This window comes from Dermacentor andersoni, chromosome 1 (assembly GCF_023375885.2).
Source record: "Dermacentor andersoni chromosome 1, qqDerAnde1_hic_scaffold, whole genome shotgun sequence".
Classification (NCBI taxonomy): domain Eukaryota; kingdom Metazoa; phylum Arthropoda; class Arachnida; order Ixodida; family Ixodidae; genus Dermacentor; species Dermacentor andersoni.
This window is the reverse complement of record NC_092814.1, coordinates 39,897,384-39,969,472: the sequence shown is the minus strand read 5'-3', so window position 1 is coordinate 39,969,472 and position 72,089 is coordinate 39,897,384. Positions and strand designations below refer to the sequence as shown.

The following is a 72,089-nucleotide window of genomic DNA, read 5'->3' as shown; positions in this document are numbered from 1 at the left end:
ATTAATTTGTGCAAACACACAATGCAACAAATTCAGACGAAGGAAGAAGGCGTAAGCAAAACCAAACGCGGCTTATTCCATGACGGCTCGTAGTGGAATGCAGCTCGGTGGCCACATGACTGGGTTAATATAACAAGCTGTCGTGATAGTCGCGCCACCGCTATCGCGCTGGCGGCGATGATAACAGAACACTCATCCCTTTTATTTTAGAGGGTGCGCTTGTATCCTTATACAATAGTTAAAGAACGGGCTTAGTATCGCTCGGGTGGACGGCGTTGCCTTGACGGGTAGCGCCTTTGCGGAGCTGATAGAGGAGCGGGAGCTGGAGGGACAGACTCCATGGGCACCGGCTCTTCTGACGTTGTCTGGTGACCAGTCTGGCTTTGTGGGAAGGCCAGGAACCCCTCCGTGAAGTCTGAGTCAGATGCCCTTAGTGTCACCATAGAGCCTGCGCCAGCCAGCAGCTGGTCGAGATGTCGACGCATGATGAACTTGCCTCGGGGTGTGGTTACCATGACTTTGTTAGAGACTGGTCCAGTCTTCAGAACGGTTCCACGAACCCACTTCGTTGAGCCTCTGTAATTGCGAACTAGAACACTCATTAACACAAAAACAGTCTCTGTTGCTCCTCCGCTGCTGCATTTGGGTGAATTGACTGTGCATCACCTTCCCCTCCACTGTAGGCTGCATTGCATCCAGCCTGGTGCGCAATCTTCTACCCATCAACAGGTTAGCTGGAGCTTCTCCAGTCGTAGGGTGAGGCGTATTTCGGTACGCCAATAAGAAGTTGTGAAGCGTTTCTTCGAGAGACTCACCGGGAGATAACTTGCGTAGAGCAAACTTCAACGTTTGCACGAAACGCTCCGCCAGGCCATTTGTGCACTCTAAAAACAGTTTGCACCCTTTGGGGTGTATATCTGTCCCACAACAATAATCGTCATCTTCCTTGCTTGCGTTTCCTTTCTTGAAAACTTGGCGCTCGCTACTGTCCTGTCGAGAATGCTGCGTCACACTGATAAAGCGTATGTCGTTCGTGACTGGGAAGTACCGGGCTCGCAGCGTTAAAGAAAGGAAACGCGGGCAAGACAGATGACGATTATCGTTGTGGGACAAATATACACCCCAAAGGGTGCAACTGTTTTTAGAGTGTGCTTGGGTGATAAGGGGCGCTCACGACATGTCTGGCCCCGACGTCCCGCATAAACGCCTTGAACTCTTCAGACACCAGTTGTGGTCCATTGTCGGACACCACCGTCTCCGGCACTTCGAATCTGCAGAAAAGTTCGCGCAAGCAGGCTACAGTACGCTCAGACGTGCTTCCCATAACGAACACTTCCGGCCACTTCGAGTGAGCATCTACAACCACTAAAAACAGTTCCTCGGAAAGGTCCCGCGAAGTTCAAGTGAATTCGCCTCCACGGTGCGGTCGGCCATGCCCAGGGATGCAGAGGTGCCTTAAATGGATCGTTCCGTTGTTCCTGGCAGGCTTGGCAACTTCGTGTCTTTGTCTCTAAGTCTGCATCAATTGATGGCCACCACACGTAGCTGCGAGCCAGCTCCTTGCTCCACACAATGTCGGGATGGCCTAGGTGCAGTTCGTCGAGCACGGATTCCCTAAGAGGACGGAATAACAACCCTCAGGTCATACATGAGGCACCCTTGATGCACGCTGATCTGCAAACGTCTGTAGAAAAATGGTTTTAAGCTCGCAAGTGCAATGGTCAGCCTATGCTTGTAAGCTGGAGCACTTTACTGAGCACCGGATCACGTGCTGTAGCGAGCGCAATCTGTTTGGTGGACACAGGCATAGAGTCCAGACGCAAAGCATAAAACGATTCCTCGCCTTCGGACGTGCCGTCTTCAGGACCCTGGAGCGGAAACCTTGAAATAATACCTGCTTCTGCGTTATCACTGGACTTTGTACACGAGCGAGTACTTGTAAGCGGACAACGTGACAGTCCATCGCTGTAAGCGTGCTGCTGCAATTGGTGAAATGCCTGTATTTTGCCCCAGAATTATTTGCAATAGCTTGTGATTAGTAATCAACGTGAAACATCTTCCATAGATGTAGAAATGAAACTTTTTCACGGCAAAGAAAATGGCCAGCGCTTCTTTTTCTAGCTGACTGTGCTTTTTTTCGGCGTCAGTTAATGTGCGCGGCGCATAAAACACAGGCAGAGAGCTTCCATATTCAGTTACATGAGAAAGTACTGCGCCCACACCGTACTGGGAGGAGTCACATGTCACTTGCAAAGGTTTGTCTGGGTCGTAATGCGCCAGGATCAAGGATGACGCCCCCGCATTCTTGATTTCCTCGAACGCCCCTTGACACGATTCATCCCAGAGCCATGACTGGTCGCGACGCAGCAGTTTGTAAAGTGGACTCGCCAGAGCAGACAATCGAGGAACAAGCTTCCAGTAGTAACTTACAATGCCCAGAAACGATTGTAGTTGCTGCTTGCCTGTGGGTGCGGAAGCTTATCCTCCGTGAATAACACGCACTGTATATCTTATCAGCACAGACCGCAGACAAAACGGTCCTGCAATGACTGATGGAGGGCGGATTCAAATTCGCAAGTCAGTGCCAATTTCCGCAACTGCGCAACATATTCTGAAATTGATTCAGCCTCCAAGTTGCGCTCTTCTGTGAAATTTTGCCCGTTCGCTAATTACCGACGGCTTCGGTGACAAATGGTCACCAAGAAGTATCTTTAAAAATCCGAAACCTTTAGCTGGCGGCAATTCCGACGCGGTCAACGACTTGAGCAGACTGTGCGTCTTTGGGCCTATGAAACAAAAAAGCGTGTACCTTGTCGTCCTCGGGGATACGGTTGACCTGAAGAAACGACGACAAGCGTTCCTCGTACGACGGCCAGTCGCTTGCGGACTCGTCAAAGGGCTCGATGTCTCCCAATCGACCCACGATTTGCGCCACTGCACCCGCCGCTGCCGGACCTTCCGTTACCAGGTCAGCTTGCCGCAGAATTGGTCAGAATCCCATCTTCGCCGCCAATGTAGTGTTGTCGGGGGGGGGGGGGGGGGGGACAGCAGACGAAGGAAGAAGGCGTAAGCAAAACCAAACGTCGTTTATTCCATGACGGCTCGTAGTGGAATGCAGCTTGGTGGTCACGTGACTGGGTTAATATAACAAGCTGTCGCGATAGTCGCGCCGCCGCAATCGCTCTAGCGGCGATGATAACACAACACTGCTGAACTTTACCACGCTTGTCTTTGGGGCTGGAATACTTGTGCCAAACAGTGCCACGCACGTTTTTTTCAAAATAACGAAGCTTTTGGGAGACTTGTTGGGCTGCTGCCTATTTGCATGTTGTCGGATGCATGTTATTATGATGGTAATAAGATGAAGCTCACGTGTCAGCTTCCTGTAACGATCGAAACATTTACGCCCTGCTTGGTCGTATTGTTTAGCATTAGTAATTTGGGCAACGTTTGTCGATCTTTGCTGACTGCTAATTTTGTGTCACGTGCCCGCTCCCACTTATTAGCCGTGTCGCTTGGGCTTCGTCTACCGTTTCAGTTTTCTTTGCGTAACGTTTGAGTTTTCTTTGCGTAACCGCGATTGCGAAAGGGATCGCAAAACGGCGTACGGTTGAAATAACTAAACATTTGTGGATATTAAAAAAAGGGGCGCTGGGCAGGAATGGGTACCAAGAGAAGGGAGGCGCAGTAGAGGAAGGCAGAAAACTAGGCGGTGCGATGAAATTAAGAAATTCGCGGGTGCTAGTTGGAATCGGTTGGCGCAGGACAGGGGTAATTGGAGATCGCAGGGAGAGGCCTTCGTCCTGCGGTGGACATAAAATAGACTGATGATGATAATGCTGTATCACGATAGCAGCACTTGTTGCACGTGATGGTTGGCCGGCGGCGCTGCTGAATTTTCCCACGCGTTTCTGTCAAATAATGCAATACACGTTCCTTTCTGGGAATAACAAAACTGGGCCCGTATTCTGAAGCGTTCGCATTCCGCGAAACTATTGCCTTGGCCACGCCTCCGCCAACGGCGTGCCTTGATTTGCTGTTTTAGCAAAACCAGAAAATAAACAGCGCCGTCTAGTAGTTCCGGCCCACGTCATTTTAACGTCATGGTGTCGATGGGTCCTCTCGCCATAAATTGAATAAACGAACACGTCCTTTGGCGTCTTTTGGCGTTCGGTTGGTGGTGGAGCGTACTAGAGGTAAAATAGATGGTAGTTTATAGTAGTCTTCTTGGTGGCGTCTTACACGCGTTGTTTCGCGACGATATTTGTTGATTCATCTAAAATAAAATATTTCACACTTCTTTATTCTACTTATTTTACCTAAAGCGGCCGTAGCCAACCGTAGTCAATGCGCAGAACCCGTACTGCGGGCACTACACTCGAAAACAACACACCCGAGCCGCTCTGCACTCGCACGGTGCGCTCCCTCATACGATGTGAAGCATTCAACAGCGCGTGCTGGAAGTGCACGCTGACGTCACGGGTAAGCAGTCACTTGATTTATTGAACGCGATTATCGCGGCGGCGAAACTGGCGGAAGGCGAACGTTTCAGAATACGGCCCCTGTTGGGCGACTTGTGAATTGCTACTCATTTACATGTTGTAGGATGCATGCTAATATGATTGTAAGGTCAAGCTTACGTCTCAGCTGTCACGATCGAAACGTTTACGCTACTTATTAGACTATTGCTCGTTCGCTCGCTGTCATATATTTATTAAGGGGGAACGTTTGTCTCTGTTGACTGTTAGTTAAATTTCTGTCATGCGACTGCGTGTCGCTTAAGCTTCGTCTGCTGTTTGAGTGTCCTTTGCGTAACCGCGCGATTGCGATTACAAGAGCAATGGTAAAATCTCGGAATAACCGAATAACGGAACCATTGTAGCCACTTGTATTTAATCGGAAGCACGTGCAGCTCTCGCATAGTGCGGCTGACCAACTGTCCTACTAAACACAAGACGTTTCGAAGACGTCTTAGACCAGCCAAAATGAACTAAAACGTCTACAAATATTTAGGACGGCTACAAGATGTCTTTTTGTGCACGTCTGGAAGACGTGCGGCGAAAGACGCCTAGGAGGCGTCTTGTTAAGATGTCTTCTGCTTACATCTTGCTAGGACGTTTTTAAAACGTCGTCTGAAGACGGCTTGAGAACGCTTCGCGTAAACGTATAGACGATGTCTGTGCTAATCTCTTTTTGGATATGTATAAGGAGAGACATTTCAGTGCTTTTCTCGGCTTACACGGCTGTTACAAATCATCCCAAAATGATTATACCTAGTATAAATACGTGCACTTGGTACCCTGTCACAGCGTCTACTCGTACGTCACGAAAAGAGCATGGATAAAAGCATTGTAAAATTAATAGCGTTAAACTCTGTTGTCAACGTGTACATCCATACGATAATATCAGTCAAAACTTTATTAAATACGCAATTTGGTACAGAATAAATACAAATACATGTGTAAATGCACGTGAAACGCATACGGGCGCAAATACCGCTCTGAACACAGTTCGACGCATAGCTATCGCAGTGCATAAATGATTTTTTCAAGAGAGATACCTATAAGTGGCTGGCTTTTGTGTTTGTACTTTTTCATAACGTGAAATAATTCTATATCGATGCTATACCAGCATTTTTCGACACTACAGCTCTTGCTGCATGAAGCGCAAGAATACACATGGACCTGGATATCGAACAGTCCTCGCTTCCGTCGGCGGACGGCAGACTAGCCAATTTTCTAGTGTCCATACAATGGTCCCATGCGTACTGAGATATGCCGAGATTGTATTGTCGTGTTTAACACTGTAATGTCTTCAAAACTCTCTTATGCGTAGCCAAAGAAAGTAATGGCTATATATATATATATATATATATATATATATATATTCTACTTAGAAGACAACGACGATGGGGGCAATAACGGACTCCGTCTAGTGGGTGGCTGAGATTCTGGAGAGGACGAAGAAGACGTGCCTCGGTTCTGTTTGTTTTTGAACTGCTTGTCCTGTTGTTCTTGAACGTCCCCCTGTCTTCTGTCCGCGTTGTACCGCGACACTGGTGGAGGTGCTGGGTACTGAGTTCGCCTGATGCTCCGGAGTCCCTCTGGGAGTCGTTCATCTAGCCTGGAGGCATTGTCACCGGTTACGACACCCGTGCATAGCTTTAGCCGCCAACTGCTAGGCCTTGCCCCGGAGTTTTCCCCTCTTCAACCACCTCTCTCCGGCAGCAGCACACATCTCGTAATGGCCGAAACCAGCTCAAAGCAAGCACCCCAAAGCAGCCGGTTTCCCAGTCCACAACAGGTAGCCGTTCTGCGTCCACTGGTTCCCCATCGCTATCGCGGTGCAGTCTTCGAAGACATTGAAGACTGGCTTGACAAGTATGAACGCGTCGCACAGATTAATCAGTGGACTGAGCAGCAGCTTTTCCACGTCTATTTTGCCCTTGACGACAGTGGCCGTACTTGGTACGAGAACCGTGAAGCTAGCCTGACGACGTGGAATGACTTTCGGCAGAAGATCACGGATACGTTTGCAAGTGCCGACCGACGCGACCGCGCCCAGCAGATGATGGAGCTATGGGTGCAACAACCTAATGAGTCGGTCACAATGTTCGCCGAGGACATGGCCCGTCTCTTTCGTAGAGCCGACTCGAACATGACCGAAGATACACGCTAAGAAAAAAAGGACTAAAAGGGGTAGGGTGGTTCGTCCTTTTGGGGAACTAACTGATTTGCCACAACCATTAGTCCTTTTGGGGACGAACTGACATGGGATGAACTGTTACTCCCCATGCGCTTACTCCTTCGAGGACTAACAGTTACCCTTGTCCGATGCTCCTTAAGGGAGTAACGGTAATTCGTTCCGATGATCCGCAAATGTGAAATTAATGAAATTAGGCATTTATACCATAAAAAAAATTAATGAGCTAAAGAAAAAAAGAAACATGCCCTGGAGCAGGATTCGAACTCACGGATATTTAGACATGGTTAAGCATGGGAACGCAAGTGCGGCAACATAAAAGCGACTCCGCATTTTGTGCAAGCTATGCAGTGAGCGTCTAACGTTGAGTGTACTTGCACCCATAAGCGACTGCGAAAAGAAATCAGCCTGAGTATTCTTAGGGTCATTTCAACTGAGGCACTACGCCATGTATACGTGTAGCGAGCTCAAACGGGGCACCGAAAACGACAGAGAAGGCCAATTTTTCTGTCGCTTAGCGTGCCTCGTTTGAGCTATATTGACCAAGAAATTCTAGCCGTCGATCAATGACTTGCGCGTTTAATGTGTATCGCTCACTTATGGTGTGCGCACGAAGGGCATGGTTCTTCACATTCCAGTTTTAAGTTTCACGCAATTTTCTCACTAAGAGGCAAGGTGCTGCTTTGCATGTAGTTGAATAGACAATGCACGAACTTCGAACCGTTCACGATTTATAGACAATACTGTTTTGCCGCATCGCTCCATGACACGGACGAAAACAGAGAAGTGCCTGGGGAGTAACTGTTGCCGTTCGTCCTCCCATTGCTCTCTTTCCGACCAGGGACTAAACACTTACTCTCCAAAATTTGCACACGGCACGCACGTTCATGCAGTTAGTCCTTTGAGGGACGAAAGTGCCCTTTTTAGGACTAACGGCCCAGTTACTCCCGTTTTCCCGGGGATTTTTCTTAGAGTGTAGGAAGTTGCGCTACCTCATGCGAGGTGTAAAAGAGCAGTTGTTCGTGGGGCTTGTGCGGAATCCACCAGTCACCGTCGCTGACTTTATCAAAGAGGCTACGGCTATTGAGCGGGCCCTTCATCAATGGTGCAGGCAGTACGATCGACTGTCCACCAGCAATGCAATCAATGCCGCCGCAGGGACTGCCGAGTATCAGAATTCCTTGCGTGAATTGATCAGAGAGCTTGTCAGAGAGGAAGTGCAAAAGGTTCTGACACCGACGTTGGATAGACCTGTAGCATCAATCGCCAAAGTGGTGCGCGACGAAATCAGGCAGGCCTTTCCGGCAGCCGATTTTCAAGATCACTAGCGTCCCATGACTTACGCCGCCGCTGTCTGATGTCCACCACCCGTCACAACCACACCGCCATACCACCAGTCTCCGACAGCCGCTCCTTGGTCGCCGCCGCAAGAGGATGCTTCGAGGCGCGCACCCGTTATGCCGCTGCAGTCACACCAGCAGCCGTCGTTCGCCGCCCCTTGGTCAACGCCGCAAAACGACGCTACGGGACGGCCGCTATTCCGGAAAACCGACGTATGGCGCACCGTTGATAAGCGACCACTTTGCTTTCACTGTGGAGGCGCCGGCCATATTTCGCGTAATTGCTGGCATCGCGACACGTCATTTCGACCTCATCGTCCGTGGTCCTATGGTCGACGTGCAAATGACGATTCCATGCTACGCCGCGACGACGCTACTTTTCGGGAACCTCCAATAGCGCACCCGAATGACGAATCCGTGCCAAACGATACGTCCGATTTCGGCCATCGGTCGCGTTCTCCAACCCCTCCACGTCAGATGGCTTCACCTACTGGACGTACTTTTGCTGACCTCCGAGGACGAAGGTCGCCCAGCCCACGCCGGGGAAACTGGAGGTGGCGACCTCTGGGGGTAAGGTTGCAGGCCCGCCGCAAGACAATAAAAAGCCCCCAATACTCCCGTTGCAGAACGCTGTGAAGCCGATAAACACCGAAGAAATTGTGAGCGCCGACATTGATGTTTTGGTGGACGGACAGCCAGTGACAGCGTTAGTCGACACTGGTGCCGACGTCTCGATAACGAGTCAGGAACTCGTCCTCCACCTGAAGAAAGTAAAGACGCCATGGACGGAACCTCACATAAGGACGGCAGGCGGTCAATTACTAATGCCTACTGGAAGATGTACTTCTAGAATTGATATCGGGGATTCTTCTCTCGTGGCCTCTTTCATCGTTCTGCCTGTGTGCCGTAAAGATTTGATTACTGGAATGGATTTTCTGAAAGAAAATAGCGCCGTAATTAACATCCCGGATCGCATGGTGACGTTTTATAAGAGTCCTGGTTTAGTCTATTGCTTATCGCCGCAACACCACTCCTTTCGTCTAACAGAAGACGACGTTGTCATCCCACCTCGATCATGTACCCTTGTTTCGGTAGCATGTGACGTACCGTTTCATTGCGAAGGCGTTGCCGACCAAATAACCACGTTGTTGTTCACTCATGGTATCTCGGTCGCACGAGGAATCGTAAATGTCACCGACGGACGCACGAACCTGTTGCTAACAAATTTTAGCACAGAGCGACGGCGCCTTCCAAAGGGCACGACTGTGGCTTATTTTGACGGTGTTGCGGATGTCCGCGGCTGCTGTTCACTACTCGAAGAAGCACCTACGCAAGACCCAGCTCCTGTTGACGTCAGCACTGCTTTGTCACCACACGATCGAGAACGACTACGCTACTGGCCAAATTCCGCGACTGCTTTGCGTCGACGTCCAGCGTCGGTCGGACACCTCTAACAAAGCACCGAATGATTACAGAGGATACGGCAAGACCAATTCATCAAAATCATTATCGTGTTGCTCCCAGAGAAAGTGAAGCCATACAACATCAAGTGACAAAAATGCTTGAAGACGACGTGATCCAACCATCAATGAGTCCCTGGGCATCTCCTGTAGTTCTAGTCAAGAAAAAGGACGGCAGCTTGCGTTTCTGTGTGGACTACCGAAAACTAAATCAGGTGACAAAGAAAGATGTGTACCCGCTTCCCCGTATAGACCTTTCACTCGACAGGCTTCGACACGCGCGTTACTTCTCTTCAATGGATTTAAAAAGCGGATATTGGCAAATCGAGGTAGACCCGAGAGACCGTGAAAAAACTACTTTTGTGACACCAGACGGCCTATACGAATTTAAGGTCTTGCCTTTCGGCTTGTGCTCTGCCCCTGCTACGTTCATTCCAACGCCTCATGGACACTGCTTTCAGGCCTGAAGTGGAAAACCTGCTTAGTATACTTCGACCTTGTCATCGTGTTCTCCGCAACATTTGAAGAACATCTCGAACGGCTTGAAGCGGTTCTGCAGTCCATCCGGTCCGCCGGCCTTACCCTGAAACCAGAGAAGTGCCATTTTGGCTTTGCGGAACTACAGTTTCTTGGTCACGTCGTCAGCCACGCAGGTGTCCGCCCGGATCCCGAAAAAATTGCCGCCGGCGCACAGTTTCCCGTACCATCCAATAAAAAGGCTGTCAGGCGCTTCCTCGGCCTCTGTGCCTATTACCGGCGGTTTATTGCAGACTTCGCTCATATTGCCTGACGAGAGACGACGTTGCTTTCGTATGGGGCGACGAAGAGCAAGGTGCCTTCAACGACTTGCGGGAACGTCTCCAGACACCTCCAGTGCTTGCTCACTTTGATGAGACCGCTCCTACATTGCTCCACACTGATGCAAGCAATGTTGGCTTGGGAGCTGTTCTTGTGCAACAGCAGGAGGGCACAGAAAGAGTACTTGCCTATGCAAGTAAAACACTCTCACGCACAGAGGCTAATTACTCCACGACTGAGAAAGAATGCCTCGCCGTAGTATGGGCGGTTATGAAATTTCGCCCTTATTTGTATGGCCGCCACTTCACAGTTATAAGCGACCACCATTCACTCTGTTGGTTGACAAACCTTAAAGATCCTTCGGGACAACTGGCGCGTTGGAGCCTACGGTTGCAAGAGTTTGACATGACTGTCAAGTACAAGTCGGGGAAACGACATACGGATGCTGACTGCCTGTCTCGATCGCCGATAGAGTCGTCTGCTCCACCCGAAGAAGACTCGGCATTTCTTTGTGTTCTGGACACATCCACCATCGCGCAACAACAACGGGACGACTCTCAGTTGCTTGAACTCATCAGTTACTTAGAGGGCAGATCTGCGAAACCGCCTAGAGTTTTCGCAAGAGGACTGTTGTCGTTTTGTTTGCAGGCGAAAGTACTTTACAAACAAAACTTTTCTTCGACCCACATATGCTACCTGAAGGCATCAATGTAGCCGGATTCGAGACCCTCGTTATGTAACTAGGACATATAAATGTAACTATGTAACTACTAGGACACATAAATACCCAAGAAAGTGGATGGGGAAACAGCGCCGCGGTAGCTCAAGTGGTAGAGCATCGCACGCGAAATGCGAAGGTTGTGGGTTAGGTTCCCACCTGCGGCAAGTTGTTTTTTCATCCACTTTAATTTCCAATAACTTATCGTTTCATTATTTCATTTATTAAGCACAAGTAATTTCCCCTATGTTCTCCTTGGTGTCAGTGTTTGTTGGCTTCTTATGATATGACTAATAAAAATCGGGCCCCTCGGTTAACCCCCTTTCTTCTCGTTTATATATATATATACATACATACAGTTTTAACCTTATAGGATTTGATCAGTGATTGTTTTAACAGCGGAGCTGTTTAGGCTTTTAGTTCCGCCGTGGTGCACAACTGGTGAGAAAACTCAGCCCAGTTTTGCGCCACCACGAGTAGACGTGTGCGCCGTGTCGGTTTCGGCCGCCGGCGGCGTCATCGGCTGCGGCGCAAGGCAATTTTTCGTTGGCGGCGCCGGCAGCGTGTAAACCGAAACCACAAATTTAAAAAGCTGTTTCGCTACATTCGTCTTTGCTAAACTGGTTGACATTCTCGCCTTTTCACACTAAGGTCTGAGACGACCGAATACAGAGGTGATGAAAGTGAGAGAACTACAAAACGTTTCTGCTCTTCAGCCGACATATTTGAAAAAAAATGGGCACATATCTAAAAGCGTCTATATTGAGTGTGTTTGTATAATTCCTTTCCCAACAATTATGCAGAGCCTTGCTGTTGCGTCGTAGTCGCAATTGTCTTTTCTTTTTATGCTATGCCTTGGTTTACATTATATATTTTTCCGTTGAGCAAAGAGTCAGTGAATTCGTCTAGAGTTGCTAAGCCAGCACCTACGCCAGTGACAGTCTCTAAGTATGTTAACCTTACTTTCCACATGTTCTGAATAATATTGTGTTTATACAATAAGCTTTAGTATAAAAAACAGACCTCTTCTATGACCGACTTTTGCTGCGTTTAGCGCTTAAGCTGTCAACCAATCAGCAGATGTTATAACGCGCCTTAGCGACTGGACTATAAGTGAAATTACTTGTTCTGAATATTATTCACCCTTTGTTTGTGTAACTTTTCTTACAATGTCCTTTTTCCCTGAAGAAAAACGAATCAAAATACTTTTTTTTTGTGTGTGCAGCAGGTGAAAATTTTTTTTCAGCTGAGACATAATGCGGTAGAAAACAAATTTGCTCAATTTGATAATTTGTCATCACAAGGTTGAATGAACGAAGTGTTGATTAGTATAAACGCAGGTATTGCTTGGATGCACAATTATTTCAAAAAAAGTTTTTTTTAACCTGCACGTCGAAACTGTTTCATAGTTCCTTGCACCTGTCGGTGTCAGTTGCATTCAATTTTTTGTATGAAAGCTACAAAGAAACAGCACCACGCGGTGGACATGTAAAAATATAGAAAAACTCCTTCGAATGCAACGGCCGGAATAATGCGAAAACTTCCAACCGACATCTTAAAGGGCCCCTCACCAGGTCTGGCCATTTTGAGCTGACCAGCGCAGAACACACATTGAGCGATAACGATCCTGTCTGCACAGAATTCCATCGCTACGCGCCGCGCAAAGATATGAAATTTCAAACCGACGCCATTTTTTCTTCTCCTCGCGGCCGCCGCGCTCCAAGTCGGAGGATGACGTACTCGCGTCCCTGCGCCTACGTACTCGAGTCCGCAGTGTGACATCGCTCCTGTGACTTCGAGAATTATTCAAGACAACATCTGTTATCTGTGCGATTTGTTGCTTGAACTGACGAATTGAAATTCAAAGAAATAATAAAACACACAAACGCAATGTCTGCGCGTTTCATTTTTTTTTTTTTTTTTTACTTCGCACCGAAGCAAGAGAGATGTACTTCCGCTTCGTCTGCTTGTTCCCGCGGTCGTGCGGTCAGGTGCTCAGGTAGCGAAACTATGCCATTTTCTACAGTGTTCCAGCGCGTGATCATGCTCTGTGATCCGCTTGTTCTGCCTCAATATTCGTGTAGCACTGGATTATACCGCTAATCATGTATTCTTGTGCACAGCGCGCAAAATCGTGCGGTGCGCGAAACGATAACAGCTCGCGCGCAACGCCGCCGGCGGAAGTGCGCATCGCCGAAAAAAAAAAAAAAAAAAAAAGCGAGGAGACAAAAAAAGTGAAGATGGGACCCGTGACGTTGGTGTCACGCGATCCTCGAGGTCCGGCATGGGAGAACGCAGGGAAGGAATTTCACTTGCGAAGGCTAGACGGGGCGAGTGGAGAGAGCGTCTTGCTTGGCAGTGGAGCCCGCCTGCTGAATTAAATCATGGGTTCGCGGCACTGAAATATTTCTATCTTGGCTATTAATGAGCCGATTTGAAACATTTTTGCGGCAGAATGCTCCCTAGAGGACACGTAACAACTTCCAGCCTATAATTAAAATTTGCTATGGGGCCTGATGAGGGGCCCTTAAAATCACATCGGGGCCAGAAATTTATATCTTGCCACAAGTTGCGTCTCTAGCATTGATGGCGCTATCAGGCACATCGCCTTTTCTACCCGCAACTACAGTGCCCACGACCTTCAAGCCGTGATTCTTACGTTCCAAGGCCACTGCATGTTTCTTCTAGTTGCGCCATATTGCGCTTTCGAAGGAAAAGTTTCGGAATCCCACTTTGAGCTGACTGGTGACGACACGTATGCGCAGACGCGTGGAGAGCAGGGTTGCCTTTATTTGTATTGCGTTGCTTCATTGCTCCTCAACTTGATATGATTCTATGTCTGAGACAGGCAAAATAATTAAACAAGACAACGCAAAATCTCAAACGAAGCTGGATTTACTTAAGAAGGAAATCTTTATACCTACTTAAATGGCGCGCCGATCTCGCCGAAAAGAAACATCGGCGGCGGCGGTGCAGCGAGAACAGTGGTGGCGGCGCGCCGATGCCTCGGCGCAGCCCTCTAGCCACGAGACATTCATTTGAATAGCCACCATAATTTGAGCGATCGCCAGCCGTTTGTGCGCAGGCGCGAGTACAAGCGGGTGGAGGGAGAAAATGTGGGGGCTTTCACTCCTTGAATATCTGATTTTGCCTAGCCACTGCAGAGGAAAAGTTTCTTTGCGTTTCTCCTCTATGCGTGTCGGCATTGCGGAGTGGGGTCGACTTATTTTACGGTCTGACGCTGGCTGCCCGCATGGGGAGGCAGGGGGCCCGGACGCCCCATTTGGCGATCGCTGTGTATAAAGCTACGTCGGACAGACTTTCTCGCGCCTGCGGCAGAGGCCCGGCCTAGGTGCTCTCCCAGTGCAGTAGCTTCGCTCTTAGTAGGCTTTTCATATGCTGCTGTCCCCGACTTTTCAGAAGCATTTTTGAGTGGTCCCCTTTGAGTAAAATAAACGCACAGTGCCTTTTCAGCAACCGCGGCTGAATGCCACTGCCTGATGTCACGCCGTGAGGATTATTGGCTTTGCGTCTCGCCCACGTTAGGTTAGGTTAGGTTTAGCTTACCTTGGCGCAAAAGGCGTTAGGGTGGTACGGCGTATTCTCACAGTGGTTAGGTCGTCAGGATTTGTCTTTTCGTCTCGGCCACGTCTGGTTAGGTTAACGTTAGGTCAGGTTAACCTTAAGTTAGGTTTGGTTAGGTTATATTAGCGTAAGAGGCGTTAGGGCAGCGCGACGTATTGTCATGGCGCTTGCAGGGGTACGTGGAGCGTCACCGGCGGTCTTTCAGCCACTTGCGTTCAACCGCGGTTGCTAAGGTGCTCTGCCGTCTACATTTTTAATCATGTGGCCCGGGCTCTACTATACGGTCCCTACTGCTCCCACGAAAACATCTGCGATGTTATTTTCAAGGTACATCGCCGTAAGGCGCGAGAAAGCTATAATCAGCCACGACTGACAGCACGAGCGCCGCAGGTGCGAAGCAGTCTGTCCGACACTGCGGTCGCCAAATGGGCGTCAGTGCCCGCTGCTTGACCTATTTTACAGCGCCGGCAGCCAGCGTCCCAGCGTAACTCGACCCCACTCCGCAATGCCGGCACGCCTATGGACGCCCAACACGCGCTATGTAACCTCATCCATGTTGCCTTGGTAGAGTGATATAGTCAAGAAGCAAAAGCCTCCACATTTTCTCTCTTGCGCCCGCCGCTCAGTTGTAATTCAAAATGGTTAGTTTGAACTTTTGAAAGCACCGCAAATCAGTCGTGTGTGTGTGTTGTGACGATGGTATATTTTTTACAGCCATGATTTAGGCAAAATACATTTAGAACATTAGTTACTGTAAATATATATTTAAGAGAATATTGTGAATGCACCTTTCCTGCCTTGTACGTTTACAGTTCTACCATAGTTTACAGTTCTGTTTAAAGTTAGTTATATAGCGTGTTATTTTTCTGTGCTGTTTCGTTTACTTGAAAATCAAGTGTACAACAGTTAGTGATGCTCTCAAAAAAGCTACTTGGTCCCTGTATACATTTTATATGTATTTGAATTACCATTATTATTTTTGGTTGCATTGATAAATAATATTTCTAAGTTCTCTGTAAAGAAGTTGCATTCAAAGGACTTACTGTATTAGTAATATTCATGACAACCACACTGAATCACATTTATATTTATGAAATAAAGTGCATTTTTACTGCTCCATTAAGCATCAATGAGCCATTGTGCGCTTTCATGCATTGTGTTGCTTTCGACGTCCCATTTTTCTTTTTTCCTTTTTCCTTTTCAATTCGTTTCTTCTCGCTCTTAAAGTGTATATGTTTTAAGCGCATCTCTTCATACAACTTTAAAATTTCTTGACGCGTTAAGTGTTATCTTTCAGTGCGCTCCTAGTTCATGTATAACTTGGTATACTTACATGTTCTTCACTGCTAGTATCATGTTAATTAACTGTCACGTGAAAACATGCATTTTTATTCCCAAACTAAGCTTCCTTTTTATATTGCCATCCATGGGCAATTGTTTTTTTATTTTCTTTTTTTTTCAATAAACTGTTTTGCCTAGATGCGTACTGATATACATATATACTGTATCGCCCCACTGCCACGCTCTCAAATGAGAGTAGCAGTATTGCAAATAAATAAAAAGTATGTAAGGCTGTGTTTGTGTAGGCAAAGGAAACAGCCTTTCTGCATGCTTTTTCTTGCCTAAAATGCACTCTCCACACATTTGCACTCAGTTCGGCTGCCATTAGTACTATATGCAGCCGTTTAGACGACAGTTTCCCTGAGGTGGTATTCGTTTGTATTGGCTGTTTGCAGTCGTGGAAATGGTATGTGTGCTTCTTTCATATGGATCCGTGCATTGTTATACCAGTGCAACTCTACCGGCACATAAGATGCGCATAAAGTAGAACCTACTCACGGCCTGTGCAACAAGGGAAAAAGAACCGTACATTTGTTACACTATGCCAGACAGGCATGCTTATTAATTGCACTGCTGCAGCCGGTAGGCATAGTATAGTATGCTAATACTGATCCACTAGTATCACAAAACAATGGGCTTTTCTGACTCTAAACATGTAGAACTACATGTTCTGCTACACTTGTTTAAGCTGTATCTTAAATTATAAAAAAATAACAGGGCATAATGTAAAGTCGCTTGATCTATTGCACATACATAGCTGCAGATGTCATACTTCGTAAAAAGATCTCGAATAATGTTTCATTAGCAACTTTGGTACACATTAAAGTTTTTTTAGTGCTGACGCCATTTGATCACTAGAAATGCATATACTTGCACGAGCTTACGCGCCAACTGTCGTCTTGCAGTTTACATGGCGGGGGAGAATAATACAAAGAGCACAAATACATTTCTTTGTAAACGTTGGGATAACTATATCGGTACTAGTGCTATGTATTGAGAAAAAGTATTTTGTTGCACAGTATTTATTACTTCTTTAAATGATTATCAATTTGATATTTGCGCGATATTACAGTGGCATGAAGTCGAGGGTTGGACAACAGCTCATCTGGTTGGGAATCGGCACAAGACACTGACCATAGTCAAAGTGAAAATTTTGTAGTGTTTGTGGTGTCATGTAAAATAAAATGCAAACTTTCTGGATCGTAAACAGGGTAAGTAGAGCTAGCTATAACACCTGCGAAGCTGAACCAAGCCTGGATATTGAATGTCTACACCACAACTACAGCAGTGCTTCCCAAGGTGGCTACTACCGCAAGTGGAGGGAGCATTAGCTGAGCTACCAGCTGGCTTGTAGAGGTCTAGGTCTAGAATACAGCTTGCAGAAGAGGGCTACTAGCTGTGGCCTTGGCTAGATCACGCTGGAAAGTAGACGTCTACTGGCTAGCTACGTGCTTGCTCGGTTGTAAGCATGATCGAGTGCGATAAACAGCAAGAACGAAAACGTGATAACAAGAAATTTCCCGCCGAACACCTGCGATCCATACCACGATACACAAAACCTCTTAAAACGTCTTGAAACGGCTACAAACGGCTATAGACGTCTTGGTCTACAATAAGACTGAAAACAAAATTTCTTCTCAACATAATCTAAGCAACTGGAATATACTACTATATCTATATACTATCTGCGGTAAAGCCCACTACTGGTGTCACTAGAGTCTATTTTGAGAAACGCATTCAGAATGTCTAATTCAAGAACTTTTTAGATGTTTTTGTCTAAAAGTGCATAAAAGGCCAAACGGCGTGTTAAAGTGCGGTGACCGTCGGCCGTCGGCGTGAACGAACAAAAGACGCCATAGACAAACCGAACTCGTAGGAAGCAACATAAGTTGGCTTCAATGTTGACTAATTGCACACCTGAACTTCAACATTGTTTTCAATACGGGGTGTGCACACGACGCCTGGAAACTATTCCGTTCTCGCGCAGCAGACGCGGACAGCAGCAGGAGCGAAACACCGGTGTCGCAGTATCACAGTGGTGTCACAGTGCTATCCACCGCGCTGCGATCACTCCGGTGCACTCTATGCTTCTGCGGTAGTTAAGTAGACATGCTCTAAATTTGTCAGGCATGCCTTCCGTACTGGAAACACCGGAAGGAAGGAAGTTTGTAAAAACGGCCACTCCCGCACGCAATGTCTCGGTCGTGGGTTCGTTACGTTATGCTAGTTGTGTGCCACTCTAAGCCGTTCTGCACACTTACTGGAAATTAACCGGAATCATTTAGCTGTACTGACGCCGTCTGCCGTGTTTGGCATCGGTGTTTCGTGACATCGGCTGTATTGTGTGTTTTCGCCGACGGCTTACTACCACAATTGCGGGATCTGCGTTCGCCGCCTTCGTTCTCGATGCGTTTTTCTACGTTGCACGTTCGGATAGCACTTTTTCCGGTAATTGAAATACTTTGCACTTCGCTTATGGTCAACAATGTCTGAATATTTTTACGTCTTACCCGTGACAATTCTTGATGGTTGGGCTCTTCTTCAATGCCGGTTTTTGTCACCTTTATTATTATACGAGAGTACTGCTTATTAGTCTTTATGGTTAACGTAGCACCACTCAAGCGAAGGGAGAGCATTCGAAGAGGACGCGCTGGCCGTAATCATGAACCAGACTGAACCCGCCCTATTTTTGGTCCTTTTGTTCTTGCATGGGTTACAGCGTTGAGTGCGCCCGGTCGTGTGTCTGTGAAATACACCGCTTGAAGCGTTCCCACTTTATAGAAAAACAAAAACCCGCCGTGGTTGCTCAGTGGATATGGCTGCTGAGCACGAGGTCGTGGGATCGAATCCCGGCCACGGCGGCCGCATTTCGATGGGGGCGAAATGCGAAAACACCCGTGTACTTAGATTTAGGTGCACGTTAAAGAACCCCAGGTGGTCGAAATTTCCGGAGTCCTCCACTACGGCGTGCCTCATAATCAGAAAGTGATTTTGGCACGTTAAACCCCATAATTTAAAGGAAAACAAAAATATAACTGCAATGTTTACTTGACTTATACAATTCCAAATCCAGTCGTCTGCTGATGTAAAAATTGCACTGGTGCTTTGTTCTAAATAAGCTGCAAGGCTTGCCTAGTAGGTGCTTCATCTGGGAGGGCAATCACGACTGCTTGGCGTTTATTAATGAATGGCTGGGGTTCACCTCATTTGTAATTGCGAATCTGTCTTACAACTGATTTGATGCTCTCATATTTTGTTCTTTTCACTGTATAGACGGCTGGACATTACTACCTCTTGGCGCTATAGCTGGATGACGGGACCTCATCATGATCAGTGTAAGCCAATATAGTGTACCTCTCTAGTCCTCCCAGCGCTTTGTCTGTGGGTTAAGACCAGGAATCACTTCGCCGTAAAATAGCTAGTTGGCCACTTACAAACAGGTATTTATTTGCACTGATACCTTATAAGCTGCCACCATTCCCAGTTTCTCAGCGCCATCTGTACACATTTTTCTTCTACTACTACTTAGCTTCCCTAAGCCTTACAAAACTTAACTGTAGGTGCACTCTTAGGCAAATGTACACTCGTGAGCAAAAGTATACAGACCACAGGGTCGCCAACAAAACTAAATTTTTTTGTAATTGACATGCATAAACTGAAATTGACGAGTACACTGGAAAGTTCACAATGTCAAGTTTGTACTGCAGTCCTCAATTTCAAGATGTATTCACAGGCAGAGGAAAAAATCGGTTTTATTGCGCAATCCTTGGTCCGTATACTTTTGCTCACGGGTGTACACCTTTTGGGGTGTATATTTGCCGCATAACAATAATCGTCATCTGCCTTGCTTGCGTTTCCTTTATTAGAGAGTTTTAGTTTAGGAGACGCAAGCGGCTTGCGTCACCTAAACTAAAACTCTATTGAAAACACTACGTTCGCTATTTTCCTGTCAACAATGCTCTGTCACGCTGAAAACGCGCATGCCGTTCGTGACTTGGAAGTATCGGGCTCGCAGAGTCAAAGAAAGTAAAGGCGGGCAAGACGGATGACGATTATTGTTGTGTGGCAAATATACACCCCAAAGGGTGCAGTTTTGTTTAAGAGTGTATTCAAAACCACGCAAGAACTCGCAAATTAACTCTGTTGTGTCATTTACCAGTATTCCCTAAATCAGTAAAAATTCACAACACTGAACGTTACACCTTGCTTCCCTAATGTTCAAAAGCAGTATGTGATGAGTTCTGAATTCGAAAATGTTTTCTGTGTGATTTAGTTTCTTTACATGAATTTACTGTACAGCATCAGCGAGCGATTAAATTTCAGATTTTTGTGTGTGCTGCAAAAGGTATGCTTTACTGCTACAGGGGATGAAACAGGCCGAGGCTTCCATACAAGAGCAAACTTCAATTTGGCTCTACCACCCTCAGCACTTGGCTGGGGCCTGCTGAATGATTCTCATCAGGTTGCTTGCGCAGACTGTTTTTTAACCTTATTGTGAGGAGATCGCACAATGATGTGTGGAGGCGCCGTCTGAGATAGAGATTGTGTTGCAACATATGTGCATGTAGAATAGGCATGACGCTGACGGTTGCAGCAGTATGCCGAGGTACTTTTAAAATTTTGTAATAACTATAACTTTATCTGTGCTGTTTTTTGTCATCTAGTTCAGTAATATCATTGGAGGTGTTATCAGAATTTTGCAACTTACGTGTTTGTCTTGGCTTAATTATTAGGCTGCCTCATTTGACCTTTCACGAGGTGAACGTTCAACATGATTTGTATTCAACATGAACCATTACTTTATTACATCTTTTGTGTGTAGTGGCTTTTCAATTGCGAGTCAATGAAGATGCACAGAATGACTTGAGGCTATAAATGCGCTGATGAATTTGCTACCTCTATAAATCACTTTGCACGTCCTCGTTTGATCACATCATGAGATAATTTCAATTCTGTATGACATATAATCCAAGGTGATGCGTCATTAGTGTGAGCTATTACCCTAAGCCAATTAAAGACACATAAAGATATATCAACAAAAGTGATTGATCCAGCCCTAGAAATGTTACTTTGGGATACTACATTATCGCCAGTCATTTGCAAGCTACGTGCTTACCCTGTACTACGTCATGTTTAAGTTTGAAAAAGAAGCAACAGCTAGACAGTGCAAAATGCCGACCTTGCTTTTGGTTTAACAATATAAAATACTAACTTTTTAATCAAGATAGTACATCATTTACCTGCAAAATGGATAACTGTATTGAAATGATTATATTTAGCAGGGAGGTTCTCAGACTTGTTCGACAAGTTGATAAGTGCCTTCGTAGCCGAAAAACACTATATATTAATTTGACGGCTGGCGATACTCTGCAATTTAATAACTATATGCCAGGAAATATACTAGTAATATTAAACATCATCACATACATACCTTAAGAGCCCCGTAATTTAAGAGAATGGGATGCTTCAAATTATTTTTAATGTGAGCCAAACTTCTTGGTTGGCACATATTGCTAATTGAAGTTCCAATTTGCACATTCTCATTTCCTCCCTCGCCTTTTTTTCTCTTCTGTGCAGATATTGCTTTTCTGTGCCTACAAAAACTGTTGTGTCGAGACACAAGAACCTTCACTCGTGGCCTGTGACAGCAAGCTTTTGTGGGCAACCAGTGCTCTCCTGCGAAGGCTGGCCTGCTCTGCCAGCGGCGCCAATTACCTTCAAGATTCGTGCATGGCCACCTTTGCTGCTATTTGTCGCTCTTGTTAATTACACTTTCTGCATGTTTTCTCATTTTTTAGGTAAAGTTTCATTATGTCACATTGTGAAGTCGATGTCTTGCTGCCTTTTCACTTGCAATCATGTTTTACGCCCTGCATGAAAACCTCAACGTACACTGTATAAAAAAAACAAAAAAATAACAGCACATTATGATTTATCTTTCAGTTCCGGTAGCATGTAACATGCAAGGAATTCACTAATGGGTTGTATGCCCAAGAACTGGCCATTATTTCGGCGGTGTGCTATGCAAGCATACAGCGATACCTTAGAAGGGGCACCCACAAAGTTGCAATTCACTTTTAAATCAGGCATGGACATCAAAATAAAAATATTTATATTGCAGAATAGAGTGGTGCACAGAGCGTTTTTCCAAATGTGAACTATTTTTTTTATTTTTTTAAGACTTCATAGCACGGCGTTGTTTCGTATACTGGTGTTATGCTATCCTGCCACCTGTAACTGAAGCAAGGATGTAATTTTTGCCTGAACTGCAGCAGCACTGACAAAATATTTCCCAGGTAGAAACTATTTCATTTAGGTGGAGACCCTGCAGGGCAAAGTTTTGTTAACAATAATGTGCTTCATGCGGAGGTGGCATTCTTGTTTCAGTCAGTGGGCGCACATTGGCATGTTATCAGCATGCAATATATATCTTGTTTTATTTGCGAAATAATTCTAACAGGCGGCATTCAATTAATTGCTCTGAGCAAAATGCACTAATCGACCAATAAGCTGTACTAAACTATTCCCATGGTTCACATCTGAAAATAATACCTGCGCATCACTCTATCCGACAATATAAATTTTTTTCTCATCCACAAAAATTTGTGGGAATTTCTAATAAAATTCTTCAGTTGTTCTTGTCAAGATGTCCGTTAGCCAACTTTTAGCGTAACCTTAGCAGAACTTACCGGAGTACTTTTAGACGTGCACGGCTACAAACTGTATTAATCAAAACAGCTACCAGACTTTTGAATTAGCTGTGCAAGACATCATTTGGACATCAAATAGCTGATTCCGTCTTTCATGCGATTGCTGTCGTTGCTCCCGCTCATAAAACCTCGTGGGGAATGATTAGAACCGTGTCGCTGACAAGTTTGTCTAGGCATTTAAGAAACCACCGCACAACAGTTGTTTTTCGACAAACCTTGAAGCATTGGCCACCACACATTGGACCACAGATCTCCAGTGAATGTGCAAAGGACGTCCTACAAAGGATATTTTGACATCCGTCGGACATCCCTAGAAGTCCCGATGATGTACTACGGATGTCCACAGGATCGTCAGACGCAAGAGAATTGCACATCCAACGAACGTCCATCGTACATCAAAATCAAATATTCGGACGTCCACAGGACCTCTGAAGATGACCCGTTGCAGCACCAACGTCCTACAGATGTCCAACAGAGATCCAAAACTGGACACTCGAACGTCCCTTAGATATTCTGATGTCCAAGAGATGTTTAAATACGGACTTCTTATTGCATAATCCCAAGTACATCATAAGGACATTTTTGTTGGGATGTAGGAGTCTTCTCGGACATTGGTTGTCGATTTAGGATATGCATAGGGCGTCCATATTGGTTATACGCCCCCCATACTGAATGCTCCCCTTTGGGCCTGTAGGGTACATTGAAAATAAATTACCATATTTGGGACGTTCCTCAGAATGGGCCCTAGCAGTGCAGCAAGCCTGCTGCAATTTACATACCATTAACAAAGTAAGCTTCGCCTATTTTTGTGATGGCTTGTGGGCAACGATGAAAAGGAACTGTATGGCTCTTGAAGATCCATCCCAGCGGTCCAATAAGGCAACCAAATATTTTTGTCATGTTAAAGCTGAAGTACCAGGAGACAAGGAATGGAGCCCACCGCATCTCAAAGCACGTTAAATGAAGGCTGCAGTGCAGCTAAGCATTGTGCACATGGTTCCCTGCTACGCTAAGCAAATAGATTACATACTTTATAAAAATGCATTAATTCAAAACTTAAGGACATGCAAGCTATACTTTTTTGTGCTAACGTACGGGAACGAAGCTACAGAACTAAGTTCTGCAGGCTGATGAATCATTTGACAATCTCATTAAAAATACAGCATTTATTTCAACAAAACAGTTGCAGCAAGATCATTAGTTCCAACTCTGAAATGCACTCAGCAGTTTTTAGTAAAGCCCATCAATGCAAACAAATAAAACTCAATAATTTCATCATACAAGCTCAGCCATTAGGAGTTATTTAAACCGCGCCATGGTTAGTAAAAGTGAGCATGAATCAAACTGTTTACAAATGCACTTTGGGTAGCAAGAAAATTTAAGAATTCCCAGTGGGGCGACTACGGAACTTATCACGAGGCTTGCTGTGGGCTCACTTCCGTGGTCGCAGGCACATCAATGCAAAATTTGCTGAACAGTTCAGATATATTAGCCGCTTTAAGTTTCCAGCCTTTCCCTAAGCCGTATTCAGTATTTACATACACCAACACGAGTTATGCTAAAGATGTCACAACTACATTAGGCATTAAAAAACTTACTTGAGTGCTTGAGTTCAGTGGTCAGTATTTGAGTTGAGTGGTCATATATAGACAGACAGCTGCTGTATGATCATCCATCTATAGGCCGCGTGCACCGCCTATAGAGGCGCCACTGATAGCCACCTAGCGGGCGCTTCCAACAATACGCGTGGGAGCAGTAGCAGACGACAACGCTTTGCAGCAAGGGTGACTGAAGTTCGCGGCTGCGATTTGTCCTTGGTTCGGGCGCCAGACTGCTTCTTCTGCGATGACAGCTGTAGGGAAGACGCAGACCTCTGTGGGAGCGGGTATGAACAAGGTGTTACCGGTGTTTGGGGCAACATGTTCCACATACGCGCCAGGTGCGTCCCGCAGACAAACGCCATGAAGACCATTTACATGAAGTGGAGCTCATGTAAACTAGCCGACAAATTTTGTTGACTAATGCGATATCTCGACCGTTTTTTTTTTCTTTAATTCTACCCTTGCCGTAATGCTGCTTCTGTACCTCAATAATAAGCACCCGTCGTTAGTGCAGACTTAGATAACAAATCCGCGCGGTGCGATGTCTGCATATACCGTTGTGATTTTTCTGCCGATGAATACATGTGACGCCGCCGAATAAGTGTAGTGAAAGTCGCCTGAAGTAGAATAATTGCGCATTTATTGATAGAAACGCGTACACTATAGTCAACGAAGCCACCAAACGCACGGGTTAATAAAAGCGCGTGTTAGCGCTGTACCGCCGATGAACTGCCGTTCGCGCTGAAGTTTTTGCAATTTTAAATTCCCTAAGGGAACTGCTTGGAAACGTACAAAGCTATAGTGTGACTAACATTGCAGTACTTTTTTTAAATGTTACTAGAGAGAATGGCCACATGATATATTTAAAGGCAGAGCAGCGCCAGTCAAATTAGATACAACGCTGGCGGCAAGGCCGGGTTTAGTCCTATGCGGCGTAATCATAATAAGAAATAATTCAGCTGAGTGCAAAATTCACTTGCAAGAAGCGACTACGTTGTGAAACAAACAAATCACTCGGCGTGTTAAGTCTGCTCAGACAGCATCAAGGTATGATGATGTGACGCGAACTACTCAGCGAAAAATGGATCAGCGAAAAATAGAACAAAAATACCATATGCAGTAACTATTAGCAATTCTCGCCCTGAGCTACCTATCTTCTAAACACATTTCCCAAAAAACCACAATATCTAAGGTGCCCTCGGGCGAAATGAATAAAGCTGTTAAAGAAGCACTTGCTTGGTGTCATTCCGATAAGACACAGCGTGATTTATACCCTTTACAAACGAGGCAGGGTGAAAACCTCGCAGCTCAAAAGAATCAAGAGTTATGCATGAAGCAACTAGCAACAGTTAAACATGGGCGAAGCCACGCATAAAATAAATGTAAAAACATGAAGTGCGCGACAGCTGGTGCGAGGATTTACCGGGCCACATAAAACTAACAATTTCACTTCTTGCAAACTTCTGTAGCTTTAACATGCAAAACAATGCGCTCATGCAGTCGTGCTGCCTAGCTAGCCCAACGCGGTAAAGAAGCGGAAAACAATATAAGCGGCAAACGGCATTCCGAACTTTAGCGAAATGCCTTTCAACCGCAGGTTGCACTGCAGACGAACTTCGTCGCTTACCCGTCTAACTACAATTGAGTAAAAAAATAATAATAAAGAAGAAAAAACACCGAAGCGACAAAGGAAAGGATGAGAACAAGAAATTTCGCGCCGAAGCTACGATCCATTGCCACCGTTGCTCCTGCTGATGAGGCTTTGCGGGGAATAATTAGAACCGTATCACCGGCACGTTTTCGCCGGTATTTGAGCCCCCCCACCCTGCAACAATTCTTCTTCGACATTCTTCGGAAGCTTTCGCCATCCCACACATGCGAAGGGTGTTGCTTATTTTGCTCTGAAAACACAAATAAGACGGAGAAGCACTATCAGCGACGCAACAAACTACGGCGTCCTACGGCGCGCGGCTCGCTCCTCTCCCATGCGTTCTGCGCAAGGCCGCCACCAGTGGCGCGGCCATCGGCGTGCACGCCGCGTATAGAGCAAATGTGCTATGCATCCATAACAAGTTCAGGTAAAGGTCTCCAGAGCAAACACCGACACTTTCGTGTAGTGACGAGACCATTTCAGTTGAGCCTAATAATTTGCAGGTGCACCTCGGCCAGTAAAAGAACTTTAAAAGCCTCCTGCAAGAGTGGGGGGTACAAAGGAAGTTAGTACGCGGGCTACTGTGGGCTGGGGCTCACTTCAACGGTCGCGGGCACATAAATGCAATATTTGCTGGAAAGTTCACAGGTGTCTTAGCCATGAAGGAAGCTCCTCCAGACTTTCTGCAGGCCTGCTTCAGTGGTCGCACACAGTAAAAGTACTAAATATTTTATAGACGCACTGGGAATTAAAACAATTACTAAAGGATCACTTAAGCAGTTGCAAACACGAACATATCTGGACAGTTCACAGATACAAAAGCAGTTACAAGACACTTGCTTCAACACAATACCAAACTGATTTCACAGGTACTAGAAGTTACAAGACACTTGCTGTACTTGAGTGGTCACAAACACAAATTTACCATAAGTGTTCATAAGGCCTCTAAGCAAGTAAACAGAAGCTGAATGTGACCTTTCCGTGGTCACAGCCAAATATTGCTGAAGCCGTCACATGTACCTTGGCCACTACACAATTAACTAAAAGCTTGCAGCATGCTCGCTTCAGCGGTCATAGAGAGAGAAATGCATTATATGAGTTCACCCGTATCAAAAGCTAAGAGGATTTGTGGGCTTGCTTCAGCGGCCACACAAACACAATTTCATCCTAAAAATTCACGGGTATCAGACAGCCTCGATGGAAGTTACTAGAGGCAGAGCGTGGCTGTTTTTACATGGCAGCAGATACAAATACTTCTGAAAAGATCGCAGGTATCTTGGCGATTAAACATTTTACTAAAGCTCACTGCAGGCTGGCTCAGCGGTCGAAGACAACTACATTGCAGTTCACGTGTACTAAGAAATTTAATGGGGCATTTCCGTGGACTTGCTTCAACAGTCACAGAGACAAAAATTAGCCCAAGGTTCACAGGTACATCGGCCCATAAGGAAGTCGCCACACGCTGGGTAAAGTCTTTCGTCCATAGTTTCAGATGCAGAACAGAAGAGATCACGGGTACGCTACACAATTTACTAGTCATCCTGAAGGATCGGTTCCAGTGGTCGCAGACACGAAAATACACCTTTGAGATCAGAGGTACTAAGAAAGTTAGCAGATTTCTGTGGGCTTGTTTCTGTGCTGATCATCAATGAAGAATTATGTCGACCCAAAGTGACACCACGCTGATGGCAGGAACACAGCATGGCTGTAAAGAATGCAATAAAACCGTGTTAGAAATGTGTACTAAAATTGCTAGCCACCATGTGCATTGTTGTGCTAGAGCTCCCAACAAAGGTTCGCTTTGCCGGCATGCGGCTGAAGCTGGGCGCCGAACGAATTCGCCGGGCCCGACGGCGGGTCGTGTTCGGGTTACATCCGGTGGCGCCGCCGGAGCGGCGCCGTTGAACCACTTCACCGGGATCGCCTGATGCAGGTGCCTCTCGTCCATTCGTCGAAATTCGCACAGCAACCCGTGGTGGGTCCTGATTGGAGGTTCGAGCCGATGGCAACTGCATCGACTCCTGTGGTTATAAAAGCCCGAACCACGGGACGACGACGACGACAGCAAGCAGAGGCGTGCTCCCGTTTCTCACCGCACGCTTTAGTGCGAGTCCATTATGCCCCGGCCTCTGAGCCGTTCATGTAACGCCCTTGTACATACTGCATATAAATGTTTCGTTTAATCACCGTCGCCTTGGATCCTCCTTCGCAAGAGCGGCAGCGTTGAGACGTCTCCGTCACAACAGCATGTTAGCAACCTGCATATTTAACAGCAATCTGCAGCTTCTGACAGCAACTTTGCTTCCTTGTGGCTTAATACAAACTCGTTGAGCTAACAGTTATCAGAAAAAAGTAATGATTTCAGCTCTGTACAAAGATAAAAGAAATTCCCCTGGTCTCTACGTCAGCATAGCTATGTCAAACGAGCTGATAACAGTAAATAATGTCAGTTTCGTTCGAAAAGCGAAGCAGCGATTTGGACAGCAAATTATCAGACGGCTATAATTAAGGAGCTGTACGTGTTATCGCCACTGTAATTTACAGTTAACCTTCGCTTCCTTGTTAAATTAACAAACGGTGTCATGCGCAAAGCCAAGCATGAACACATCTCCCTGACGGTAAACACGCTGCATAAGCGCTGGCGTGATGAAGCGGGGCAGCAACGACAAGTGATCGCTTCTTGCTGCTTCCAGCCACAATGCGTTTCGAGAGCCAAGTTTACGCGACCTTCGACAGTAAGGTGCGCGGGAACAGCGCCCGCGAAGCCATTACCCACTGCGGCGCACGTCCGCGTCAGCGGAATTTCGTCAGGAGTGTCCCTACAAGTTCTATCGCAATAATAAAAAATTGGCTGAAGGCTTAGCTTGGTTAAGCCTGGAAGATTGCGAAAGCAATACCTTTGGCTGCGCCTTGGTTCGGCTGATGGTGTGGACATGGTTGCCCTTTGTTAAACTTATGACATCATCCGACATAGCGCAAGGCAGCGCGCCGACCACTGCGAGGAGCCGAGCTGTAGCCCCATTTATCCTCCTTGCGTGACGTCACACCAGCGAGCGCCCTCTCTCGGTAGCGCCGCAGCAGCGGCGCGCAAGGCTTCGCCTCCACCATCGATGCCGCGAGCTGGGGCCCCGTCTCTCGGTCTGGCGTGACGTCACACGGTCACGTGACGCGCAGCTGTGTAAGGAGGCGCCACGACCACCGATGGGCCGTAAGTGCGAGTAGTATTGCTTTCGCAATAAAAAAACATTACGCAGATGTCGACTATATAACTCCAGTAAATATTGTCACGTGGTAGTGACGGTTAAGGAGGCAGCAAAACTGATTAACAAAACGAGCGTTTTATTGGGCGAACTTGTGCCCTCAAAAACAGGCTACGCTCAAAGAACAACGGTAGCGGCGAACACACTCGGCAATCGGCGAAAATCTGATCAGCGGGTCAAGCGCATCGGCTTTTATACAGCAGTCGTCGAATGTTCCAGACTAATCGCTGGGACCCGCGTGTCTTCCACAATGTTCTACACCATTCGCGTCACGCGATGAAATCGGATAACACAAGGTTCGGCGACAACAGACAGCGGATAGAAGCATCGATAACATTCCAGAAACTTCCGATACATGCAATCGCGTCCCGCGCTGTGCGATAACATTTCTTAACACACCAGTGTGGACCAGTGTGGACACGCCAGTGTGTCCGTACCTAAACGTGCCGCCCGATGAAGACAAGTACACGTGTCAATACCCCCTTCTTAAAAAAAAAGCATCGACCCGATGCTGCAAAGAAAAGAAAGTAATAAAGAAAAGCACTCGCAGCAACGAAAACAACAAAATAAGGAAGTTCGTCAGCGTCCATAAAAGGATTTAAGATGCACCATATGGACCACTTCAGATCGCGCGCCACCGCTGTGAATGCGAAATGCCGTCTGGCATGACCTCATCGTCCAGTGCGCCAATACGTCGGATGACTTTGTAGGGTCCGAAATAGCGTCACAGTAGTTTCTCACTGAGTCCTCGTCGGCGTATGGGGGTCCATACCTAAACACGGTCGCCGGGCTGGTACTCGACGAAGCGTCGTCGGAGGTTGTAGTGTCGGCTGTCGGTCCTCTGCTGGTTCTTGATCCGCAGGCGGGGAGCTGACGGGCTTCTTCGGCGCGCTGGAGATAGGTATAGCGACGTCAAGATTCTCCTCGTCAGTGACGTGCGGCAGCATGGCGTCGAGCGTCGTCGTCGGGTTCCTGCCGTAAACCAGCTTGAACGGCGTGATCTGTGTTGTTCCTTGCACCGACGTGTTGTAAGCGAATGTTACGTACGGCAGGACGGCATCCCAGGTCTTGTGTTCGACGTCGACGTATATTGCTAGCATGTCGGCGAGGGTCTTATTCAGCCCCTCCGTAAGACCATTCGTGTGCGGGTGGTAGGCCGTTGTCCTCCTGTGCCTTGTCTGACTGTATTTCAGAATGGCTTGGGTGAGCTCCGCTGTAAAGGCCGTTCCTTTGTCGGTGATGAGGACTTCTGGGGCGCCATGTCGCAGCAAGATGTTTTCGGCAAAGAATTTCGCCACTTCGGCTGCGCTAGCTTTCGGCAGTGCTTTAGTTTCAGCGAAGCGGGTGAGGTAGTCCGTCGCCACGACGATCCACTTATTTCCGGTTGTTGACGTCGGAAAGGGTCCCAACAAGCCCATCCCGATCTGCTGGAATGGTCTGCAAGGAGGCTTGATTGGCTGCAGTAATCCGGCTGGCCTTGTCGTTGGTGTCTTGCGTCGCTGACAGTCTCGGCATGTTCTGACATAACAGGCGACGTCGGCGGTCAGGCGCGGCCAATAATACCTTTCCTGTATCCTCGATAGCGTCCGAGAGAAACCGAGGTGCCCAGCTGTCGGATCGTCATGTAGGGCGTGCAGTACTTCTGGACGCAGCGCTGACGGGACAACAAGAAGGTAGTTGGCGCGCACTGGTGAGAAGTTCTTCTTTACGAGTAGGTTATTTTGAAGCGAGAACGAAGACAATCCTTTCTTAACTGCCCTAGGGACAACGTCGGTGTGCCCTTCCAAATACTCGACGAGGTTTTTCAACTCCGGGTCTGCTCGTTGCTGTTCAGCGAAGTCCTCCGCGCTTAAAAAGCCAAGGAAGGCGTCATCTTCGTCATCTTGCGGCGGCAAATCAATGGGGGCCCGTGATAGGCAATCGGTATCAGAGTGTTTTCGTCCGGACTTATAGGTTACAGTGATATCATATTCTTGCAGTCTTAGGCTCCACCGCGCCAGCCGTCCTGAAGGATCCTTTAAATTCGCTAGCCAACACAAGGCGTGATGGTCGCTGACGACTTTGAATGGCCTGCCATATAGGTAAGGGCGAAATTTCGCTGTAGCCCAAACGATGGCGAGGCATTCCTTTTCGGTTGTAGAAAAATTGCCTTCCGCTTTTGACAACAACCGGCTAGCGTAAGCTATCACGTGTTCATGTCCATCTTTTCTCTGGACTAGGACGGCACCGAGGCCTAGGCTACTGACGTCAGTGTGGATTTCGGTATCGGCGTGCTCGTCGAAGTGCGCAAGTACGGGCGGCGACTGCATGCGTCGTTTGAGTTCTTGAAATGCGTCGGCTTGCGGCGTTTCTCACTTGAACTCGACGTCGCATTTAGTTAGCTGTGTCAGCGGCTCAGCGATGCGTGAAAAGTCCTTGACAAATCGCCTGTAGTAGGCACACATGCCAAGAAATCTACGCACTGCCTTCTTGTCGATGGGCTGCGGATACATTGCGATGGCAGCTGTCTTCTGCGGGTTGGGGCGGACTCCAGACTTGCTGATGACGTGGCCTAGGAACAGAAGCTCATCGTAAGCGAAGCGGCACTTTTCTGGCTTCAGAGTGAGCCCTGATGACTTGATGGCCTCTAGTACTGTCGCAAGCCGCCTAAGGTAATCCTCGAAATTTCCGGCGAAGACGACGACGTGATCCAAGTAAACAAGACAGGTCTGCCACTTCAATCCTGCTAACACCGTGTCCATGACGCGCTGGAACGTTGCAGGCGCCGAGCATAGTCCTAATGGCATGACCTTGAACTCGTAGAGGCCGTTTGGCATGATGAAGGCGGTCTTTTCGCGATCTCTCTCGTCGACTTCTATTTGCCAGTAGCCAGACTTGAGATCCATCGACGAGAATTTCGCGTTGCAGAGTCGATCTAATGCGTCGTCTATCCGTGGTAGGGGGTATACATCCTTCTTTGTGATCTTGTTCAGCCGACGATAATCGACGCAGAAACGTAAGGTTCCGTCCTTTTTCTTCGCCAAGACAACAGGAGATGCCCGCGGGCTTTTCGACGGCTGGATGATGTCGTCGCGCAGCATTTCGTCGACTTGTTCTCTTATATATAGCTTCACGTTCTCGCGGCGAAACTCGGTAAGGGCTCTGGCGGAGTGGTCGAGTGCACTCCTCGGTGATTATGCGATGCTTTGCGACTGGTGTCTGTCGAATCCTTGATGACGTCGAAAAGCAGCCTTTGCATCGTCGGAGCAAACTTCTGAGCTGTTCTTGCTTAATCATGGGGAGATTTGGATTAATGTCGTAGTCTGGTTCGGGAACCATGGATGGTCGTCGGGGTAGATGCGGCGGACTCCGAGAGGACAAACGCATTACTGGTTTCCAGAATTTCCTCGATGTACGCGATCGTTGTGCCCTTGTTGATGTGCTTGAACTCCTGGCTGAAGTTTGTCAGCAACACTTCAGTTTTCCCCCCGTGCAGTAGAGCGATCCCTCTTGCCACGAAAATTTCCCGCTCTAGCAGTAGACATTGGTCACCCTCGATGACGCCTCCTACGTCGGCAGGTGTTTTGGTACCGACGGAAATGACAATGCTGGAGCGAGGCGGGATGCTGACTTGACTTTCGAGCATGCTTAAGGCATGGTGACTACGAGAGCTCTCCGGCGGTATCGCTCAATCTTCCGACAGCGTTATCGACTTCGACTTCAGGTCGATGATTGCGCCGTGTTGGTTCAGGAAGTCCATGCCGAGAATGTCGTCTCGTGAACACTGTTGGAGGATAACGAAGGTGGCAGGGTAAGTCCGGTCATGAACGGTAATTCTTGCCGTGCAGATTCCAGTCGGCGTAATGAGGTGTCCTCCAGTGGTCCGAATTTGGGGGCCCTCCCATGCAGTCTTAACCTTCTTCAACTGGGCGGCAATGTGCCCACTCATGACGGAGTAATCAGCCCCTGTGTCGACTAAGGCAGTGACTGCGTGGCCGTCGAGAAGCACGTCGGGGTTGGTGGTTCTTTGTCGTGCGTTGCAGTTAGGTCTTAGCGTCGGATCACGGCTGCGTCGCGTTGACCTGTTGCTGGAACGTCGCGTCGTCAAGTCGTCTTTCATCAGCGTGTTCTTTGCTGCCAGAGTTCGTCGGGACGGCGGTGTGTCGTCGTTGTTATGTCGTCGAGATGGTCTCTTCGGCGTCTTCGTCGGCGGCGGAGGATCTTCGTCAGTTCGACGAACAACAACCGCACCTCCATCGGTTGCTGCTTTTAGTTTTCCGAATATGGGCTCGCAGACCGGCCCCGGACTGGGCCAGTGTATGGTCGGCGCTGCGGCGACAGGTAACGGCCTGGTGACAGCGAACGGGGACGGTCGTCGAGCGCTCCACTGAGTGGCGGCGAAGTAGTCGGCGATATCGCGAGGTCGTTCGCCAAGCTGTGGTCGCGGCGCGTTAACGGCGAACCCTCGCAGTCCCATTTCCCGGTATGGGCATCGGCAGTAGACGTGACCCGCTTCTCCGCAGTGGTAGCAGAGTGGGCGGTGGTCAGGAGCGCGCCAAATGTCCGTCTTCCTCGCGTAGCGGCGCTGGGCGACGGGCGGGCGTGCTGGCGGTGGCGGCGGTGGACGACGGAATTGTGGCGTTAAAGGTCCCTGGCGCGGTCGTGCAGGGGGGCCTTGGAGGCGTGCGACGGCGGCGTAGATCATCGCTTCCGGCTGGAGCTGCGGTGATTCTGGTTGCACCTCAGGAACTCCAAAGGATCGCTCAAGCTCATCTTTGACGATTTCGGCGATTGAGGCTACGTGAGGCTGCGACCTAGGGTACAACTTCTGCAGCTCTTCCCGTACGACCGCTCTGATAGTCTCGCGCAGATCGTCGGTGGACAACGATTGAATTCATTTGTAGTTGGTAGAGTTCGTGCGGCGGTTGAATTGCCGGTTCCGCATTTCGAGTGTCTTCTCGATGCTGGTGGCCTCGCGAAGGAACTCTTCTACGGTCTTCGGTGGGCTTCGTATCATTGCGCCGAAAAGTTCTTCCTTCACACCACGCATGAGAAGGCGGACTTTCTTCTCCTCGGGCATATCTGGGTCGGCGTGGCGGAACAGACGGTTAATTCCTTCCGTGAAGATGGCAACGTTCTCGTTGGGTAGCTGCACTCGGGCGTCCAGCATGGCTTCGGCCCTTTCCTTGCGCACGACGCTCTTAAAGGTGCGCAGGAAGCCGCTACGGAAGAGGTCCTATGTTGTCAAGGTCGACTCCCGGTTCTCAAACCACGTTCTGGCGGCGTCTCCTAATGCAAAGTATACATGCCGCAGCTTGTCGTCAGAGTCCCAGTTGTTAAAATTCGCGATTCGTTCGTAGGTCTCCAGCCAGGATTCCGGGTCTTCAGTCGCTGCTCCATGGAAGGTCGGTGGGTCCCGAGGTTGTTGTAGGATAACGGGGGACGCTGGGGCAGCCATTGGGGTTGTTTTGACCACGATCTTCTTTGTCGACTCAGGTAGAAGTCCGTGCTCTAGGGGCAGTCCTTGCAGTCTGCGGCTAGCACGCTGGTCGTGGGCGATGTTGGTTTTGTCCTCGGGCTTCGGGCTTGGATCGCGGCTTTGCGGGGACGTTCGGTACATGAACGCACTAGCACCTCCACCAGATGTCACGTGGTAGTGGCGGTTAAGAAGGCAGCAAAACTGTGATTAACGAAACGAGCGTTTTATTGGGCGAACTTGTGCCCTCGAAAACAGGCTACACTCAAAGAACAATGGTAGTGGCGAACACACTCTTAGGCGGCGAAACGTGTCGCCCGATGAAGACAAGTACACGTGTCAATATACAATGACACTATGGGGGTGCAACAGTCTCGCAGTATTGTCCAGCGCGTCGCGCACACATGTCAGCACATACTGGCCCAAATGATAGCAAATGCGAGAAGAAAACTGAAGCAGCACGGTTGATCAACCGCCCTGTGTGCGAGGTGTTGCCATTTAAATACAGATGCCTACAATATAGTCCCGTTATTCGGAACTTCCGCGATTGTATTGCTCTTGCAAACGCGATTAAGCAAAGAAAACTCGAACGGTAGACAAAACTTGAGCGACACGGTAAATTATCTGACAGAATTTAATTAACAGTCAAAAAAGACAAACGTTGATCATTACTAAAAAATAAAGTATTGGGTTTTACGTGCCAGAACCACGATCTGATTATGAAGCACGCCATAGTGGGGGACTCCGGGATGACCTGGGGTTCTTAACGTACACTCCAAGTACACGGGTGTTTTCGCATTTCGCCCTCATCAAAATGCGGGCGCCGTGGCCGGGACTCCATCACTAAAAATACAACGTGCGAATTCGGAGCAATAGTCTAATAGGCGTAAACGTTTCGATCGTTACAGACATCTGAGACGTAAGCTTGACCTCACCAACATACTAGCATGCACCTGAGAACGTGTAAATAAGCAGCAGTTCACCAGATGTCGCCCAAAATTTCGTTATTCCCAGAAACGAACGTGTACGGCATTGTATGACAGAAACGCGTGGGAAAATTCAGCAGCGCGGCCGGCCAACCATCACGTGCAACAAATGCTGCGATCGCGATACAAATGCCCACAAATGTTTAGTTATTTCAACCGTACGCCGTTTTACGATAGCTCTCGCAGTCGCGGTTACGCAAAGAATACTCAAACGGCAGACGAAGCTCAAGCGTCACGGTTAATCAGTGAGGGCGGGCGCGTGACGCAAATTTAGCAGTCAACGAAGATCGACAAACTTTTCCCATTACTAATACGAAACAATACGACCACACGCGAACGAGCTGTAGTATAACTAGTGTAAATGTGTCGATTGTTACAGGAAGCTCAGACTTAAGCTTGATCTTATTACCCGCATAATAGCATGCATCCGACCACATGCATATAGGCAGCAGCCTAACAAGTCGCCCAAGAGTTTCGTTATTTCGAAAAATGTGCATGTCAGGCGGACAACTGTACATCTGTATTCCACGTCCCAAGTTCACGTGCAAACTTACACGATTCATTCATTCTAAGGTCAGCGACAAGCTGTCCCATCATCCTACAAAAGCACGATTTCCACTTATTGTATAGAATCCCACCCCTCCTTGTAACGCCCTGCGTGGCATTCAGAGTACTGAAATAAGTAAGGTAAATTCAGTTAATCCATCCTTACGCAGTTTTTATGATTGCTATCGCGATCGTTACGCAAACAAAACAGCAATGGCAGACGAAGCTTAAGCGACACGGTTACTCAGTACGAGCGTGTGATGGAGTCAACTCTCACAAACTCTCATAATAAAAGAATTGCGACCACGTGCGAACGAGCTCATCAGCGCGCACGTTTAGTCGTTACGAAGCTGAGACGTGCAGTTGACCTTAACATAATACTAGCACGCATCCGTTCACGTGCAAATAAGCAGAAACCTAACAAGTCGCCCAGATGTTGCGTTATTACGACAATGTGCACGACACTGTTAGCCAAAAACAATACCAGCCGTAAATACACGCGTTGTTAAATTCAGCAGCGCGACCGGCCATCACGGGCAGCAAATTCTCAGATCGCGATACAAACGCCAACAAAGTTCTATTATTCCGAACGTACGCAGTTTTACGATTACATTGGCAATCGCTGTTACGCAAACAAAACGCCAACAGCACACGTACCCAAGTTTACGCGACACGGCTATCACTACGAGCACGCGAAAGAATCAGTCAAGTGAAAAAAAGTTTCACTGTTGCGTACTAAAAAATACGACCACGTGCGAATGAGCCATTAAGTAGGCGCAAACGTTTCGTTCGTCACAGACAGCGGAGGAGTAAACTTGTCTTGATGTCACCACCATCCGATCAAGTGTAAGTAAGCAGAAATCTAGAAAGTCGCCCAAAAGTTACGTTATTCCAACAAAAGTGAATGCAATGTTAGTAAGGTCAATGTAGCAGCCCTAAAGACAGGCGTACTAAAATTCAGCAGCGTTGCCGGCCATAACGTGCAGCAAGTGCCCCGCCCGTGATACAAATGCGTACAAAATTTCAGCTATTTCAACCTTACGCAGTTGTACGACTGATTGCTCTCGCAATCACGGTTACACGAAGAAAACGCAAACGAAGCTCAAGCAAGGCTATTCCCGACAGTGTGTGTCGGTAAGTTATTATAATGAATAATAATTTTCTTATTGTTCGCCACTGTTCAGGAAAGACACAACGATAATTCTCGCGGACCCATCTTATGGGCTACATGGAAGGAGTTAGCGGTTCTAAAGTTTCAAATTCAGTTTTTTTTTTTTTGACAGATCTCAGCGCTGCGCAGAAATATCGGACAGAGTAAGCTCGGAATTTTACAGAAAAGTAGTACGATGCGACCAAACGCAGCACAACGAATGGTCAATCACCGATTCATGTTACCGTCGCTGCAAATGATGGGGACAATGCCCGTCATTCGATTATGCGCAGACACATTTTAGTCGAAAAGATTGCATGGCTGCTAACAGAAAAACGTTGACTTCATGAACTGTCACTAACCTCTTCATAGGCGTATGACGTACAGGCGCCGCAGAAATGGAGCTCGAAAGCGCATGACAAAAATTGGAGGACGCTTAAGCTTCGCCTTCAAGAGTGGAACGCGGCAGCGTTCCCGTCGACCCGCCAAGGGGTGTAAGACATTGCGCTACGGCGCAGCGATCACTTATGAGGCGCCCCGCATCGGACTTTGCACCCACCAATCACGCGGTGAGGGCCGAGCAACGCAGCGTTCGGCGCGGCAACGAAACGTGCGCCTGAGCAAGCGGAACGAACCAAAGAACTCGGTGTCTCGGAGGGAGAAATGATCTACGCGAGCCAAACGTCGTGATTGGCACGGAAAGCCGGGCCGCGACGAGCCATGAAGGCCGACGCGATCATGGGGCTGACGCCTCGATGGGATCGTCCTCTATCTCGCTTGGGAGCACCACGCAGACGCATCACTCCTCGGAAGCAGCTATGCACACATCGCAGGGGACTCTTTCTCACCAGACGCGCTACGGCGCAGCGATCACGTCAGAGGCGTCCCGCATCGGACGCTGCACCTAGGAATCGCGCTGTGAGCGGAAAGAGGAGCCACGTCGCCAAAACACGAGGGTTCGAGTGACGAGTGAAGTTGGAAGGGGAGAGAGCACGAAAACTTATTAAACTCAAGGATAGTGGGGCATCCTCGCACCGGTCCCCGCACGGCCCGAAGGGGAGAAGCGGTAAGGAGGGACTTTAAGAAGCGGGCGAGTGGCGCGCCACGTGTCGGGGCAGCGCCGCACAATGCGAGGAGGGGGTCATCTGTGTTTGCCGCAAGATGGCTCTGCGTGTGCGCAGAGCGCAGAAGAAATGTAGCGGAAACGGACTTCGCTACTCGTGTAACTGCTACTTCTGTAAGTTACATGCTCATAATTACCGATATACACCGCAGTATAGCTTTCTACGGCACGTTTCTAAGGCAACACCGCATTCACTAGAGGCGCTTTTGTACCGTTCTGAAGCATGGAACTCGTGGCTGAGTGGTAGCGGCTCCTTCCCACACTCCGGAGACCCTGGTTCGATTCCCACCGAGCCGATCTTGCAAGTTGTTTTTTATTCATAAAGCGCCTCCCGGGATTTATCGCTCACGGCCAACGCCGACGACAGCGGCTTTTCTGCGACACATCCTCCTTAACGCTGTCGCGTTAAAAACGTTCACCTGGAACTGACAAACGCTCACGCTGGAACGCATGGGCACACGACACACTTTCCATCCTCCATGCCACACAACAACACGTTCGGAGAAAGCACGCGAACTGGTTGTGTGAGAGCGCGGAGCGTACGAACCCAGCAACCTTCAGGCTTTCAGGCATTCGGAGCTTACGCAGAAGGGCGAAGAGATCCAATAAGACGGCGGCGTTAAGTCATGTGACCGACTATGCGCAAATCAGCGCAAAGCGTGCGTGTGTGCAAGCAACAGACAGTGGTGATTCGACTGAGTAAAGGCAGTCACTGCTCTGTACAACGGCAGGGGTTACAGGCGTTGCAGAGGTCGCCGTACTCTTCTTTCTCGACACGTTCGGAGAGCGTAGGACACGATTGATTCGGTTACGCCTTGCGGTAGGTGGTAATGCGCAGCTGTTCCGGCGTTTTACCTGCCGCTTTGTGACATTTCCTCGCAATATGCTTGTGCAGTTTCGGTAGTTCATTTCAACTTCTCCATTTATCGTCTGCATTGGAAGTTTGATTCCGAGTGCAGCAGCTTCACATTGCTGGGTGACATGTCTTTTCGAAAGAGCGTGCGCTGAAGGCAGCCGTGGTAGAGACTTAATATTCCGCGATATGATCACGTAGTACGTGTTGGTTGTCCCACATATGTCCCGTATGGGACATCCCGTTGAAAACATTCTTCGAACATCCATAGCATTAAAGTTTTGGGAGTTTTGGGTTTTGGGAAGCTACCGCTCCCATCACTGATCGCTTTCAAGACAGGTACCACGGGGCGGCGCCGTACGCAGCCGCCGCTGAAGTAGAACGAATAGAACGAACACGGCGCTCTCCCACCCCACTTTCCTCCCTCGCGCGCGCGAGATTGAGCCACCATCGTTGGCTAGCCGTGACACGCTTTCACTCGTACATACAGCATACGGAACGTTTTGACGAGGATATCGCACTTGGACTTTATAGCGAACATCACGGCGACGCCGACGTTGGAAATGCGCATGTAGTGTCCATATAATTACTGTCGCAGTAAAACGCCTCTGTCCTGTGCATTGGGAGCATGTTAAAGATCCCCTGGTGGTCAGAATTAATCCGGAGTCCAACACTACGGCGTGCCTCATAATCAAATCGTGGTTTTAGCACTTAAAACCCCCGAATCTAATCCAATGCCATATATTTAAGCAGAGCACCAGTATGATGTGACTGAGTGCGTATACGTGCAACCCTACACTCTTAAAAATGTTTGCATTCTTTGGGGCTTGTACCACAACGATAATCGTCATTTGCCTTGCTTGCGTTTTCTTCCTTGAAAACTCAACGCTCACTACTTTTCTGTCAAGAATGCTGTGTTACGCTAATAACGCGCAAGCCGTTCGTGACTTGGAAGTACCGGGCTCGAAGCGTTAAAGAAAGGAAATGCGGGCAGGACAGATGACGATTATCTAACGTTGTGGGACAAGAAAAGCCTCAAAGGGTGTAACATTTTTTAAGAGTGTACGGAATTCGTATATCATTAAACTCTAACACAGAATTACACCCTTTGAGTTGTATCTACCCACACAACGATAAACGTCATCTCTCTTGCCCGCATTTCCCTTCTTTAACGCTGCGAGCCCGGTACTTCCCAGTAACGAACGGCATGCGCGTTATCAGCATGACATATAGCATTCCCCACAGGAAAGTACCGGGCGCGGCGTTTTCAAGAAAGGAAACGCAAGGAAGGCAGATGACGATTATCGTTGTGTGGCAGATATACACCCCAAAGGGTGTACCTTTGTCTATAAGAGTGTATAACAGCAGCATCCAACTTTCTAGCACGTTCCACATGCAGTCGTAACAATTTTTTGATAGCGCAATCTTAGACGATTTGCACCCTTTGGGGCTTATCTTGTCCCATAACGACACTAAAGCAAGATTACACCCTTTGGGTCGCATCTCGCCACACAACAATAAACGTCATCTGTCTTGTCCGCATTTCCTTTCTAACGCTGCGAACCCGGTACTTCCCAGTAACGAACGGCATGCGCGTTATCAGCACACTCTAAAAAAAGTTTGCACCATTTGGGGTGTATATCTGCCACACAACGATAATCGTCATCTGCCTTGATGTGTTTCCTTTCTTTAACGCTGCGAGCCCGGTACTTTCCAGTAACGAACGGCATGCGCGTTATCAGCATGACATAGCATTCCCGACAGGAAAGTAGCGGGCGCGGCCTTTTGAAGAAAGGAAACGCATCAAGGCAGATGACGATTATAGTTGTGTGGCAGATATACACCCCAAAGGATGCAAACTTTTTTAGAGCGTAAGAGTGGATAATCGCGTGACATATCGAAGAGAATGCATCGAGACTCGTAATAATTTGAATTATTACGTGTCAACTGATATGGCTTTGCTGCACTGATCGGCCGGTGTAAGCGTACATTTGCGTGCATTATTATCATAACAGGCATCATCATCATCGTAATGCGCATCAGCGCCACTCGGTGCTCTTCTTGCAGCTAGGGTTGGAGCACGGGCTAGAATTCCATTTCACGTTGAACAGCCTGCGTGGATCTTCTAACATCGTGCAGTTGACGCTCAAGACGAAGGTTTTAACATAATGGAGCATCAGCGCAGTCAGTCTGGTAAACCCCCTGTTGATGGCAACAAAGTAATACCACTGCGGTGTTATGGCCGCGGCTGGAAACTGATTCCCTTGGATGAGCTGCCGATATTCCAGTACCTCAAGCGACAAGCTACTTTGCAAGGAGTAGTTGTGAGTTTCATGTGTTAGTTGAGCTCTCAGAACGTGCTCCTTGGTTTAAACTGTTTTTAAACCTGTGTTTTACAGGTTGCCGGAGAACGAGGGCGCCCACCTCAGAAGCACCATGTAAGCCTACAATAGCTTTTGTAGCCGATCCTGTAATCGCGATGCGTACAATAACCGCATGTTGCATCGCTAAACGTCGAGACTTAAACATTTTAATTTTTTGGAGCATGTGCTCATTTGCATTGGGAAGTAAGGTAGAGTAGCCGATGTTTCGTACGGTGCGACATTTTTTCCACGCTGTACTTCACAGCTTTGTCGTAAAATGATGTGCTAGGCTAGGCCTAACCATTGGCGAGCATTGATCAACGTAAGCACCGCAAGGGCATAGAACCAGTCGTCTGCCGGAAATGTCATGGCTTGACGACCGGTGTTCTCAAGGTCCTGCATGCGTACAATATTTCTATTCCACTCTTCCCATCTTTTTACTGTTCGTGAACTGAACACGGATGCCGTTGTGCCGCCATTGCGCCGCCATCATGCATTGTTGTGTGGATCGGCCACCACTACGCCACGGATGTTAAAAAAAAAAACATGAAATAAATATTTTAAAGGTCGACCACGTCTGCATTACCGCGATGTGTTCGTGAAGGCCCGGCAGTTTGCAACGCAGTGTGTACGTTGATTTATGATGTTGCGTTCCCTGTTAATGGGAAAACTTGGGATAATAGGAGATATAGCAGAATTATTTCTTTATCAAGCTTGATGGTATTCATCCTGTGCTTATATCAATGTAATACATATGTTTTCGTTTCTGGCTATAGGACTACCATATTTTGCACAGCAATGGTCACGATGCAAGATGGGCATTGTCAACCATTGTGACTTGCGAATATATGATTTGCATTAGGAAAAGGCTTCTTCTCGGCTAGTTGTAGATAATTTTACGGAAATCAAACGAATGCAATCTGTAACTATATATGTACAAAATAAAATCCATTATGCACTGTATAAGCTCGATCCTGACAGTCGAGTTTGCCGGTGGGGGCTGACTGTACCACTTGTCACAGCGGAAGCGCAACTAAGGCCCTTAAGGACGTATAGACATCCTGTGAGACAGGGTAGTTCATGGCTTTGAAACTGCCGATGGCACAGCATGGAATTGGCATGTTCAATAACAGAATGAATCTTTTTGAAACATGTGAGCCTACGCTTATGCTTTCCGTTCCGTGTCATCGGTGATTTCACGTGTGCAGTTGTCAAATCACCGGCGACTGTGTTTTTGATTGTATGTTGACATTCTTAATGGCATTGCTGGACGTTTGTGTCATAATTTTGCCCTTCTGAAGAGGCTCGGTCAAGATGTCCTCATTGCTGTGTTGGGGCTAGAAAATTGTTCAAGAAATCAAGCTTGACATACATACAACATCTTCTAAAGGTTGTTGCTCTGGTCGATTTGATGCCTTGCTCGATTTCCTCGCCGATGCTTCATAGGCTACAACCCCCCTCTGCTCTCTCACTGGCGGTCACAGCAGGTTTCTGTTACTTCAGCATCCGGTGAAGGTATGCGCCTGGTAGGTGCTGCTCACATGGAGCAGTGATGACAGCCAACCAGAGCAATTCTCTCTGATTAGCTACTCAAGACGAGTTAATTCCAGTCAGATTTCTCAGTTACCTTTGGTTAGTGTGATGCCTCTTGCTGAGTTGCAATAGCACTGCAATGCATAATAGTAATAGTGCACCAGAAGTCTACCGCGAGGCGGCCCGTATTAAAAAAAATCCGGATTTAGATCGCCTTTCGTGTGCTGCAAAATTTGTTTGCCATTTTGTTTCCTTCAAAGCATGGTCGCAGTTACAGTGATTCAGCGAAAGACATTGACATTCCAATGGCTTGAATATAATGGGCACACTTCAACATTACCTCTGTGCATTAGCTCGAGAAGCGGTTAATCACGTTGAGCACGCTAAAGTAAGTGAAAATTGAGGGCTCACAAGAGCATCAAAGCAGTGCCACCAAAGAGCAAGCAACTCGAATAGTGAGCTGATTGTGCTCATAGACTCTGCTGAACCTCTATGCCAAAGCATAATTTTATATAGGCCGTGGCAGCTTCCGAAGAAACACTTTGTGTGTTTCCATCGGTTGGAATGCTGCTACTCCAGCACAAAAATGCCAGCGGTTTTCACGGTGAGCACATGTCTAGCGGTGTACATTTCTTAGGTGGAAGCGAATAATTTTGCCATTGCCTTGTAGTTGCAAAGCAAAAGTTGCACCCTTTCTGTAGCAAGAGTGCACATGTAGTTTTGGTGCTAACACAACACTGGCGGACCGGACCCTCCATACCAGTGTTGCCACAACTTGCCATGTAAGGTGCTGAGAGCTCTTGCTCCGACCCACCTCCTGGGCAGTGTCCAGAGCCTATAGGAAATCATAAGCTCGATCATACAGCATTATAAAGAACAACCATCTGTCGGTACATCTGCAGTAGCCATGTAAAACTGAACATGTGCAAGCTTTTTTCATTGCATACCAGGTACGTGCATTTTGCTCAGCTAGTAGCAGAACACATACCCACAGTTTTACAGTGCATAGGAAAAAGGGCTTAGCCATATTTGCTCACTATGTATGATACTTTGGTGGCACATATATGAGAGTCAGCGTTGTGTGTAATACACTGCATGCAAAACTAATTGCTATGAGAGCACCAAGACAGGCATGGTTTTATTACTGCAATATGTCAGCTGTGTCCTGCTCTTAAAGTACGTAAACATTTTAGACAAAAGGGTCATGTTCTGTGAACATTCTTCTGACTTTGTTTGTTAGACTTGCCATTTGTCGTACCGGTGGCTCATACCTGCAATGTTCTGCCCAAGGCTTCACGTGAGCCATGCATTGATGAAGTGAAAAAGGAATAGACCATGAAAAGAATTATTATGAGATGTGGTCCCAGACCTATCATTTGAGCAAGCTTTCTGAATAGTTTCAAGCAGTGGTTGCAGCTAAATGAGTAATGCCAAGCTTATGTGGTGTGTCGTGAGTGGAGTTCTGCGGCTCATGTATGTCAGCAGATCCTACATGCATGTCTTATTTACATGGAAGTTTATCTTCTGGTGCACGAACCATTTTTAAGATTGTTGGCAATAATGGCAGCAGTGTGCTATCTGTGACTCCTTCTGCACCATGCATTCTATGACTTAAGCTGTTTAATTGGAAAAGTTTCATGTCTAATGAGAGAGAGAGAGAGACAAAAGGGAAGGAAAGACTGAGGTTAGCCAGTGTAAATACCGGCTGGCTACCCTGTGCTGGGGAAAGGGGTAAAGGGAATAAAAGATGGAAGAGAGAAGAAAAATGCACACAGTAACGCGATGTTCCGCGCAACAATAGTCAAAGGCGTTCGCACAATTCACATGTCCTTGAGAACTTGAGCAAGGCCCTTAAGGCCTTGAGTGCCGAAACCCGTCTGGACCAGTGTCCTAGAACTTTCTCTTCTGTGAAGGGGCGATTGTCCAGTTTTTCGAGCACGGTCACAAGCACTTTTCTTTGCACATTGTAACGTGGACAGTCACAGAGGAGGTGCGCGATCGTGTCTAATGTGTTCATGTCTAATGAACGTTTAATTATACTGTGCATTGTAAACTCAGTAGCACTGTTTTTGAACTCTATTTCCCATAATTAAATCGCTTGATAATTGATTATTCATCTCTCGACAGCATTCATCAGATGAGTTACCTGATTCGGAGCACAACAAGGATATTGGTAGTTCTGGTGGCTCCCATGAGATGCCACTTTGTGCACCAGCTTTGAATGTTGGCTTGGAACTAATGCAACGTAAGTTTTTCATTTCATAGTGTAATATAGAGTTACTTTTCTCATGTTAGGTAGAACTCAGTTGGTGAACAGGCTGCCCTTTATGCATTATGCTTTATGCAGTTGGTGAGCAGGCTGCCCTTAGATGCATTTATTTCTGTCTTTGAGACTGATGGCAATGAAAATTCGCATGAAATGGGCAGAATAGAATGTATTAGTCAAAGGCTGTGGTTCTGTTTCATTCTTTGCTTTCTTTTGCCTGAAGTTGTGCTGCATAGATAGCTCAAGCTTCCTGTGATATTCATGGCTTTACAGAATAGTATGCCTGTTCATAAAATTTGCCTTTGGTACTGCTTCACTCCCTTATGCTTTATCTTTGCCTGGAGTTCTACAGCATGGATAGCTTATGTTTTCCATGACATTCAGACGATGAGCAAAATGAGAACAAGGTGAAAGCAGGAGCCAACGTTTCGACAAGTGGACTTGTCTTCTTCAAGGCCTTGAAGAAGACAAGTCGAAACGTTAGCTCCTTCTTTCAACTTGTTCTTGTTTTGCTCATCGTCTTGAATTTCCATCTCCCGCCTTTCCCGTGTTTTCCCATGACATTCATGTGTTTGCAGAATAGTATTTATGCTCTGTCTTAATGGCTTTGGTTTTGCTTATCTCCTCTATACTTTGTTTTTTCCTGGAGCTGCACTGTTTAGGTAGTTCAAGGTTCTCATGACATGCATGTGTTCACATTTGCACAGAAGTTTCAATCATTCTAATGGATACTTACTTGATGTGCTTTACTTTAAATGAGGTTTTGTCCTGTCAGTCACTTCACCAGAGCAGTTTTAGGAAAGTGTGAAATTCCAAGATTTATGGCATCACTTGCATCATAATTCTGCTGTGGTGCCATTTATAGTGCCCATTTCAATCAATCAATCTTTTATTTTAGGCAGGATCGACCCTAGAACCCTTTGAAGGGTTGCAGCAGTGGTCTGTTAACATATGGGACTGTCAATTGGGACTACAAGACAAACAAAATGGATATTGATACTACTATATTACAATTTTTGAGCACAGATTGAGTTACCAAATATGTTCTAAAAGAACAAGCTTCATTAACACAGTTTTACAAGGTGAATAGATGAAACTTAACACGCTCCTTGATTTATATAAGTATTGATTTCTAATGTCTGAAAGGCTTGTCATATTTATAATGTTGCAAACTCGGCAATGCTTGTGTAAGTTATAAGTGTTCGTGGTGCTCTGTTTAATACTGTTAATTTGAACAGCTGCCCAAGAAAGGAGTGAAGTCCTGTGTCAGCCATCAACCTCACAGGTTTTGCTAGTTTCTTCTTGTAGACAGGGAACTGTGTGGCCTATCCTATGAAGATGCATATGCATTCATGCATGCCTCTTTGCTTTATTTTGCTTGTTCAGTACCTTGCATGGTTGCCTGCATGATGCCTGCATGCTTTGATTGAGGAAACATATAGCTATATATTTACTTTCAGGCCATGAAGCATATACACATCGTGTTTCAGAAAATGTTTTTGAAATTTCTTAAATATGGATATAATATGAGATAAATGATTTCCTCAGGATTTCTTTTGCCACAGAGGCACACATTTTAATATAGTTTGAGGCAGTAACTAGACAAGTGATTGTGCAAATTACAATTTCACCAAGAGAGCCCGACGAGTAATGCTAATGCAAGACTTAAATCCTACCATGTGTGAAGTTAGCCATCTTCAATAATGCAAAACCTTGACACTGCTATTTTCTGCAGTCTGATTAATTCTAGCCAATTGTACCCGGAAAACCAAAAACCTATTAAAGTTGAGTGATCCATGGCAGAGGTTAAGGGATTTGTAAAGGATGTTATTTGTAAATATGTGTTTGAAAGGAAAATTTTTTTGAAGCCATATTAGCAAGGAGGAAAAAATGAGATGATCTAAAGAGCTAAATAATGACTGCCATTATTTTCTGAAAGGTATGTGTATAAGGGAAACTAGGCTGCAGTTAATGAGGGATCAAATGTTATTGGACTTCTGCAGCGGGACGACCTTCCCCAACTTCCATTTGTAAGAAAGCTATACATGAAATCATCGGCTAGTTCGTTATTCAGGAACTTGGTTAAATCATGTTGCCGGGCTAGTTGGTTTGAATCCATGACAGAGTGTGTAAGCATGACTGAATGAGGATGTAAAAAGAAAGAGACAGCGCTGTCTCTGTGTATCTGTTTCTTTCTACGTCCTCCTTCAGTCATGCTTATACTCTCTATCATGGTTATTTAAACTTATGTGGGAACAGCCTTAAGACACAGGCCAAGGTGAAGGCATATTGATACTGTTACATCGGTGTTTTGGTTTTGAAACCGCAACTTTCCTCGCCCTCAGAGGGTGCTGATGTAGCGACGCCGAGCCTATTTAAGGTGCTGCTCTTTCAATGAACGAACTCTCACCCTCGGTCCCCGTCTGTCTTCATCTCCCTGCAGGCCGCCGTCCGGGCGTGCCCGGCGTGGCAATCATGGCGGCCACGTCGACATAACAGATACGTGTCGTTTCTGGAAACGCGCAATCGGCGCAACATGTCATTTTCCATGAGACTTCACCTGTGTCCATGTCTTTAGCGCTGTTCTCGCCTGAATATGCCAGAAAGCGTTAATTGCCTAGATATTTTTGCTTTGACACACTGTCCTGTCAGATAGGCAAATTCGGTGTTACTTTGAGCTAGTGCACTTCATCATTAGTGCCATTTGGAGGCTTTGTTTTGTTGACTGCACTGGAATTTTTACACGAAGGACAGTAAAAAAGAATCCTGTCTCCTTCTTATTGTACTTTGTGGAGAAATTCTAGCACAGTTCGCCAAATCGCAGTGCGCGCTAAAGTGCACTCGCCAGTGAGTGCGTCTGCCATTTGCTGTGTCAAAGTATGTAGCATCAATAGCAGTGATTCAGAAATAATGCAGGTAAAACTATCTTTTATTGTGATAGCAATTATACGGGTGAAACTGCGACTTTTTTTAGATTTCAAATATTATCAATGCTCCCATGCCACTTGTAATAGAAACCGCCAATACTTAAAGGGACACTAAAGCGAAACAATAAATCAGTTTAGACTAATGAAGCATTGTTTGAGAACCCTGCAGGCAGTCATTTCAAAAAGATAGTTTGATTATTAGATGAGAAAATGAAGGTCCAAGTACCAGTATTTGAATTTCGCGCCGAAACCCCAGCACCGGTACGTCAGCGTGACGTCAGGGATTCTAAAGTATGTTTTCGCATTTGGGCCGTGTTGGCTGAATAAAGGTTCTCGAAACTTGCCATGTTTAATATTTGGTTCCTTTAGAACACAATGTAGTCAATCTGTATTGCTATATATGATTACTAGGCCCTAGAAGCTGCCATCAAAATCCAAGACGTCACAGCCCCCAGGTGCAGAAACTTAAGTAGGCGTTGCCACCCGTATTTCGTTCTTGCGCTTTTTCTGGCTTACCAGACATCTTATTGTTGTAAGAGTGGTGTTTCTGGTGTTGTAGAATGGTAATTTACTGATGCAGAAGAAATCATTTTTCACTTTAGTGTCCCTTTAACCATCCTCAGCACTTCACTTTCAAATGCACAGTGCTTTGCACGAGTGTCAGGTGCAATGCAGTCTTTTCACGGCTTGTGATTATTTATCAGATTGTTGTTGTGCAATTAATACTGCCTAAAATAATTAATGTGCCTATGGATTTACTTTTGGACACTCAATTCCATGTGACACTCCTTTCATGTGTAGCAGTGTGCTGTCAAAGTGACATTTGCTGCAGCTTCACTGAATTCGCCTGTGTGACCTAGGTGTAACACAGTTTGCAGGTCAAAATGAACAGCGCATAGATTGTTCAGACCATATATGTTGATGGTTAGGCATATTCATTATTTGGCATAGGTGTTGTCCATGAAGCTCTGCACCAATGTGGCATCCATGAAAAATGACTACACTGGTTGGGGTAAAGCTTCTCTTATCCCCAGAAAAACTAATTTTCATGCAAACGTCTTGACATATACAGTTAATGCAAAAAACACAGTTTAGAAAACGATAATTGTCTGCCTGTATTCTTAGCATACTTGAAATGAAATTAACATAACTTTTGTTTCGGAAGCTTTTTTGTTAGTGAACAATACTTCTGTAAGGTAGCTCCCACTTCTTGCGCTGACATCTTGTTTACTTTCAACTTAAGCACTGTTCTTTTTATTAAGTGGGCTCACATAGCAACTGCATTTTTATACCAAGATATGCAGTTCCCTGGCAGCAGTGCCCTGCAGAATGGCAACAAATTCACAAGCACCTTTCTTATTTTGAACCTCTGAATTCTTCTATTGCTGTCTTGTGCATCCCTAGTTAAACAAAACGAGGTTCCCAGAGTAGAGTGCCTCATAATTTTAATGCCAATTCTGGTGCATGCTTTCATGAAAACCATACTCTGGTGTCACACCAAAGAAGTAGTAACTGTCTGTCAAAATACATTTCTTCCTACGATTGAGTTTCCAATTTTGGCTTGATTGTTTTGGGGCTTACTTTACCTTTAAGGTAATTAGTTAAAATGTAATTAGTGAACATTTGTTAATTAGTCAATTATGCATTTCAATTTTTTGTGCAAGTAATGTTCACCTCTTCGAGTAGACCAGCTCGTGGACTAGAACTGTGCTATCTGCGACAAGCAATCTTTTATTTTTTATTTTTTTTGAAAGTGTTTGCTGAAACACCCGGTATACGAGTCAAGAACTTTATTAAGCACTTTACTCTCATTGAGTGTCAAAGTACTTTTACCTGATTGGCTACATTACAGGAATGGATTAGTTCATATAGAATCAAGGTCAAATGTCATTATTTTTAAAATTCTCAAAAGTGCAGTCCAGTTTTTGGAAATTTAAGGCTTGACTGCACTTTTGAAGTGGAGCTTGAAGGCATTCAGTGAACAAAGCATTTTGATATATATTGTCGAAAAGCTTACTGGCACCAGTTTTGAAAAAATTGTCCATTTTCTTAATTTCCTCAAAGAATGACAAGAAGGTGACAGTATGCACGTGGGCAAACGTTTTGTGGAGGGCCTGTCTACCAAAGTGTGCCTTGAAATACGTGGGCAATCCGTCTTGTGCCGTAGTGCAAAAAAAAAGAAAGGATGCGAAATTGGGAGGAGGGGGAGGCTTTTCACTACAACTTTAATGGCAGAAAAGATGAATCTGCTGGTAGTCTCCAATTCCTACTTCACATAGACGTGCCTCAAGTGCTGATCGTTTTCAAATTGTTACTGCAACACTTGCGGTAAAGTGAGTAATTAAAAAGTTAATAGTAAATATTAACTTGCTGAACATATCATTCCTCATGCAAGTATGCCAGTCTCTCTGAATGATAGTCCAATGTGTACTTATGTCACAATGTTTAAGACTTTACGCATCTGAATAGCGACACTTGTTATATGAGTGAGGGGGGGGGGAGTCGGAAGAATCTGAGAGGGCTTCAAAATACAGGCAATACAAATTTGGAACATCTTTAGAAAGCATTTATTTATCAAATTCTAGCTGTGTATTTAGTTGCACATTACGCTATTTAAGACTTAAAACAATTTATGCAGTGATAACTGCAGACGAAGCTTCTGAAAAAGAGGGCATACATGTTTCCTTGTATCCAACAAACTATAGAAGCTGCCTAAAAATGATAGTGTGGCAAGAGAAAATGAAACTCAATGTCGTGAATCATATCATCCTAGTTTTACTAATTAATGTTGGTCCAAAAGAGGCATGTCATGTCAAAGAGCAAATGTTAGTTATAGTCAGAGTGAATCCTGACTGCACTGATCGAGCTATTTAGAGCTCAAGCAACACTTCTGGCTTTTGTGCCCATTCGAAAAAAAACCTCCATTTACCAGTGTCATACATGGAGGATCGCATATACATGCTGGGCCATGGATAATCTTAACGATTCTATTCCAGTTCTTTTCCTTTGCGCAATTTGTCAGTGGTCCTAGTGCCACTCCTCCTGTATAATCGCCACGATTGACCGGATTTGAGCAGTGAATGATAACAAAGGATTAGAATCAAGGTGAAGGAATCGCTACATTACCATATACTGACCCTGGTTTTCCACATTTCGATATGTCATTTGCTGTGAGCATGTGGTTGATATATTGTGCATGCTGTTTGAGCTGTTGTGCTTGCATGCCACTTCCTTTTTTTACTTTATATGGTGGTTACTATGTTCACTCTCCTTGATCAAATGCTATAGCAGTCACCAGGGCCCCAATCTTTGCACTTGGCTGACCGACACCGCTACATACCACACATGTCTGGTCCACCAACTTCCTGTCACCACCAAATGGACAGGCCCAGTCATTCAATTCAGCCATCTCCACCAAGCTCCAAGCAGTGCCACTTGGTGCCTCCAGTGAAAGGCTTGCCAAAGGGACCATCGGGGTCTGGTGAGCTTAATTTCTTGCCTTTTGTCGCTCTGCTTGCCTTTTGCCATTCTCAGTGAACTAATGAAATGCAAGAAAATGACATTTCGTAGCAATTTCAGTCAAACATTTAGAGGCATCAGCAGATTATGAAAAGGTTCGTTGTGAAATGTCACTGGTGACCCATGTACATACGACATAAATGTGTGGTGGTTGCTGCAGCACAATCATTTTCCCATTGTCATCTCTGTACAAGCTAAAGATATTTTAAATGGTTTATGCAAATGTGCATATTGACTTCTATTTGTTGTTTGTTTTTATTTGATTGGGCATGCTGTATATTTTTGCATTTTTGTGATTTCACGTGCCCATATCTCGTGGTGGTGGTGGTGGCAGTAATGAAAAACTGCATACATGTGCATGAATATGAACAGCAACTGCCCTGCTGTATCAACTTCTGCATGAACTACACTACTTTTTCTTTATTCAGCTTTTCTTGTGTGTGTGTGTGTGTGTGTGTGTGTGTGTGTGTGTGTGTGTGTGTGTGTGTGTGTGTGTGTGTGTGTGTGTGTGTGTGTGTGTGTGGTCTAAGTCTCCTGACAATTACATTTATATACTGACATCAGCATCCTTACAATATGTGAACATAAGACCAGAATAGCATTCGAATAACTCGCTCACAACTTCAGTGATGCTGGCAGTACATGTATCTCCAGCTAGCACACTTTTCATGTTTTTTTACCAATATCAATAGCATAAAGCTTTCATTCACAAAAATTGTGCCACAAACTCCAGTAAAAAAAAATTGCTCGAACCAATTGGAAATTTCCATTTCTTTTTTGGGACACCCATGGGAAAAATAGAAGGTCCAATTGCACCATGTGGTTGTTTAAACACAATTGTACCCAATTGGTGTTTGTATTGGACTCGGGATTAACATGAAAAACAAAGGAAAGGGGGAAAAAAAACGGATGGGCCGGCCCTCAGCTTGACCTGACACCAACATTCTCAAAACTCCTTTCAAGAAGCATACTCATGCATGAACACACTATGGCAATTCTTTTCATTGACATAACCAGAATTCGCCACTTCACTATACGAGGGATAGATGCCGGGGGCTATATATGTAAGTGATATTTAGTTGACTAAGTTGTGCCAGTGGTTCATGAGACATTGGTAAAATTTCAAGAGAGATTTTTACCTTGATAGAAAGCTAAATGCTAAACTCCATTGATCACACCAAAGTACAAAGATCTTCTACTTGAAAACTAACATGAATAATTCTGCTATTATTATTATCAACTATTTTGTTGTTTCACGAGGTTACTCGCGACTTCCAATTGGGACCACTTCGCATACCAAGCTCTAGCAATGTCCAAATGGAGCCAACTGGACATCTCATGATGTCCAATTTGAACTGGACTTAGCATGAAGCCCAATAGGAACTTGTCCCTCCCATGATGTCCAATTGGAACCAGCTGGGTCTCAATTAGAAAATCCAACTAAAATAGATTGTTTCTTTCTCTCTCTCTCTCTCTCTCTCTCTCTCTCTCTCTCTCTCTCTCTCTCTCTCTCTCTCTCTCTCTCTCTCTCTCTCTCTCTCTCTCTCTCTCTCTCTCTCTCTCTCTCCCGCTCTCTCTCTCTCTCTCTCTCTCTCTTTTATTTTTTTATTTTTGACTGGGACGTCATGCACTACTGCATTGCTGTTGCATTTACTACACCTTTCTCTGAAATATAAGAGTGGTGTGACCACCTTGATTAAGTTCTAAAACCACACCTCCACATAAATTGCTTGCTTTGGCGATGCTGTGCTCCTTTGCTTAATACCCAAGGTGTGGCTCGATCTCAGTTGTGCCTCTCTGATGGTGCATAAACTATGAAGGCCTTTCTGGGTTTGCATGTCTGCATAAATAATGCCATACAAAGGCAGAACTGTCGCCTTCATATGCACCTTGTCAACTTGCATCTGTGAACTTCCATTGGCTTCATGTGTCAGTGTATATACACATACTCTGGTGCTTAGATTTTTGCTCTCTTATTCTTTTTCATTATCCAATACACGGACATGAGCACCTCTATATATATATAAAATTCAAAAATTGCGTGAAAATGGTGTAGCTGATGAATGTTGTGTGGGCCACTTAGTCTAACCCACTGTAGTACAGGAAAATGTAGTATAATACAGTAAAACTTTGAGTGGAAGGAATTTCTTTGTTTTGGAAAAGATGGCTAGGTAGACAATATGGTGTGGCCTGAGCTCGTGCCAAATCTTCTGCGCCATTTAACAAACCTAGGGCTCAGTAATATTTAGAACTGGTGCAGCAGTCGGTCACTGTGTCTGTGATCAATTCATCTCTTAGTGTCATTGAAACGTCGTTACTTAGGAAAGACTGCACTTTATCATAGAATTTAGTTTATTTGCTTGTCTTGTTGCAGCTAAGGAACCTTTGAAGTGTGGACGAAAAGTCTCAATTGTGCAGACAATTTTTAACAGAAACTTCCAAGGACAAGTCCGTCTCTTCCATTGAGTGCTTGGAATAAGATGGGAGGGAAAGATGCTGTGTACTCATGGAAGGATTGGAAAGAGGCCAGGCTTATCTCATGTTGAATGCAAATGAGCACAAATTGAAGAAAAATGAAAGGACCAGTTTTGCTGTGGATATCAGTATGCAGAGGTGCAAATAAATAAATGTGAGGTGCAAGACCCACACAAAGTTTTTTTTTTTTTTAGTCTCATGCCTTACATCAACCTGTATTGATAGGGAAATTAATTTATCATATGCTGCTTTTGATGACACGATCGTATTAGCCACAGCAAGCTGACTGGCACATGTGTCACTTGTTTGTAATAACATAAAGTACCAGCCTGCTGTTTCAATGACGTAACCTGCAAGTTTCCTCACCATGGCACTGGACTTGAAGTGCATTTGAAACAGGTAGTGTCAAAAGATGCAATTAGTGATCATGATCTATCTGTACCAACTTACCCAATTTTCTGTTTGCTTAAGTAGTACATATTTAATTAGTGATTGTTGTTGCACTCGAGGAGTTGAGCCTTCATACAAGTTGACATCAGCTTATTAAACCAAAATAAGCAATATGCAAGATTGTCAATACCCTGTTAAGTTATGATGTGCGTCTTCTACACAAGAGTAAGGTTTATACAGAGTAGATACACCGTCAGACAAGTGCTGCATCCAAAGACAGGATTTGACTATGCAGATTGTCATGGAGGTGCGCGAAGAAAAATGCCGGCAACATCTCCTGATAGAGGACAAGGCGTGTCTCGGTCTGCAAGGAAGGTACAGCCTCCTGCCAAGAAGGCCGCCTTTGACCCAGACACCTTGAGCCATCCTAAGGACCACAGCTCATGGGCAGAGTTCCTCACCAAAGGTGTTACTCGTGACCCCGTTGATGACTCGGAGGGTGATCTGACCATCTGCAGAGATGCTGAAGCACAGCACTGGGGTGAGAATTGATCAGTTGAGGAGATTTATGGGGTAAAATATTGTATCTTATTTTAATGCGGAGCTTTTTTTTCAAACCCTCCGGACATACCTGACATTGGCTGCTGTATGCTGCTCTCTTGCCGAATAGCTCATACTTAAAAAATTGAATTACGTGCCCGCATGGTGGAATCGAACCCCCCCCCCCCTGGTCCAATGCTTCTATTAGGCCATAATCACATGCATCATACTTTTATCATACCAGTGCCAACTTGCTCTTTGAGATGATCACCGTGTGTTTCATTGTGCAGCATGAGAATGTGGGAGCACGTACGTGCATGCTAGTTTCCTTTATGCCAGACTCAGGAATGAAATGGGCAAACTTATAGCATTAATTAATAGGATAGGCATAATAGGAAGAAAAACGGAACGCCAACCTAAATGGCGTTGTCTAAAATTTCTTAAAGGTTTTGGCTTCCACACGAAAGCCTTGTTCACTATATGCCTATGAAGCCTCTTAAGCCCTTACTTCCCTACCAGATGAGATTTCGTCAAACTCTTGATTTTATTCAAGTACGACAGGCATAGGGCCAAATAAAAAACTGTGAACAATGCTTCCATGTGGAAGCTGAAACGTTTAAGAATTTTTAGACAACTCCATCCTGGTCGGCGTTCTGTTCTTCTTCCTGTTATGAGGTACCCAGAGTAGAGAATTCTGAGAACCTCGTAAATGTCTGATCGTTACTCCACAGACATTTTGTCAAGCTCTTGACTTCACGTCAGGAAAGCTTAGCTTCACAAAGATTTCAAGATGTGGGTTGGACATGGATAATGTTTTAATGTTTCTTTTTTTTTTTCAGCTTCCTGCTTATAATTTTTTTGATAAAGAAACTATTTTGGTCATCTGCTTACTATTTCAAATGAAAGCTAGTTGTCACATACTACAACTCATTTGAAGAGGAGAAATGCAACTTCTGTTTACAATTCCTCGTGTTGTCACCTTAAAAAGGATGAGTAAGACACAATATATTGTGCAGATACGCTGATGTTCCAGCCTGACTTGGAGGATGAGGTGACAGTCTGCAATGAGGATGAAGCAAAACGGCATGGTGAGAATTGACCAATTAAGGAGTTAAGAGTTGAAAGTTTGAACTTTCTTTTTCTTTTTTCATATTTTCTGTAACTTTCTGCATGTAAAAATGTGGGGGGAAAAGCTGCTTTTTTGTCATCTGCTTACCATTTCACATGAGTGCTATTTGCTAGTGTAGCTCATTTGCAGACGAAAAACACTGCTATTCACAGTTCCTTGTGATATCACTTCAAAACAGATGTGCAAGAGACAAGAATGCGTTGTGCAGATACATTGATGCTCCTGCATGTCACACAATTACTTTGTGGCACTGCTAGTTCTCAGTTATTTATTTATTTATTTAAAATTGATGAGCCTGTACTTGTTTACAGTATGCTGGGTATGTATACAGGGTCTCCCACGTAATTTGAGCCATACTTTAAAAATATGCAATCGCTCATGGCTAGACCAAACCAAGGTGATGTTGTTTGCCGTTGCTTGGAGATACTCAAATGATTTTGCGCATTTTGCTTAACTAGATAATTAGACTTAACTAATCAACTCCTTAATTATTATAATTACATGAAAATTGAACGGAAAGGAAAGGGAGTGAACATGAAGGGAACACGAACGGAAAGAGAGTGGTATGACGCACATTAAAAAAAGACATGGCATATGGTCATGTTTGTGTTATGAATTAATGCACTGGATTACGAAAAAGAAGCAGAGGGAAATCGCATGCTGAGAAGACAAATAAACATACAGTGCAACGCAACTTGAGAAATAATATTGAAATATCCAAGAATTTAGAAGACAAAAAAAGATTGAATCGTCGTGACGGTACATCACAGTCGACGTGTCCACAACGAAATTATTTTTCAACAGTTCTGATAGCGTCCACGCAACAGTGGTTGCTAGTGTACTGTCAAATGCTCATATGCTGTGGCCTAAAGCTCAGGGCACGCACACACACACACGGTGCGATAACATACTCACAGCGAAAGCAAAACATTGTGCGTGGACATGCATGCAGACGCGTAGTCGGTAGCTGCAAACCCCTGTGATTGCTGCATTGAGGCTTCATTCTGTTATGCCCCATTTGGTTATACAGACAGCCTACTATGAGAACATATTTCACATAGTTTACTTTCAGCGTTTGCCTACCTTTCACGCAAGAAGCCGGTTCGGGAGACTCCATCGCGGTGACCGCGCATAGTGGCGTTCGCTGTATGCATTCAGTAAAAAAAATAGTGTCTGTAAGTGATTCTGTGGTTTAAGTTTGCCCAAGATTATTATATCGACAGTCAAAAACTTCCCTCGTTTTGAGAGTACCTACATAAATGCCCAGGAGGGCTGCCACGTGGTGTTTTTATTGAGTGCCGTAAGCGAAACCTATAAGGAGTGCGCCGCGTGATCCCTCATACTACGCAAGGGAGGCGCTTCCGACAGATGGCGACTCTTAACTCCTTGCCCCCAATATCTCTGTAATATTTTATAGGGCTATTTTGAAACTGGTATGTGCAGTGCTTGCTCTGTGTGTTGCCCACTTTAGCCTTCAACACTGCTGTTTCAGTCCACACTGATTTACCAGCCCCTACTGTAGAATCATTGTGCCTTGTGAAACATACATATTACTTTTTACATTAAAAATCAGTTGCCCTCAACATAAGCAAACTATATCATCTACTAAATAAGCCCCGCAGGGACGTCTGTGCCAACAGACATCTGGTGTGTGTTGACACCACACACCCAAGCACACGAGGGTTGGACCCTGCCGTGTGTAGCCATGCGCAGCTTAGCTGTGTCTGGGGAAAGGGGGATCCTGGAGTTTAAGCCAATGCCGGGTGTTTGGATCTTTAAGGCCCCCCCCCCCTGTCAGGCCTCTGCTTCACGTACTGCATGCATCTTCAAAGAATTTGAGTGTCAAGTCTTGAAACCTACTCCGCATAAAAACAAACCAAGCCATGGCCTCACTGTGCCATGGGTAATTTCGCTCATGCAGAGTCTGACAGTCCATCTGCAGGGGGGAAACCTGCAGCAGCGGTCAAGAATGAGCCCATGGAGACAGAAGAATCCATAGAACCCAAGAAGGTAGGCCACAGCTAATCGGTTGGTGGAGAGTACTCTTTCTGCCCCTACCTAAGCTGTGCCTTTCAACACGTTGAAGCTTCTGTGATGGCCGTTGTGCAGGATGAGGTAGAGTCCGAAGACTACAAGATGATTCGTGACCTTCGTCTTCCTCGTGCGCCCCCAGAGTGAGGCTGTCTGCAACACACTTGGAGAGCTCATCCAGGGAGATACGGCCAAGAAGGATAAGGGTGCCCAAGACAAGGGCAACTGAAGCAAGGATAAGCAATAGCCATGCTTGACTTGACCATGGGCTTTTGCAGCCAACATTTTTTTTTTTTTTTTGCCGTTAGCGGTTTAAAGGAACACGCACTAAAATAAAAAAAAGGATGCTTCCCATTACCCATGGGATGGGCTGTCGTCATCCTACAAATGTCTATTTGTCATTGTGTGTGTCAGTTTCTACCAACTTTTCTTTTTCATATGAGAGCAGTATAACTGAATGTTCATTTAAAACTTCTTGTGCATTTTTTTATTCCGCCTGCTTCATGTGCACACAAGCAAAAATGTAGTATATAACCTTAGGTTGAAAATTTGTGCATACAAACCAAGTATGTGTTTAGCAAACTCTGCTACAGTACACTCTCTTTAAAAGGAACCTCAAGAGACCAGGGAAATTGGTTCCATTTATCAGGAGTTTCATTTACTGAGCGATAAAGCTGAATACAATTGTATGAATACAAAACCAACCAATCATGAGGATGATGTTCCGTTTAAGCGATTTCAGTTTATTGAAATTCCACTGTATTAAGCAATAAGGTGCTAACTTGCGCCGTACATATGTCTGAAAAACATGTACCAACATCTACCTTGGACGTGGCAAGTCAGCGCCACCAGCTCGATCGAGGGGTGCGTTGCAACTCGTAGTGATTGTGATGTTACCACTCGGTGTTCCTCGCTTGGTTAAATTATGGTCTCTCCATACAAATTAAGCTTGTGTGATGTGAATACGTAATGAACATTCATCACTGTTTACCCACTAATTGACGTGAAAGATGCGATGATGCGATAGGCGCTGCTGTGCAGCATATCAAGTGAACGGTCTTGGGAGTCTCACGGTATGTCACCATGCACTCCACCCAAGGTTTTGGTGTGTTCAATTGTGTCGCGGGCATTTATGAAATAATGTTTGTCAAATAACCTTGGTGGATGTTATGGATGACGATGGCGTTCTCGCCGATAGGTATAAATGTCGGCACTTGCCCTTTCCCTTTATTTTCTGATGGCAATTCAATGTAACGATGAAGCCTTGGGGGCATCGGCTTTCTTGCATTGTTTCCCGTTTTTACAGTAATAATTTCTGCTGGTATAGTAACTTCCAGAGTAAGCAGTTTTCTTATTATTTTTTTTCTTTCTGAGAAACAAAGTCCCCCTCGCGTTATTCGTGGTAACATTATAAATGCATGAATGCAGTATTTACTATCTATAATAGTACGCATTGTCCAGCTTATTTTCACCATGCACTGCAAGCTATGTGTTTAACATCCTGAACAACTTTATAGTCTTATGCTGAAGGGGCAGTGTTAGTAGTCTAGTAATGTTCTGAAGACAGTGTTTGCATCAAGAACTTCACTGTGGACATTTTGTATTTCATATGTGCTTAGAAAAATTGATGCCACACATCCAACCCATCTACAACTTCTTGTAACACACACAACTGAAAATATCAGTCAGAAATGGTACACTAGGAACAGCAGAAACGATTTCCAATTGACACCTGACCTTTTGCAATGCATAATGCTTCACTATACAAGCTAAGTTGGTAGCTCAGGTTCTGCGTTCATGAATTTTTAAATATTCATATCTTGAAAGCAGTGTTCATGCGTTTTCTTTGAAAATTGCTCGTTCAGAATTCTTAGTAACGCAGTGCTCCCAAAAACACAAAATTCTCTAATATTCCTGTAAAAGGGCACACACTTTTGTGCTCAAGCCCCCCTTTTACAACAGAACTTCTTAATGGGCTAGTTGGTGGAAATTATTGAACAAGAAACCTACGAAACAAAAACATGTATGCAGAAGTGGTCAGAACGAGCACTGAACTTGCAACTCTTCCCTTGTAAATCCAGTGCTCGTCCAGTCCACACGTGTTCTCCTACAAACGCGTTTGTCTCACTGGTTTTCCCCATTAAAGCACAGTCGCTGCACGGAACATACACAGTCCAAACCAGGGTATGCCGTACAAGCACACAGCACATGTCCTCGAGCACAACCTGAGTCCGCTGCAAGCTAGCAGCGAAATGCCCATCCTCTCGGTAACATGTAGCCCATGAATGCACTACATAAAAACCGCACGAGTGATATGCCAAGGAGAAGTTATAGGACGTGAGTGTAAATTTAATATTGATAGACGCGTATCTTACGACCACCTTCCCAACCTTTGCCAACTGGAGAAAGTATACGCACGACATATGACAGTCCTGAGCAGACAACGCGAGCTTATGTTACAAGTGAAATGTTACACCTGGCTTTTTTTTATGCGACTGGTGCATCTATGACCTACCGAGGTCTTGCATTGCCCTCGGAAAGCATGCCACAATCAAACACTGTTGCAACATGACACAACCAATAAACACGACGAACATTCTCTGCTCTGTAACGACTTCTATGGTGGTTCGAGCTTCTACAGTTTAGATGGCAACGACCTGCTTCACTGTTGACCTCCACTCCAGAACACCCACACTCGATACTTCGCCATAAGCTATCTCACATTTAATGACATCAAATTACATCTGAAACTTCACCCAGAGCTCTAGTCATGTTCATCACTTTACTGCCACCTATCTAAAGATAAGCTTTAGTATACGAAGCCAAGTCAAATCATTACTTAGCGTCTATTTGGGTGAACTTAGTGCTTTTGGGCCTTAACTGCTGGAAAGACCTGGGCAAAATAATGTCCCCCCCACTCCTGTTCAAACCCTCACTCCGTCTACCAAGTCGCAGCATTGGTGGCCACAAAAATATTGGTGAAAGCAGAAAATGAAATATGAAAAAAATTAGTGTTGTGTTTCAGTGCTGCTGCCATGCGGACAGCGAAAGCGTTACCTGAAGCAGATCGAGTCACAGGCGCGTGTTTCATGGGGGCATGTTTATCGCGCATTTTAAGAGTGGCGAGCTGTGCTTTCTTCAGTAATGGGGAAGTTTGGTGATTGTGGTAAAGTCAATGATTCGGCATTAAATTCAATAATGCATCCAAAGGTGCAATATTCGTGAATTTACAATTCAATATGGCACTATGCTTGTATTGGGGAAAAAAGAAAGGGCTTAGCTGATGTGTAACCCCTTGGTTGCAAGATGTCCACCCCTCAAAAATTTCTGGGGAAGACTATTCGATTTTTTAAGATTTGGTTCCAATTACGTGAAACAAATGATACATACACAAAATCTTGCAGCCTGCGCACGTGTAGTTGGCTACCTGCCTCAAGAGACAGCAAAAGAAATCAAGCGAAAAACAAGAAGCTCTAAAACGTATGGTTCTTTCGTGCCTTCTCATCCTCTGATGTATTTTATCTTTTGCCACACTGGGAAATCCCACCTCTGCGTATGGCTCAAAAACAGCTGACAGCTCAATGTAAGGTGTAACACATGTTACCAAATCTTGTAATTTCTGCTGCTTACCTTAATCTCTTGTTTGTGCACCACTCCTACGTATGACATTGCACTGTTCAACCGACAACTCGCAACCGCAGTTCCTGCAATGAGAGCTTGGATGGCCGGCTGCGACGTTGTGCACATTATTTAAGCTCTCCCGAAGTCGAACATTCAAACGTAGACCGGTTTGGCCGACGTACTTCCTGCCACATGATAACCGGAGCAAAATTAATAAACATGTATGGCCCGGTTACATGGCAAGAAGCACCTTCTGTGTCTTGTTTCACAGCTGCCAAACACAGCATCCCCACGGCTGGTTTTGCACAAACTAGACGCACTGAAACCAGCTATACCTGGATGCACGTGGTTGGCTGTAACACACGTGCATGTGTCTTTAGTGCCAATACACAAATGTTATTTCGGTGTTAAGATAAAATCAACATTACATTGAAATAATTCACAAAAACACACTTTAATGTTCACTAGCACAGCATGCATATCCTGAAGTATTTCTCTGGTGCTGAAGAGAGCTAAAACAAAATATTTAATGAGAAGACTGTAGAAAAACAGTTGCTGATAAATCCTCTAAGGCTAAAACTATATATTTTGCCATTACCTTTTATGGCTGCGCATAAGAAAGTTTTTCGACATCATCATCAGCTTATTTTATGTCCACTGCAGGACGAAAGCCTCTCCCTATGATCTCCAATTATCCCGGTCCTGCACCAAGTGATACCAACTAGCGCTGCGAATTTCCTAATTTCATCGCCCCAGCTAGTCTTAATTCTGCCGTCCTCGACTGCGCTTACCTTCTCTTTGCACCCATTCTACCGGTTATCTATCCTACGCATTACATATCCTGCCCAGTTCCATTTTTATCTCTTAATTTCAATTAGGATATCGGCGGTCCCTGTTTGCTCTCTGATCCACACCATTCTCCTTCTGACTCTTAATGTTACGCCTAGCATTCTTTGTTCCATTGCTCTTTGAGCGGTCCTTACCATGTTTTTGAGCTTCTTTGTCAGGCTCCAAGTTTCTGCCCCATATGTTAGCACTGGTAGAATGCATTGATTGTACAACTTTCTTTTCAATTATAGTGGGACGGCTTCCAGTCAGCAGCTGGCAATGTCTGCCATGTACACTCCAACCCGCTTTTATTCTGTGAAATTCCTTCTCATGATCAGGGTTCTCTGTGATTAATTGACCTAGGTAAACATACTCGTTCTCAGACTCTAGAGGCTGACTGGCGATCCTGAACTCTTGTTCTCTTGCCTGGCTGTTGATCATTATCTTAGTCTTCTGCATATTAATCTTCTACCCCATTCTTACACTTTCTTTGTTAAGGTCCTCAATCATTTGTTGTAATTTGTCCCCAGTGTTGCTGAACAGGACTATGTCATCTGCAAACCGAAGGTTGCCGAGATATTTGCTGTTAATCCTCAGTCCTAAGCCATCTCAGTTTAATAGCTTCAGTACTTCTTCTAAGCATGCAATGAATAGCAGTGGAGAGATTGTCTCCTTGCCTGACCCCTTTATAGGTGTATTTCTACTTGTGGATAATCAAGGTAGCTTTGGAATCTTTGTATATAGTTTCCATGATATTTACGTATGCCTCCTGTACACCTTGATTATGTAATACCTCATGTCTGCTGGTCTCTCTACTGAATCAAATACCTTTTCATTATCTATGAAAGCCATATAGAGAGGTTGATTGTGCTCTGCAGATTTCTTGATTACCTGAATGATGACATGGATGTGATCCATTGTAGAGTATCCCTTCCAGAAGGCAGCCTGTACTTGTGGTTGACTGAAGTGTTGCCTTTATTCTATTGGAAGTTATCTTGGTGAATATTTTATACAATACAGTACTATGAATTTGTACCACGTAGGCGATCAGTGTTCCTGTACGGCTTTCAGAAGGGTCTATATAAGGCTATGAAATATTGCATGGCGATGTCCATTTTTCGTACTTTAGCATACAGGACACGAAATGTGTTTCGATTCATCAAAGCGTTTTGGTGAACATCGGCGCAGCATAATGCTTTGCCAGTGTTGCTGGAGAGCTGTCGCAATGATTTACGGCTTGTAAAGTGCTCAGCGACGTTCAGTTTTATTACTTTTACATACAAACAGTTGAACTTAACTATTTCCGTTCCTGCACAAATCTCCTGAATTGTGCAGTATGCTCAACAACACTAATGAGCAATTCATTGGCACAATGTAATGGTTTGCCATTAAAGTCATCCGAGAAGAAACCTCGCTTCCAAACGTATCCCCCTGCAGCTATCAGAATTTAATATGTTACCGTCGTAACAAAACTGAACATACTCGCCACGGACACGGCTTCTTCGCCACACCAGCCACATCATCACACATTCTGTCGATTTCGTGCTGCTAGCTAAGGACAAACGGAGCAAACAACGTTCTCCCCCATAGTACCTAGGTGAAGACAAATCTCAAGAACCGGAAGTCCCCACATTTCTCTCTCAAAACCATTGCTCCTTACGCATGCACAGAAAGAGTGGTTAAATCCAATTTTGATGTGCTCGTACTGGCTTGGCTCGTGGCGACACGTATGGAGATATGCCGAGATTGTAGTGCCAAGTTTTACACTGTAATGTCATTACATGAAGGACCTAATAAAGAAATGACAAAGATTGAAACTGTCCAACTCAAGAGATGAATGAGATAGAATTCATGGAACTGTCAAAACTGTTCAACTAGGAGAAAGTAAGGGATATTCAAAATTATAATGTGAGAACGACTGAGGATCGAAGCAGTAATAAAATGACCGCAGCAGGAAATCAGTGAGAAGAAAACTTGGAATAGGACAGGCCGAGATGTATGCACTGAAAGATAAGCAGGGCAATATCATCAGCAACTTTGAAGCTGCAAGGTACCCAGAGCAGCCACCCTACCTCCATTCGAAGTAGTAATGAAAAAGGTACAGAGGCTCCTTCTATAACTGGCGATGAAGTTAGAAGGGCCTTGCTAGACATGAACCGGGGAAAAGCAGCAGGAGAAGAAATAACAATCAATTTAATCACAAATGGAGGAGATGTGCTTGAAAATTAAGCTTGCGGCCCTTTACACGAAATGTCTCACGACTTCAAGGGTTCCAGAGAACTGGAAGAATGCCAACATTATACTAATCCACAAGAAGGGAGATGTTAAAGAATTGTAAAATTATAGACCCATTATCTTACTTTCAGCTCTTGCAGTGTGTAAAAAAAAAATATTTATGAAGGTGTCCTTGCTCCCATAAGAAACTGCAATTTAGTAGTGACCCAGAGCTGGATCCGGCCTTATAGAAACACAGTCGGCTCACCAGCCACAAAGTAGGGGCTGAAGAGTGCACTCTAAAGCTGATATATGCACCTCATTGTTAGTGCTTAACCAGTGACAAAGGCATTGCACTAAACATCGAGCAGCGCTTACGAACAGGAGAACCAAAGGCAAGAACAATGTTTTGAAATGAGGCAGCAGTGCCTTCACCTGTGTATTGAAATCATGCTTATTATTTGTGTAATGTCAGTGCACCTACTTTGTTAAATCTAAGTTTTCCTCTGGTCTTTTAGTCTTTTCTGAACCTGGAAGATCTGGCTGAATGCATGTGCATCAGAGTTTGTCCTCCATTTGATTTGATGGCACATTTCACCTCGAGATTGCCGACACACTTCCAGAACCATGGGATAATACACAGGGTTCAGTGCAGGTGAGCACTGCGAATTCAACTATTTTTATGAAGCAGCTTGCTCTTGCTGCTCACATGGCTAGAACAATGGCAAAGTGATTTAATCGTTTACTTGTGGAGCATTCTTTTTTTTTTGGTACATGCTGTACACTGTCAAAGCTTGTGCAAACAGTTGCAGAAACCACAACCTCTTGCCTAGCATGCGTGACGTGTGATTGTGTCCATAATTTTTTCTCCATGTATTTTTTTTTTTCATCCTTTGCCACCACACCCATCTTGTTTTGTTTTGATTTTTTGTTCATGTAAGAACCTGCCATTGCTATTTCCTGTGCTTTCTCTTTTTCTGTAGCAGTCACTGCCATTAAATGTGCAACCCTATGAGTTGCTAGAGCTGCCATAGACAATTTAATTACAGGGCATTGAATCTCGAGCATATCAAATTAAGAAAATTATCTTTTAGTTTTTCATTCTTTCTAGGAAGGCGTCTAACCTAGTGTGATGAAATTTCACTTTGGTACCAAACAACTGATCATACTTTTTTTTTATTTACAGAATCTGCCTTGAAGGCATATTATCGCAGGGGGGACAGTTAGAGAAAGATGTATTAAATCATTCACAGTAGTGCTTGGGAAGTTGTTTCCAAAGACTACATTTGTGTACATCGAAAGTTCACATAGTTGCCAAGTTCCAAAGTGCACACATGCCTCAAAGAACTTCACAGCTTTACAGGTCTTGTTTCATACTTTTGCCACTTGATTCGGCATTTCATGCCCATTGTTGACCTGGAAGCTTTTTGGCAATTCCGAAGTTACGACTTAGTACTCAGCATGAAACAATGCTTTAAAACCATTGTGCTGTCCACTTGCTTCATCATGCCACTGTCTCATTTTGATCTAACTTCTCTATTGGAAGTACATTATTCACCCAGTACAAATTTAGATATGACGAGGACATAATTGCACATGCAAGCCATGCAAGGTTGAAAGCTCAGTCACTTGATCAAAAGAACTGCTTCCGCCTTCAGCTTTTTTCCACACTTCTTAGTCTGTTTAAAGGCCTCACCAAATACCGTGGTGGCTAACATGTCGGAAAATGTTTGCTGTCAGATTAACTGAATTGTTGATGTCAGGCAGCAAAAGTGAAAGACAGTGTACTGGCTTGAAGCTGTGCTACAATGGTGTTTTCCTCACCTTTTGAGTTGCCAGGATGTCCAAGTTTCCGGGAAACCATAGTAGTAGTCAGAAGAATGGCAGAGTCAGAATGACATTTATGAAAGCTCCATCCAGATGCTGCAAGACATTTTCCGGCCGAGAGGCCTGGCACTATTGGTCAATTTTTGAAGCTCTGAGCTAGTTTGATGTCATCTTTTCGTTGCATTTTTTCTTCGTTGCTGTTTCTTGATTATTTGGATAGTGGCACAGGCTTTCTTAGAAGCCATTGCTTCAATAGGTGTTTCCTAGGAAGGAGAATGTCAGTTTTCTCTATATCTGCGTTGCACTCACAAAAATACTTTTGTGACATTTTGCCAACTGGCCTACATGACACATTGTGATTCAGACACTTATAATTGAAAGGCAGTGTTTTTGGTACTTAGTGCAAAAACTTCAGTCTTCTTTTCTATTAAAATGTGCTGAAAATCACTGTTGCTCGAGTACTGTCATTTGTGTGAATCTGAGACATTTGACAGGCACTCCTGTTGTGCACTTGTTCTTGTATCTGCTATGGCATCAGACTAATTAGTTAATTTCCTTGGCACAATTTAGTCGAACATAACCTCACTATCACTTGAGTACTTAGCTCTCCCTGTGAGTGCGCAAGTGCAGAGGTACATACCAATGACATAATGCTTGTTGATTGGGATGACGGTACAGTATAAGAGGCACACTTGTGGTAAACATATTTAGCATGCACATTCAGAATGTTAGCATTTATGCTCATGGACACATCAACAATCTCACGAGTACTATAAACTTTCTGGATCTTCCTTTATTCTAAGCTTGAATAGTTGGACCTCCTTAATTGCCCTTATTTAGCTGGGCGAATGAGATGTCGGAAATTTGTTCAGTATTAATCTAGCACCTTTTCTCTGGATATTTGCAGCTGCTTTCTCTATGAAGAGGTGATGAATGTAAGTAATATGCATACATGCAGTAGCACTGATTTCTGACACGTCATGCAAAGTATGCTTTTATCAGTGTTGAGTGTCTTTCCACAGCACCATGCAAGAATTTTATTCAAGCTACTGCACAGGTTAGTCTCAAATGTGTTTAATATGCTTTGAATTTAATGTTAACCTTCTCCCCCTTCTTCATCTTTTTTTCCAGAAAACTATTACAGGTATAGGCTCTGTATTTATATGTGCTGCGTTGAGGCCGAGATCGTAAAGCGATGCGTCTCTATTTTGTGCATGTCTCTTTGGGCAAATGGCACTACGCAACTGCCTGCTGACGTCATATGCCTACGTCACCTATACCTGATCATGTACTTAAAAAGGCGTGCAATAAACATATACAAAACAGTTTTGCATATCGCCCAGTCGTCTTGTTTAACTCGTTGCTTCTCGGCAGCTATGCAGCGTAGCTCAACTAGCTCGAGCATTTTAGATTGGCTGCATCGTCCCCCACTCGGCAAATTAAAGCACAATCTGCAGTGACCGCTTCGCCAGTGATGCACGCTTTTGCAGTGGCAGCATGTTGAAATACTGGCTGCAAACTAAGGCAAAAAATAGTTTTTTTCGGTTTTCTGCGCGAAACATCACCTGCTTCCTGCAGAAACGGTGTCATGTGGCTTCCTGTTTGACTTTCAAAGTTGAAGTAGCTGAGGCTCGAAGCTTTCTTGTGCTGTTATTCACAACGCAGTGGTATTGTGTATATATGTGTCTAGGCTACAAGTCATTTAGGAACCTCTAGAAAGTTGTGCATCGATACTTGTGCAAATCTTTGTATACGCGTCATACCGGGAGGTAAGCAAGCCATCACTGTCACCTGCGCCAACTTGCCGCGACCTTCGTGACAAGGCCAATATTTATTGGTAATCTTAATTAACGAAATGCTATATGCATATGGCTGCATGTTACCAACATTGTCCTTCCTTCAGAGCATGACAAAAAGTGAAATTCAAACCAGAGCTATTACTTTAGAATTCTCATTTAATTTCGGTTCACATTGTTCGTTATTTACTAAGCATGCTGGCTTTGTCCAATTCGCGTATAAAAAAATTATCACTGTCTAACGCATACCTCACCATCGGAGAAGCTTGTAGGTGTGTGTGCTGTTTTCGCTGCCTGTTGAAAGTCTGCATGTACGACACAGATAATGGCGCCAAGTGTGTTTATTTGAATAAGGGGGGGGTAACAAATGCAGTGTTGATGCGAAATTTTAGTGAAAACAAAGTAGAGGTACGTGCAAAGTTCTTCAGCAAAGTATTCGTGCACATATGCATGGACTTTGTAGCGTCAATGTAGTTTCTTATAGCATAAAATTGCCACCACTACTTGCTGGATAGTACAAGCTTGATGCAGAAGCACAGTGAGATGGCCAGTTATTCTATGGCATGTTAAAAGCAGCAGATATGGTTGGGTTGTTGATTGCAGTCGGCGAAAGGTTCTGGTTGTCAGACTGAAATGGTATTTGCGGATATTCACCTCTTGTAAAATCAGTGGTAACACAGCTACGGAAAGCTGGTGCTGACATATTAGGTGACAGCAGGTTGGTGTAAGGTAAACAATGTCTGAAGTGCCAGAGTTGGTGCTACTAGCTGTCTCTTTGTTGGTATGCCAGTGGCTAGAACAGCCTGTGGGCTTCTAGATGGTGTTAGTAAGATGTATATAGTGATACTATTGACCAGTACTTGCACAATGATAGTACATGCAGACAAAATGGATGTATATGGCAGCAGTACTCAAACTTGCTGGTGTTTCTATAGATTAAGACTGTTTAACAACCGCCACCTCCCTATTCCTCAGAATTTCTGGAATGGTGCACATGTGTGAGCACAATCCATGGTCACAAACGATCACTCAATGGCTAGTGTCTATGGGCTGTCATGTCTGCTGTAGTATCATTGCTGACATCGCGCAAGAAGGAAAAAAGCCACAGGCAAGACCAAGCAATCTATTATGTGAGAGCCCTTTTTTCTTCTTGGACAAACATCAAGAAGCTCTCTCTCAATGCTACAAAGTTGAGCTGCACATTTTTCATGCCTGCTCTATGAGCTGCCATGAACGAATTTGCTTTATTTTTCACATGGCATAAACCATAAAGTGGGAGAAATAAATGTGTATTTTACTAGGATGGCCCAAAATTGTCAGTAGATGTACCAGCAGAGATGCAAAATAGCAAAAAAGAGTAGTTCCCGAGTGTGTAAATTAGTTGTAATGAGATGAATCTGTTAACAGTCTACTACATGTAATTTCTTTCTAACCTTGTAAAATACAATATTAAGAAAGCTTTACAACTAGTTTTGCAATACAGCTTTTAGGGTGGAAGAGCCATAAGTCATGAATCCTATTTTAAATCAATGAGGTATACATTGTGCTTATGTTTTAGCTCTGGATTGCCTTGCATTGGTACATGCTTCGCTGGCTGAATAAAACTAGTGAGTGGCAGCGTATGATGCAGCACTGTTGGGACAGCTGAATGCTCCAGTGAGTGCAAGCTTGCCTTGCTTCACAGATCGTAACTACACTATAGTTCCTTTGTATCACTGGCTATTGTATAAGGCAGTTGGGCATGCAGCACAACAGTGGTCTTTTGTTTTGGACTTTTCGACAGCAAAGCCTAAATTTGATGGCCAAGTTCAAATTTGAATGTTATGTCAGTCGATACCTGTAGTTCTCTCATACAACTGTACTGTGAATGGCAAGAGATGACTATAGGGGGCCCAGCAGCAGATAGTATAAGGCATCTTTTATAGCCTAACATAAATATTCTAATTTGTATGACACATTGTCAAACCTAGAAGGCCAACTCTGGGCAGTCCAGAGGGTCAAGGAAGCCGCAAAGAGGCAAGAACTCTTGGCCGTAACCTAGACGGGTGCCCCAGCCCACTAACTTGCCGGATGCGAATCGTTTTGATTCGAAATAAAGTTTTCTCACTCACTCACTCACTCACTCACTCACTCACTCACTCATGACACATTGTCATTCCCATATAAGCGAACTAGTACACAGCAAATTCCACGTACAAATTAATTCTTGTAATCTAATAAACATTTTGGTAATGTAATTTAATTATTACATTTTTGACTTTGTAACACTCACTGTAATTCAATTTATTTTTTTCAGCAACCTTTTACGTATAATTTATTACTTTATTGACGGCACAAGCTGTTGTAGTTGACACAGTTTTGGGGACTTGTACTTGGGGGTACTGCAGTAGAACATCCGAGATCGTGCCACCCAGCAGCCAGTTCAGACAGGCAGACCCTGGGGCAAAATATTTGTTGTTTTCATGTTAACGCTCCACCAGATGTTGGCCACTGAATTAAACTGGTGCTCGTATGTCTCAATAGCGACAGCCACTTGGGATGTTAATGTCATGATGTCACCTATGGACAATTTTTACAAGTTTTCATTGGCCCAACTGGGAGCGTATTCATGTCCTAGCAACCTTATAAGGTTCATGACATCACATACCATGTCCTGGTTTTTCAATTTCATCACACTTACTTTATATCTGTCCTTGCATACTCCGACATCCTCCAGGCTTAGCCTCCATTTTCTTTTCTTCTTTATTGGTTTTCTCCTCAAATAGATCTGGACCACTATTGTAGCCCCTATTCATTTTAGATTTGGCTTTATGCCCGTTATACCAAAAGGTGGTGCAGGCTAACCCCCATATGTTTAGTTTTTTTTTTTTTTTTTTAGACCTGAGGGGAAAAAAAAAAAAGCAGCAGTAATGCACTGGGCTCCACAGAGGACCCAAATGCTGAGTAATGACAATCTTGTGTGCAAGATGTCCATATGTTAGTACACCGCCTTACTCCCCATAGCACACATAGAGCAAGTTTTCAGTATCACTCATCATCATCATCATCAGCCTGGTTATGCCCACCGCAGGGCAAAGGCCTCTCCCGTACTTCTCCAACTACCCCGATCATGTACTAATTGTGGCCATGTTATCCCTGCAAACTTCTTAATCTCATCCGCCCACCTAACTTTCTGCCACCCTCTGCTACGCTTTCCTTCCCTTGGAATCCATTCCGTAACTCTTAATGACCATCGGTTATCTTCCCTCCTCATTACGTGTCCTGCCCATGCCCATTTCTTTTTCTTGATTTCAACTTAGATACCATTAACTTGCGTTTGTTCCCTCACCCCATCTGCTCTTTTCTTATCCC

General features: G+C 45.2%; 1 protein-coding gene and 1 long non-coding RNA gene across 3 annotated transcripts; one reads left to right on the top strand and one right to left on the bottom strand.

The window, feature by feature from the left end:
• The first annotated feature begins 41,330 nt into the window (after positions 1-41,330).
• On the top strand, positions 41,331-58,840 carry LOC140212779 (uncharacterized). 2 transcript variants are annotated; one of them, XM_072285831.1, is made up of 10 exons: positions 41,331-41,603; positions 41,679-41,717; positions 45,303-45,420; positions 46,680-46,726; positions 47,885-47,944; positions 51,657-51,849; positions 55,048-55,293; positions 56,309-56,380; positions 58,343-58,431; positions 58,531-58,840. In XM_072285831.1, the coding sequence occupies exons 1-10, from the start codon at positions 41,448-41,450 to the stop codon at positions 58,597-58,599; spliced, it is 1,089 nt and encodes a 362-aa protein (XP_072141932.1). In that variant the 5' UTR covers positions 41,331-41,447; the 3' UTR covers positions 58,600-58,840. The 2 variants fall into 2 exon arrangements, with proteins under 2 accessions (XP_072141932.1, XP_072141959.1); XM_072285858.1 differs by lacking the exon at positions 47,885-47,944 and having other exon boundaries at positions 41,333-41,603.
• Positions 56,299-68,381, bottom strand: LOC140215170 (uncharacterized). The gene is made up of 2 exons (XR_011892102.1): positions 62,083-68,381; positions 56,299-57,565 (listed from the first exon to the last, which is right to left on the bottom strand). It is a non-coding gene; the product is annotated as an uncharacterized lncRNA (long non-coding RNA).
• Positions 68,382-72,089: the final 3,708 nt, after the last annotated feature.

Excerpts from the sequence above, each read along its gene's own strand:
- LOC140212779 (XM_072285831.1), top strand. The coding sequence starts at position 41,448 with ATGGAGCATCAGCGCAGTCAGTCTGGTAAACCCCCTGTTGATGGCAAC. Across the intron at positions 41,604-41,678 it reads CTACTTTGCAAGGAGTAGTT|GTTGCCGGAGAACGAGGGCG; the intron begins GTGAGTTTCATG and ends TGTGTTTTACAG. Across the intron at positions 47,945-51,656 it reads CACGTCGACATAACAGATAC|CAGTCACCAGGGCCCCAATC; the intron begins GTGTCGTTTCTG and ends CAAATGCTATAG.